The 72,089-nt window shown below is 34.9% G+C and overlaps 3 protein-coding genes and 2 long non-coding RNA genes across 7 annotated transcripts; 3 read left to right on the top strand and 2 right to left on the bottom strand.

Annotated features, from left to right (window-relative positions):
• Positions 1 to 19,037: 19,037 nt before the first annotated feature.
• On the bottom strand, positions 19,038 to 22,636 carry LOC110724222. Its single transcript, XR_002511914.1, has 3 exons — positions 22,319 to 22,636; positions 22,141 to 22,222; positions 19,038 to 19,771 (listed from the first exon to the last, which is right to left on the bottom strand). It is a non-coding gene; the product is annotated as an uncharacterized LOC110724222 (long non-coding RNA).
• An 861-nt stretch (positions 22,637 to 23,497) lies between these two features.
• On the top strand, positions 23,498 to 25,698 carry LOC110724072 (serine/threonine-protein phosphatase 7 long form homolog). The gene is made up of 4 exons (XM_021903469.1): positions 23,498 to 24,399; positions 24,473 to 24,560; positions 24,650 to 25,081; positions 25,163 to 25,698. Exons 1-4 carry the CDS (start codon positions 23,498 to 23,500, stop codon positions 25,604 to 25,606), a joined length of 1,866 nt encoding a protein of 621 aa, XP_021759161.1. The 3' UTR covers positions 25,607 to 25,698.
• A 2,888-nt stretch (positions 25,699 to 28,586) lies between these two features.
• Positions 28,587 to 30,576, top strand: LOC110724220 (protein 108-like). Its single transcript, XM_021903628.1, has 3 exons — positions 28,587 to 29,093; positions 29,249 to 29,338; positions 29,477 to 30,576. Exons 1-3 carry the CDS (start codon positions 28,727 to 28,729, stop codon positions 29,614 to 29,616), a joined length of 597 nt encoding a protein of 198 aa, XP_021759320.1. The 5' UTR covers positions 28,587 to 28,726; the 3' UTR covers positions 29,617 to 30,576.
• A 32-nt stretch (positions 30,577 to 30,608) lies between these two features.
• Positions 30,609 to 33,065, bottom strand: LOC110724221. Its single transcript, XM_021903629.1, has 2 exons — positions 32,524 to 33,065; positions 30,609 to 31,003 (listed from the first exon to the last, which is right to left on the bottom strand). The coding sequence occupies exons 1-2, from the start codon at positions 32,932 to 32,934 to the stop codon at positions 30,830 to 30,832; spliced, it is 585 nt and encodes a 194-aa protein (XP_021759321.1). The 5' UTR covers positions 32,935 to 33,065; the 3' UTR covers positions 30,609 to 30,829.
• Positions 33,066 to 55,018: 21,953 nt separating this feature from the next.
• LOC110724219 lies at positions 55,019 to 58,126 on the top strand. Of its 3 annotated transcripts, none has more exons than XR_002511911.1 (5): positions 55,019 to 55,316; positions 55,864 to 56,040; positions 57,119 to 57,513; positions 57,613 to 57,672; positions 57,764 to 58,126. It is a non-coding gene; the product is annotated as an uncharacterized LOC110724219 (long non-coding RNA). The 3 variants fall into 3 exon arrangements; XR_002511913.1 differs by having other exon boundaries at positions 55,022 to 55,316; positions 57,374 to 57,513; XR_002511912.1 differs by having other exon boundaries at positions 55,025 to 55,316; positions 57,404 to 57,513.
• Positions 58,127 to 72,089: the final 13,963 nt, after the last annotated feature.

The raw sequence follows: 72,089 nt of genomic DNA, 5'->3' as shown, positions 1-72,089 counted from the left end.
AAGTTGCAAATCTGGGTTGTATTCCTCCCTCGAATTGGAGCTCCTACCGAAAATAGACCTAGCCCTCTTTGAAGCCATGATAGAAAATGGGTTTGAAAATTTATTTGAATAAAATATGAAAATTTATTTGAATAAAATATGAAAATTTTTATATGGAAATGTAGAGGATGAAGAGAGGATTACAAATATGTAAAAAGTTTTGAATTTGGTTAAGGGATGAAGGAGAAATCTTAGAGAGAAGGTAGAGAGAATTTGAGTTTTAGAGAGAGAAAGTAATGGAGGAAGGAAAAATTGAAGGAAGAAAGAAGAAAAGAAAGAAGAAGAGGATGCGGAACCCACTCGCGCCCGGTCGGGCGGTGGATTGCCCGGTCGGGCGATCTGGTATTTATATTTTCGGAGGTTCTCGCGCCCGGTCGGGCAATCTAACGTTCAACATCTGATGGTCTCTCGCGCCCGGTCGGGCGATCTGATGAGATAATTTTCCCCTCTTCTCGCGCCCGGTCGGGTGAGATTCGCCCGATCGGGCGGACAATTTAGTCCGTCGGGCCCGAGGCTAAATTATCGAATTTTTATTTTCTTATTTTCTCTAAAATTTGGCTAACTCTTTTCCTTCAAACCTGTACGAATACTCATAAAACTCGTTAAATTCCCTCATCTCTCCTCTCATAAGAAAAAAAGGAAAGAAAAACTAGTTTAAAAAGAATTAAAAATACGGGTTGCCTCCCGCAAAGCGCTGGTTTATCTAGGTCCCGCACGACCTTCTTACCAAGTACAATAACTAGGACCCTTGGTCTAACGCTTGATCGGGTGGTTTCTCACCCGGTCTAGCGGTGTTTAGGCTATGACGCGGCTTCCTGACATACCCTGTGGGACGCCAAATCACCTTATCAGGTGGATCCTCCTTAACTTGGGTAAGGGGTTCTTCAATGCTACGCACCAAAGATCCTTCTTTGATTGAGGATTGCTTCAAATTTTCATTGCATTCAACACTTGCAACTCGATCTGGCGGAACACTTACCGTAGGCTCAAATCGCACAACTTGCTTGATCGGTTCCACCTTTTCATCCTCGAAACCAAGTTCAACAGTATAAAGTGCTCTTTCTATTTCATCGACTTCCTTCTGCCATTTGTCTATCTCATCTAAAAGGGATGCAACACAAGATACCGCCTCCAAGGGATGTTTTTCAAGAGCTTGGGGCTTGTTAGAATAATTCTCAACCACATTAACACTAAAACATTTCTCCTCAGTCAAGGAGCTTTTAAGGGTATTATTAAGATTAAAAATAACTTTATCATCCCCTACTGATAGTGTTAGCTTATACCACTTCTCACATCTATGATTGCTCCTGCAGTGTTAAGGAATGGTCTACCCAAAATAATTAGGGGTTGCACATCCTCAGCCATATCAAGAACAACAAAATCAACAGGTATATAAAATTTATCTACTCTAACGGGGACATCCTCTAAAACACCTAAGGGGTATTTGAAAGAGCGGTCGGCCATTTGTAGAGTTATATTGGTAGCTTTTAATATACCCATATTTAACTTGGAACACACAGATAACGGCATGAAACTAACGCTAGCACCTAAATCACACAATGCATTATCAATCATTAGATTGCCTATATGACAAGGGATGGAGAAACTACCCGGATTTTTTAATTTAGGCGGAGTCTTATTTTGAAGTACGACACTACACTCTGTAGTGAAAGCTACTGTCTCTACCTCACTAATAGACCTTTTCCTCGTCAATATTTCTTTCATAAATCTTGCATACGAAGGAATTTGTGTGATTAATTCAGTGAAGGGAACTGTCACCTTCAAATCTTTTACCACCTCCAAGAACTTACCAAACTGCTTATCCAAGTTTGTCTTCAATTGACGATTGGGGAATGGAAGTTTGATAATTGGCTTTGGAGCATTATTGCTCTTATCTGGAGTAGCCACCTTCTCTGGAGTCGTTCCCTGCAATGTAGAATTAGATATGTTAGTACTATCCTTTAGCCCTGCAGGGCTATTAACTACATTGTTTGGTTTAACGGATTCAAGATTAGCATTATTTAATAAAACAGGTTTATCAAATCTGGGCATAGGGGGCCCTTCATATTTTGAACCACTCCTTAGAGTAATTGCGGAAAGTTGCGCAATTTGATTATCTACAATTTTATTATGTGCTAGAATTTGATCAATTGTCGCATCTCTACTCTCCATTTGCTTTTGCATATTAACCAACATTGCTCTGATTTCCACGAGAGAGGGGTCGGAAGATGAGGAGGGTTATTGTGGTTGGTTCTTCTGGCCAGCATTGGGATGGTAATATTTTTGCTGCTGTTGTTGTGGTGCATGTGGTTCTTGTGGAGGTGGATTTTGAACATTAGTACTCTAGTAGGAAAGGTACGGATGATTCTGATACCCAGGATTGTAGGTGTTGGAGTATGGGTTATTCTGCTTATAGGCTTGAAAGGCATTAACTTGCTCCACAGAACTCCTGCAATCTTGTTCCCAATGACCTATAATACCACAATTTTCATAGAAATCCTCATTAGAATTATTATTAATTGCAGAAACATTAGCTACATTAGTAGTGCTCAGATTATCTAATTTTTGGCAAATAGAGGTCAGCTGAGCTTGCAAAAAGGATACAGAGTCAACACTATGCTTCCCCTTGTTAGCAAATCCTCTAGGATTCCCATATTGGGAATTGTGTATCGCCATGTCTTCAATAACCTGACCTGCATCTTCAACATCAAGATTCATAAATCTCCCACTAGCTGCAGAATCTAAAATTATTCAAGAAGAATTTCCAAGGCCATTGTAAAAGGCTTGGATTAACTGCCATTGTGCTAAATTATGGTGGGGGGCAGTCTCTTTGTAGATCCTTGAACCTCTCCCAAGCCTCATATAAAGATTCATCGGCTTCTTGGGCAAAGTTCTGAATCGCACTCCGTAGCACGGCTGTTCTCTCTGCAGGATAATACTTGTTATAAAAATTCAAAACAAGAGTTTCCCAGTCAGTTATACCAAGTGCAGTTCTATTTAAGCCATTGAACCACAATTTAGCTTTTCCAGTTAAAGAGAAAGGAAATAGAATCTCCCTGATTTGGTCTTGAGACCCCGGCTTGCCTGATGGTGTTGCAATATTGACAATAGTCGGCAATGTGAAGATTCGGGTCTTCACCCTTGGCTCCACTAAATTTCTTCCTCTCTATCATCGTTATAAATTGAGGTTTAATTTCAAATTGAACCCCATCAAGAGCCGGAGTAGGGGTGAGATGTGGGAAATATGTAAGCTTGGGTTGTGAGTAATCACTAAGCTTCTTTGGAACCGCCATCTCTGATTCTGCGTCTGATGATGCCTCTGAATCGCTAGAACCAGTTGGAGGATCGCGGTGATTATTATTATCACCAGAATCCGCCAGAATTTGCTTGTAGAGATTTTTCTGTCTATGGAAGGAGCGTTCGATCTCAGGATCGAATGGGATGTACCCTGATCTGGAACAACTGGGCATAAACAAAAATTAGAAGCAAATTTGAGATTTTCCTCATAGAACTAACGCTCTCTGAGACAAAAAGAAAATAATCTAGACTACAAAAATAATCAGAAACAAAAAATAAAATTGTTTCCCCGACAACGGCGCCAAATTTTGACAGGGTAAAGTCGTATCCCCAAATCAAAAGTAATACCTAAATCCTCTAACTAATGTAGATAGGGAATTAGGGTCGAATCCACAGAGAAATGGATCTTTCTATTCCTAATTAACTAATATGATCTAGATTATTAGGTAACCAATTATGTGAATTTGAATAATAAACTAAACTATGGAGATCAAGAATAGGGAGAAAATATTATATAAAAGGATCTAGGGAATAGGTTCACCAATAAATAATATTCCAGGGTAAAATATAGTAATCATTCATCAATGCATATATTAATCAGATTATAATGCGCTTTCGCTACGTATTATAATCACACAATTAATTTATCGGTATTAAATCTCATCTTTCGAATCTCGACCTAACCATTTATAAATTAACCTGCCTATTGAAACCAGACCTAAACATCAATTCTCATCTGTCGAATCTCGAATCAATATTGTTAAACTCATGCATAAAAGATCTGCGCAAATCTAGTCACAGAGCATTAAATCAATCAATAGGAAATTAATCTAGCATTGACAATTAACAACAATAAATTACCCCTTCATATTATTTATGGATCCCCACAAACCCTAGAAATAAAACTACTCACACATAATAGAAACTAAACTAATCAAAACAACAAAGCAAGACATGATTAAAGGAATAAAATAAACAACTAAGATTGAGAGAAGAAAAATCGTTACCAAAATAAATCTGGAATTAAGAGTAGATTAAGAACAAAGGTTTTAGAGAAAGAAATCTAAGAAAACAATTAAGAGAGTAAAAGAAAGAAAAAAGAGAGAGAAGAAGAGAGAGAATTAAAGTCGTATTACGGAGTAGTATTTATACTCCGTACAAATCCTAAACCAAAACAAATTAAAACGACGCTAATCATCTCCTAATAAATACACGCTCCCGATCGGGCTCGCCTTTTTACTTCCTCAATACTAATCTCGCGCTCGGCCGGGCGCGTCACCGAACGCCAACCTTAGCTTCTCCCGCCCAGCCGGGCGCGCCTCCGGGCGCCAGCCTCTTTGGTCGGGCGGCTCACTTAGGCCACTATTTGGACTACGACTGGGCTCCAATTCTTCGAGCCAATCTGGGTTTCCTCTTCCGGTCTTGAATAGTCGGTCCAAATGCCCCGGTATCACCTATACCGAGCCCTTAATCAACAGTTCGATGGCTCTAACCGGCCCTGGGCTATAGAATCAGGTCGTACTTCTCCAATGTTCGTGATTGCTCCAAAATATCTCGGGAAAATACTCCAAAAGCATAAATCCCTGCAAAAGTCAACCAAATCTACGAAAACACTAGAAAACACCAATTAGTAATAAAAGTGGCTCTAAAGAGCCAAAAACACTACTAATTACGACCAAAGGACGGGGGTAAAATACTATATAAAATAGACACAACATAATGCCCTCGCTACCTTTCAACGTTGCTTGATGAGCATTTTTTCTGATTTCATAGAGTCTATTATGGAAGTCTTTATGGATGATTTTAGCGTGTATGGTTCTTCATTTGATTCATTTCTAATAAATCTCGCTAAAATTTTTAAACGATGTGAAGATTGCAATTTGGTACTAAACTAGGAGAAATGTCACTTTATGGTGACAGAGGGAGTAGTTCTAGGTCACATTGTATCTGATAAGGGCATACAAGTAGATAAAGCTAAGATTCCAGTGATTGAGCAATTACCTCCCTAGTTAATGTTAAGGGAGTTAGAAGTTTCTTAGGTCATGTGGGGTTTTATCGTCGCTTTATCAAAGACTTTTCTAAAATTGCTAAACCACTGACTCAGCTTTTACTCAAGGATGCCCCTTTTATATTTACTAACGAGTGTCTTGAGGCTTTCAACAGGATTAAGCAGGCTTTGATATCGGCACCCATCATATGTGCTCCCGATTGGAATCTACCTTTCGAGATTATGTGTGATGCAAGTGACTTTGCACTAGGAGCCGTGCTCGGACAGAGAAAGAACAAAGTTTTGCATGCTATTTATTATGCAAGCAAAACTTTGGATGAAGCCCAAGTCAACTATTCCACTACGAAAAAGGAGTTTCTTGTTGTCATATATGCTTTAGAAAAATTTAGATCATATCTTGTTGGTTCTAAAGTCATTGTTTTTACTGACCATGCAGCTTTGAAGTACTTGATAGCTAAGGCGGAATCAAAGCCTAGGCTACTTCGTTGGGTTCTTTTGCTCCAAGATTTCAATATCGAAATAAAAGATAAAAAGGGAGCAGAGAACGTAGTGGCGGACCAGTTGTCACGTATCAGGTATGATGAGGGTAAGGATTCTCTTCCTATAGATGATTCTTTTCCCGATGACAACCTGCATGCAGTTATAGAGCAACACCCATGGTATGCTGACTTTGCTAATTATTTAGTGGGTGGTACTCTACCTCCTGACTTGTCCTACCAACAAAAAAAGAAATTCCTTTCTGATGTTAAACATTATATTTGGGATGATCCTTTTTTGTTTCCTAAGTGTGCAGATGGATTATTTCGCAGACGTGTTCCCAAATGGAAAGTTCACGGTGTGCTTACTAGTTGCCATACCTCACCATATGGAGGACATCATGGCCCCACTAAAACGATGGCCAAGATTAATGAGTCAGGTTTCTATTGGCCTACTATGTTTAAGGATGCTATCATTTTTGTGCAGGCTTGTGACTCTTGCCAGAGGACTGGCAACATCTCGCGGCGGCATGAGATGCCTCAGACTGGAATTTTGGAAGTTGAAATTTTTGATGTTTGGGGTGTTGATTACCTGGAACGTTCCCTTCTTCAAATGGGAACCGCTATATACTTGTCGCCGTTGATTATGTATCCAAGTGGGTTGAGGCCATTGCTACTCCAACTAATGATGCCAAGGTGGTCCACAGACTTTTCAAGAAGACTATCTTTCCAAGATTTGGGGTGCCTAGAGCTATAATCAGTGACGGAGGATCTCACTTTCATGAGCGAAAGTTAGACACCCTCCTCAAAGAGTATGGTGTCTACCATAGGACAGGTTTAGCCTACCATCCCCAAACTAGTGGCCAAGTTGAAGTTTCCAACCGTGAGATCAAGGCCATTCTAGAGAAGATGGTAGCAAAATCAAGGAAATATTGGAGCAATAAGTTGGATGACACCCTTTGGGCATACAGAACTGCGTTTAAGACCCCAATAGGTACTACTCCATATAGACTCGTGTACGGTAAATCATGTCATCTTCCGTGGAATTAGAATACAAGGCATATTAGGCTATTAAGGAGCTCAATTTGGATGCCAAATTAGTGGGAGAAAAGAGGTTACTTCAACTTAACCAACTCGATGAGTTTAGGTTGACGGCCTATGATAGTGCTCGTGTCTACAAGGAGAAGACAAAGAGATGGCACGACAAGATGATCCTTCCGAGAGAATTCAAAGAAGGTGATAAAGGGTTATTGTTCAACTCTAGACTTAAACTATTCCCAAGAAAGTTGAAGTCAAGGTGGTCGGGTCCTTTCACTGTCAAAAGGGCTAACAAATTTGGTTCTGTGGAGGTGTTCGATGAACATGGTAACGAGTTCAAGGTTAATGGCCAAAGACTCAAGCTATATCATGAGGGGGTTACGGTTGGTGCAGTTGAACTACTTCACCTAAGCGGTTCCGGTTCATTTTAAGCTTCAATGTGGTAAGAGGGTCGTGCGGGACCCAGATAAACCAGCGCTTTGTGGGAGGCAACCTGTATTTCTTGCTTTCTAGACTAGTTTTTCCTTTAATTTATTTTTATTTTTATTTTTTTAGAGAGGTGAGAAGAGTGCAATTTTACCTTTCATAAGTGTTTTTGTACAGGTTTTAGATCGTAAAGTAAGGAGTTTTAAAGAGAAAAAGTTCGAAGAAAAAGAACCATCCGATTTGGGTACGGGCCCAATCGGGTGAGGCTCGCCCGATCGGGCGCGCACCTAGGGGTCAAAAATCGAGCAAAAAGAGCCCGATCGGGCAAGGAGTCCCGATCGGGCGCGCAATTTGGATTTTATCGGAGTGTTATTTTTCCCGATCAGGTGCGCAAGGAAGGAAGAAAATCAAGGGAAATTTCGCCCGATCGGGCGGATTTTTGGAGAAACTGAGTTGTAATACCCCGTATTTTTATACGTATTTTATTTAATATATATATTTTTTTATAAGGGTATTTAAATAATTCTAGCATTTTAATTATGATGTTTTAATTATTTATCCCATGTAAATTGGGAATATTTTACAAAAGGAAATGTTGTTTAATTAATTAATTAATAGAAGTTGAGGTTTTATTTTAAGAAATTATGAGTTTTAACAAGTTTTAGTAGGGAAGGGATTAGGAAAAATTAAAGGAGAAAAGTTTAGGGTAAAAGGGGTGATAGAGAAGGGGTATAAATATCACTCTTATGAGGCAATTCAACGTTGCCTAGAGTGGAGAAAACCCAAGGTAAAATTCTCTCCCTTTTCTCTTTATTTTTCTCTTTCTTTTTCTCTTTTTCTCTCTCCTTCCCTTCCCCTCTTGCCGCACACAGCCACCACCGGCAACCACCACCACCACCGGTGGGCCGCCGACCACCAGCACCAGCGGCGACCACCGGCAGTGGCGCCGGCCTGCTGTCGGTAGCCACGTTTTTTCGAAAAAAAAAAAGGTTTTTCTTTTTTAAAAAATCAAATCTTTATTACCCAAAACTAATCTATGCTTTAGTCTAATTATAAATTATGAGTTTGGAGATTTAATTTTGATGTTTGGTTATTGTAATTGTGTTAATTAATTTTCAGATTTGGTTTTTAATTAAAAAGCCCCAATTTTTGAAACCCTAGGTTCTTGATTCATGATTTATTGAAGGATTATGATGTATTATAGGGTAGGCCTTTGTTTTAAGTGTTTTAAAACTTAATTACAACAAGTTTTAATTATAATAAAGTGCTGGAATTTTATGTAGAACACTTGATATTATGTTTCTTGAAGAAATTTTAATTACCCATTAATTGGGACTTAATTTATGGTGTTTTAAATATAATTTCAGCTTATTCTAATTAAATTATGAGGGGTTTTAAAATAGTATATATTGCTGGAAATTTGTTTAGAGTGGATATTAATACTCTATTATGGATTTAATGTGTAGGAGACTTTGAAGTAAGCAATTTCTACTAGCCGTGGCAGATTTAATAACGTACTCAAGGTACGTATGCGTACTTAGTATATTTTGGTGATGTAGAATCATGCTAGGTTTGATTTCAATTAATTACAAGTAGTATCATGCTAAGGTTTATGTATGGAATTGTGAATTTATGATATTTGTGGTTGAATTGGGAAGCATGAATTATTTGTGATGGTTATAGATTGGAAGATTGTATTTTGGGCATGTTGTGTTTGAACCACATTTTTATTTATGGCATGTTAGAAGGCATGATTAATTAAACTACATGTTTAATTATGTTTGGAATATTGAAAAGAATTTTATTATGGTTCAAATAATTTTTATTGATGCTTTAAACATGAGGAAGGACCTATATAAGTGTCTATGTACACAAGGAATAAATAGTATGTTGGTGCCTTTGTGCACTTAAGGTGTTTTTAACACCGAGGGATAGGATTTTTGGCGCATTATGCGTTTAAGGTGTCTTTGACACTGAGGTAGAATTAAAAAGGGTTCAACAATAAATAATATGTGGTCACTAATTATCCAAGAATTAAATTGGTATGTTTGTTTGATTGAATAATTATTGTTGATTGACTTATTATGCTTTGAGAATCACCACCAAGTCTAATAATATGTAAATAACGTAAAGAGAAAGAGATTACGCACCAAAACTCTTGGAAAGTATATACCTTGAGTATGAACAATGGGGGGAGTTATGGGGTTTTATATTTAACCATAACTTCTAATGGAGTACAGGACGCTATATATTCCTTTTTTATTATTCATTACTATGCGCAGGAATTCCGCCACCTTTGAGTGGTTTTGTCGCTGGCACAGTTAGCTCCCGTGTCAGTTAACCTCAAATTTATTTGGGGGAGGTTAGGAGGTGGAAACTCGTTCGATGCGTAATCAATGCAAAATGAATTAATTAGTGTCTAGTCATTGTGTTTTGTTGATTGGTGTGTGTGCTTGTGAACATGTGCAATGAGGTAAGTGTGTGTTGATAGGTAAAAGCATGTTAGTATGGCTAATTTACGCTTATGTACTCAGCTTTACTGATTGTGTGTGTTTGTGTATTTGGCCATGTCTTTATCTTGGCCCTATGATGACCCATTTTTAATGGAGAGTAGTGGAAACAAGTAGAGATAAACTTTTCAGGTATTGAAGCATGATCATGATGGGGTATGAGTGAAGAGTGAATCTTACTAGTTTTCATTAGGTTACAAGGTGTTTTATGCTTTATTTATTTATGATATATATATTGTGTGGACTAACACAAAGGTTTGGTTTTGGGAACGGTTTTTGAATAAGGGCCTTTAATGGTTCCAAGTTGTAGTTTGATTTTATTTTGACTCGTTCGTTTGGTTTTAAACTTTATTTTCTTTTGGTTGACTTTGGGTTGACTTTCTTAATCGGTTTTAAATTTTGAGTCTTCCGCTATGTATCTTTGATAATTTCCTTACCGTTTTCACGGTGGCGGCAATGTCTTAGTTATTCCTAAATCGTATTTTTAAAAGAGTAGAATGGGTATTTAAAGGAAAGGAATTTCTAGGGTGTTACACGAGTGAAGTAAAAAGAAATGTCGGGCGAAACTCGCCCGATCAGGTGAGAAAAATGGCAAAATTTATGTTCGATTTCGCGCCCGATCAGGCGGAGGTCGCCCGATCGGGCGCGCACTTCACAAATCAAAGGAACACACCTTCCCCCGATCGGGCGAGGCTCGCCCGATCGGGCGCGCCTATTTCTTTGGTCGTCTTAAGTTTCTTTCTTCTCCTTTCTTTTCTTTTTCTTTCTTACTTCTTCTTCTTCATTCACACTTTCTCTCTCTAAAACCTCCATTTTCAAACCTTCAAACTCACTTTCTTTTCAAGATCTCCTCAAATTCATCCATCAAAACTCAAACATTTTTACATATTCCTCATCCTTACACCTTCCTCTACATCCTCCACTAAATTTCTACCACTTTCTCTCAAGATTTCTCAAAACCCTTAGAGAGAGAAAGCTTCAAATCCTACCTTTTTCACTTAAAATGGCTTCAAAGAGATCAAGACAACAAAGAGGTGAAGGTTCGAGGCAACAACAACAAACTATGGTCGACCCAGATCTTCAAATACCGGGATGGGAGGAAGTTGTCATAACCTCAACCGAACAACGAGCTAGGATGCTCAACCTCATCTAGAGGAAGGTAATCTCTACTCGATTTGTACATCATCCTACTTTTTCTAGGCTAGGAATTGATTAACCGGTAGAGAAATTGTTTAAAGGTATAGGAATGAGTGGATTTTTCCAAATGCATTATGATACCTATGATTATTTGACTTTAGAATTTGTTTCTAGCTTCAATGTTATTAAAACTAATGCTTTAATCACTCATGTCCAATTCCGATTGCTAAACAATGATGTGCGGTTAACTTTAAAAGAATTTGGTAAATTGTTTGAGCTTAAATCGGATAAGCCTATTGAACCCTCCCAAGACCACATTGTCGTGGTCTATAAAAGACTCATCGGGGAGGGTTTACTTAACCTCTAACATGCCAAAGGGACGTGGATTCAACATCCCGTCCCAAAGTTTTGGAAAAGGTTTTCCGGCCTCACAATCTTTGGGAGGCATGAACAGGAAAACGTTAGGAGGGATGAACTTGAATTGTTGGCTTCCTATATGATCCCTAATGCTGAAAAACTGAACATACCACACAGGATAGCCCAACATTTTCAAAGAGCGGCCATTGCGGCCGAGGGGGGGTAGGTCTAGGGCGTCTATCTATTTTAGGGGGTTGGTCACCCATATTGCAATGAAACACCTAGGATGGAACCCGACCAAGCATAGGAAAGTTGAGGGTTCAACCCTTATGGACCTAGCATACTTAGGGGGCCTTAACTGGGTGCAACCTATGGGAGGTGAGACATGGTGGATAGTCCACCGGGAATCGGGTAGGAGAGACCAAGCTTTTACATTACCCAACCCGACCTTAACCAAATTTGAGAAGGGGAAGCCTTCCTACACTTTCGAGTTAAACGGTCAAGGCAAGGTTCAAGAGCCTCACCTTTCACCACTACCCCACCATTCACCCTAATACCAACCACCACCCCAACCCTACACATATGGCATACCCACCTCCTCCGTCGATTATAATATCGACCTACATGCCCCTTATGACTTTTCGGCTTTTCGGAGCCAACTAGACCGTATAGAGAGAGAGCCAGGGAGGGTAGAGGGCATGGTGCAAAACCTAGACTCTAGGTTAGGCACCCTAGATAAGAGAATAGGCCATGTTGAGAGGAACCTCGGGAGGGGTTTATACCCTATGTATGACGACTATGCACGCCGAGGGGCTATCCCCCCCCCCCAAGGCATTAGTTCCCGATTGGTTCCAATACCCCCAAGGAGGGTATTCGACCCCCGGAGCCTTTGGTACTTATGTGGACTACTCTTCAATCCATGGATATGGGGCCGATGCTCCTTTTGGGGGGTGGGGGGAAATGTATACCCTAACTACTTTGTAGGTGGTTCGGGCTATGGTGGTGTTGGTGCGAGCCAGGGTGGTTCTGGCTCGAGCTATAGAGGAGGCTACCAGAGGATGGATGAGGATTATGACGAGGAGTAGCTTCTCCTAGCTACACTCCCAAGTCAATGAGGGCATTGCTTGATTTGGCTTGGGGGGAGATTTCTTGTACATATGGTAACTCTTTCTCTCTTTTCTCTATTTATTGCTTTCTAGTATAGATTTAATTTTATTGTTTTCTAGTGTAGTTTTTATTGCTTTCCTTTATGAAAAAAAATACAAAAAAATAAAAAATAAAAATAAAAATTCAAAAATACGTTCTAATAAATTGTAAATCATGCTTCCCTGTGTCCCATACTTGGAAAATATTGTTTTGATTCTTGGTATATGATAATGAGCTTGGTGAATTTGTTGATCATGATTTGAAGTTTAATTGTTTGGATGCCTAAACATGCGTCAATTTTGCCAACCATTTGTGAATATAGTGCTTGACTAGTTGATTTGGTTAGGAATTGTGTGATAGTTCCTGGCATGTCAAGGAATTTGAGTATTGGTTTGCAACTATGAGTAATGTTTGTATGGCTCAATATTATGCACATTGAGGAGGACGAAGACATTTGTTCTTTTAGGTAGCCTTCAGACGATATTAGATACATTCGTTCTCTTCTTGCTACCCATGTTATTGCTTGTGCCCTTCTTATTGATTGTTTAGCCACATTACAAGCCTATATGAGCCCCATTGGTTACTAGTCCCAAGTTTGGCTTGGGGGAGCTATTAGTTGGTGAGGTGAGGGAGTTGTGGTGTGCATATTATTTGCACAATGTGGGAATAAAAGAAGAGTGATTGTTCTTTTGATATTATGATTTGAAAAATATTGATGGTTGTGTTTCAAAGTTGAAATTTTCCAATGTGAGAAAAAAAGAAAAAAAAAAGTAGTTCAAAGTTTGTTTTAATTCACTCTATTTCCTATTATCATACTTTGTGAGTGAATATTTAAGTGTTGGGATTGTTGTTATGTATGGGATTGTTTGGTGAATTTTTGTGGAGTTAAGTTGTGATTGGAGATGTTTTGGTCATTACTTGTTTTTTACCTTCGGTTTTGTTAGGATATGGCTCCCTTAAGCATGGCTTTTCCCTCACATTTTCCTAAATTTATCCTACCTTTTACCCTAGCCTTACATTACAAGCTTTAAAGACCTTCCGACCTTTGTGCATAAGAGTTGTATGAATTTGAAAGTGTTGTTTATCAATGCAAGTTATGATTTGACATATTTCGAGTCAACTAGTAGGTTGAGTGTACATCTTTTTATACACACGAGAGTGTGAGTTGGGAGGGAATTGCTCACATATAAAGGGGTTGGTTGGAGAGCGATCGAGTACATCTTTTACTCGCCACATAAATAAGAGTCGAGTGTGTGAGCACTAGTCTTGAATTCTATATGCTCATGTGGTTTGCTCTACTTGACAATTGTTGGGGAGGAAGAATGATTAGATGAATGAGATTGATTGACATTGAAGCATGTTCATTAGATTTGCCTTGGATCGTTTGTGCTGGATTTTGTTTATTTGGGATGAAGCATGTTTTATATGTTCATTGATGAGCTCTTTGCTTAGGGACAAGCAAAGGTTTGGCTTGGGGGAGTTTGATGCGTCCAATTTATCTAGTATTTTACCCCCGTCCCTTGGTCATAATTAGTGGTGTTTTTGGCTTTTTAGAGCCACTTTTATTACTAATTGGTGTTTTCTAGTCTCTTTGTAGTTTTGCTTGAGTTTTGTAGGAAATTGCACATTTGGAGCGTTTTCCGGGATTTTCATGAAGCATTTATGAACATTAGGAGGACACGACCTTTCTTTGAAGCCCAGGACCGGTTAAAGCCAGTTACTAAGGGATCGGTGTGTGATACTGGGGCATTTGGACCAAGTATTCAAGACCCGAAGAGGAAATTCGGATTGGGCCGAAAAATGAAGCCCAATCGAAGTCCAAGCCTCGAGGAGAAGACCGGCCCCGATCGGGCAAGCTTGCGCCCGATCGGGCGGGCGCGCAGAATAGAGCACCAGCAAGAAGGCGTGCCCGATCGGGTGAGCATTAGCTCGATCGGGCGCAGCTACCCAGGAGGACCTTGAAGAAAAAGGCAGGCCCGATCGGGCAGCCCTTCGCCTGATCGGACGCGTGTTTTTGGAGCTGAGATTTTAGTTTTCAATTAGGAGTTGTTTTAGGGATGTTTAAGTACGATTTTTGTACGTAATTTTGATTTACCTTCTCTTTTAGACTTTCTCTCTCTACTTAGAATATTTTCTCTCTCTTAAATTCTCTCAACTTTGTTCTTAATTCCATTCCTTAATCCAGATTTCTTTTGGTTACAATTTCTTCTCTTTTAATTTCAGTTATTTTCTTTAATTCTTTCATCATGTCTTTTTTTATTGTTTTGATTAGTTTAGATTTAATTATGTGTGAGTAGTTTTATTTCTAGGGTTTATAGGGATCTAATAAATAATATGAAGGGGTAATTTGTGATTGTTGATTATCAATGCTTGATTAATTTCCTATTGATTGATTTAATGCTATGCAATTAGGTTTGGCCAGATTTAATTGTATGAGTTTAGCAATATTGATTCGAGATTCGAGAGATGAGAACTGATGTTTAGGCTTATTTTCAATACGCGGATTAATTTATAAATGGTTAAGTCGAGATTCGACAGATGAGATTTAATACCGGCAAATTAACTCTGTGATTGTAATACGTAGAGACAGCCCTTTATAATCTGATTAATTGATGCATTCATGATTGCTTATTATGATTTAATTTACCCTGGAATATTGTTTATTGGTGAACCTATGCCCTAGGTTTTTCCTTCATTGATTTACCTCCTATTTTATTCCCTTCCTACTCTTACCTTTTAGTAGTTTAATTACCTTTTTACAACAACTTGGTTACTTGATAATTTAGATTGCTTTTAATTAATTAGGAATAAATTGACTTGTTTCCTTGTGGTTCGACCCTTCTTCCCTATCTACATAGTTAGTGAATTTAGGTTTTATTTTTTATTAGGTGAATACGACTTGAGCCTGTCAAGGGTTCAGGTGAGTTGGGGGTGCGGATGCGTCGCTGGTGGTGGGTTTGGTGAGGGCAATGGTGGGTTGGCCAATATTTTTTAAAAAAAAATTTTATTTTTCTTTTTTGCATAATAAAGCGACACGTGGCTTTATGGCCCCACTTAACGGAAATCCATTTTTTGGAACTTTGTCTGGTGTTAAAATAAATTTTTTTATGAGGTTGTTAAAAACCAATTTCAGGTTTTTGTATGGTGTTACAATCTAAAATTTATTTTTATCCTCCATTGTTTTAGTTTAAATTTATATCCATTTTTCACAACAAAACGATGTTTACTAGTATCAGGAGAAAAAAATAAAGGTAGAATACAAAACTATAGTAAGGTTAAAATTGTCCAACTATTTAACTTTTCGAAAATATATCGATATGGATGTCTTTAGAAAGAGCATTAAAAAAGAATTTAATTGGTGTTTTTATAATAATTTTTTGATTTATAGTTTAAGAAACCTACATTACCAAATGTTATATTATTCAATTTTTTTAAAAAAAATTGTCTCATAATTAATTACTCCAACTAGGACATTATTATTTCTAGTAACAAATTCTATTTATAAGTATCATAATATAATTGTTTAGCAACACAATATTGAAATTAGTATGCATTTAATGTAGTACAGTTTATTGGCGCCTAGGGGTGTCAAAAACTTACCCGGCCCGAAAGGTTTACCTGAAACCGAATTGGTTGAACCCGAAAAGTTTTTATCCAAATCCGATCTAGAATCAATCCGCAGTTAACTTGAAATCGATTTTACCCGGAAATTTACGATCCAAACCCAACTTGGTAGCGACTCATTATTTATCTGAAACCAATAAAACCTGACAATTCAAGACCTGGATTCGATTTAACCTGAAACGAAATCTACCCAAAACCTTTTATACCTGAAAAATACATCATTTTACCCGACCTTTTTTTTACCCAATTCAAAACTACCCGCAACCCTACTAACCTGACCCAAAACTTATGAGTTAATTAGTTAACGATTTTTTTTTATTATAGTGGAGACCGTGGGATTTTGAATATAAAGTGTAGTTAATGGGGTTATGTTTAATTGTTAGTAGAAGAGAGAAATTCTACTAACAATTAAAAATGGGGTTGATAAGATTGAAAGATAATAAAATACTTGTGTAGAAAATAGCTCTATAATGAGTTTAAAATTACATGATTGATTTAAAATGAGATCTAACCGGATTCGAAATGACCTGATTTAAAGTTTATTAAATCCATTTTGATCCAAATAAACCCAATTAAATCTGAATCCGAGCTTAATTGAACTCGATATGAATCGACCTGAATTCAACTTGACCCGAATTCGATTTGTACCTGATCATACCTTGACCCACCTTTGACTCGAATATAATTAAGCTTGATCTGACTTGATTTGGTTTGTTAGGATAAAATGACCGGTCAGTACCCAATCTAAACACCCCGACCCATCATGGGCTAACCCAAACTCCATCTGGATACCCGCTTTGACACCTGGCGCCTAACTTTTTTCTCCCGCCCAACCTTGCATTTAGGCGCCTAAACCCAAATAATTTTCCCCTTAATTTTCCCTCTCTTTTTTTTTGGCTAGCATGCAATGACATGTCAACTTCTCATTGGTAGTTTATGTCTACCCCACATAAATCAAGTTTATGTGTAGCATCTCTCATTAAGAAGATAACAAGATATTAATGAATTATAAACCAGTAATTGGTGATGTCCAAAAAAAACCTAAGGTCATAGGTATTTGATAATTAAAATTTTCCTAACAGGTAACATCCTATCCTTATTTGAGTAAAACCTTTTACACAAACAAGATTTATAATTTGATTTTCGTTTTTTTTTTATCAAACAAGGTTTCGAAGAAATAATGTTATGGTTTCTTTTTCAGATTTTCATGCCAAACCCAGATCGAAAAACTAAAACATTCTTATTTCGATTACATAAAATCGTCATTTTTGCAACTGTTGACTGATATTGTATCATCAAAACCTATTATTAAGGGATTTAAATCGCTGCTCAGATTCGCTACGACCCCAAATTTTGGATTTCTTAAAATTTTGCTTTGCTTTATAAATTGGGCCATATTTTTAATTTCTTTCGATGCGCGAGTGAATTTAATGGACATAGATCATATGTTGGTGTGTAATCTCATCAATGGTTGAACAAACTTGAAGAACATTGATGAGCAATTTTTTATTTTGATTTTTTAAAATATAATCTTATTTTTTTTATTTAATTAAAAACTATTTTATTAAATTAATTTTAAAAAAAATTGAATAGTCAGTAATTAATTTTTGGAAAATTGAAAAAGAATTAAAAATGAAAAAAAATTAAAAATAAGGTTTGACCAAGGTTTAAAAATAAATTAAAAATCAATCAATGATAATTAAGCACAGTCATTGTCATAATGAAGTAGACCATAGTAGAATTTTCATATATGAGACTCTAGTTCTTCAAAGGAAAAAAAAAAGTTTGCATAAATGTATAAAACACAAGATATCACAATAAATCTAAAATTGTATCATATAAGACTACAATCAATTAGAAAAAATAATGTTAATATATCATAAAATGATCTTAATAAAAATATTATCATCAATTTAATCAAATAAGAGGGAAAAAAAAAAACCTGATCCCATTAGGATGAAAATTTGAAGTTTAGACGACAACCAATAAGTTATGGTAAGTTCAAAATGTTTGGCAAATATAAGTGGTAAAAAGCAAAAAAAAAATTAAAAAAGAATTATAATGTACTTATTATTGTCAAAATAGCAATTTGAGGGAAAATGAGTAAAATCTTGACGGTTTAGGGTAGTAACACTAATGGTCTTAGTGTACGTACCTCTTAATCTACCTAAACATATAAACATTTGCCCACGATAAACAAGAGATAAACTTGAACTTTATTAATATAAGGTAGAGTTGGTAAAAGCTGACACGAAATGATAACATGACACAAACCAAATACTGAAAAATTGAATTAGTAAAGGGTAATTTAAATATGGTTATTCAAATGAGTCAACACGACACGAGACGACGTTTAAGTAAACAAACTAAGTCGAGTTAGTGTTAAGATTTCCAAAACAAGATTAATACAATTCAACCCGTCTAAGAAAAAAGAAAATAATTTATGGAATTATTGATAAACATATTGAATTAGGATAATACTATGTCATTTAATACAACACGACACGATGGTCAGGTCTAATTAAAAGTAAACAAAATGTGATAATTAATTAATAAATAAATAAATCTTTATATTTACTATAAAATGACTGGGGTATTTGTTTAAATCTTTGGTAGAAATACTAGTTCGAACCCCGTACCCTGCACGGTTTTTACAGTAGTATTATGTTATTCGTTTGTTAAAAATGTTACATACAAAACATGATCATTGAAAGTGAAAAAAAAAACTTTAAAAAAACAAACATATTCATGTATGTGATATATCATAAGATGTATCTCAATAAATATACACATGTTGCCAAAAAAAAAAAAAAGACTCATTATTAAGAAGTTTATTGCAAACAATGTTCTTGAAACACCAACGGCTCAAAGCTAGGAAATTAACAAAGAGATATTAGAAGATAACAAAAAATAATATAAGATATATTGTAGAAAAATTTTCTTTTTTGAATTTGTCTCTTGTAACAAACTTTTTTAAAAGAATAAAAAAATAAAATAAAAAGTTTGGGGGAAAAATTTTTACTCAGAGGGTGACACGTGTAATAGGGGATAATGTTGGGGATTACGTTTTTTTTCTTTGAAACAATGTTGGGGATTACTTTAGTATATAGGTATTGATGTTTGTAAGACTTTATTATCATTTGTTCAAAATTATATAACAACCATATTATATAAATTATTCATGGTAAAGTATAAAACATATTTTTATGCCTCCCTTAAGCTTTTGGCTGGTTGAGTTTGTCCTTTAACAATTCACAATATTATTCCATTTGTATATGTGAAACTATTTCAATGGGGATATGAGGTTACTCTCATAAATAAGTAGATTTATTATTTCATTGGCTAATACAAAAAATAGGATCACTCAAATTTACTTATTTCTTAAATGCTACAAGTTGATGAATTTCTATATAAATCAATAAATTTATACATAATAGATATCATTATCTTCAACCCAAGCAACCTCGAAATTTACTAGTATTGAGGTTGAGGAGCCATAACAAATTGATTGCATTAGTGGGAGCTATCATCAAAGAACCTTGATCTTGATAATTTTCAGACCTGGGTGTTAGTAGGACAAAGTTGTTGTACCTCTAAAATCTCCACCCTTCGATTTGTTTTCTTTCTGATCTTGATTGCGATATCTTGAGGGATAAATCTTCCAAACACAATCACCCTACTACTTTTGTTCTCTATTATATGAGACTCTAATTCTTCAAAAGCAACAGAAAAAAAAAATTAAAAAAAAAAAACAATATGGCATAAATGCATAATACAAAAACTACTACAATAACCATGTTCTAGACTTGGGAAATTTGTAAAAAATAAAAAAAATAAAAAAAACTTTCAAAAGCATCATATTGCTAAAAAAATCTTCTAAAAGCCTTTTGGTTTAAGAAAGCCACCATATCTATACTAATATAATAAAAGGCGTTCCTAAAAACGTCTATGTGCCACGTAGACTCCTCATTGCGCCACGTCATATACTCAATTCTCCAATGCGCCACATCACTCATGCAACCAACAATAACATTATATGATGCCTCAACTAAATTAAAAAAATAAGTGGATGGTAACGCACTAACGCCATATGTCAACCTTACTTATGATTTGATGTCACATATCATCCTATGTGTCATCATCCTTTTCTCACCACATTAAATTATACTAATGTTAAGTCACTTTAAAAAGTTATTCATTGGGGTGACTTTAACTCTCAACAATAATTTATTTAAAAGACTATTCATACATATAACATCCATATTTAAATTTGACGTATATTATATATGTATATTAATGAAAGATAATATGAGTTACTTGTATATATTATCATTCCCACTTATTAATGAACAATATCACTTTTTAATTAATTTTAATCAAACTTATAAATTTATAATGTACCAAGCCAATAACTAGTTTATTCTTATTTCTTCTAATAATTAACCTTTTACCCACCAAATTACTAAATAATTAGATTTCATTAATATATATAAAAAAAACACCACCCCTTCCCCTCCCTTTCCCCCTCCCCCTCCCCTTCCTCCTCCTTCCTCTTCCCATAGAATCAACCCCCTCCCCAACCGGACCCCCAATCCAGATCCCCCAACCTCCGGCGACCTCTTCCACCGCCAGACAATCCTTCTTTTCCCCCTAATCACCGACCGACAACTACCTCCTTGATTTTGAAAAATCTAGAAAATTGATTTGTGGCCTGGGTTTCTACTTTTGTACATCTTGCTTTGCAATTGATGATTGTTTTGGCTTTGATTATGTATGTATGTGATGATAGGGTGATTTAGAAGCAAATTGCAATTGATTTAGACTAGATTTGAGCATGTTTTACTAAACAAGAGCCAAAAATTCAAAGAGAGGTAGTGATCGTCAACGGGGATAAGGGGGAAACGGAGGGTCAACTGGCGATGAAGGTAGGTCACTGGATGTGGGGGAATCTGGGCGGCGGGTTCGGTGGTGAGGGAGTTGCTTCCAAGGGTGGGGGAAAGGGAGGAAGAAGGGGAAGGGGTGGTTGGGTGGTGGTTTTTTTATATATATATATATATATATTAAATCTAATTATAAATTAATTGGGTGGGTTAGAGGTAAATTTGAAGAAATTGGAGGAAATTAAAGTCTGAAAGTTGATTAGAGGATAATTAAGGAAATGGGTTTCCATTCGCAAAAAAAAAAAAAAAAAAAAAATGATAGTTTTTTTTGTCAAATGCGGGTCTGGGCCGCACCCGCAAACTAAGAGAGAGAGTCCACTTCACAAGTCCAAGGAGGTTCCATCCCAAAACCATATGGCAATAGGAGGAGTAGCCCCTTAGCCTTATAAAGTGTTTAACTCTCTCTTCTTCAACCAATGTGGGACACTTACATGTGGTGACACTTGAGAGGTTTATTCTTCAACACTCCCCCTCACATGTAAGGTCCCTTTTAACTTTGTCTCATGTGATTTTTCGGGCTAGAGTGCTTCTTCACTCCCCCTCACACGGACCTACTCTTGGCCCAGTGAACTTTAGCCATTTAAGGTCCCATATCGTGGGTCTGGCTCTGATACCATGTCAAACGCGGGTCTGGGCCGCACCCGCAAACTAAGAGAGAGAGTCCACTTCATAAGTCCAAGGAGGTTCCATCCCAAAACCATATGGCAATAGGAGGAGTAGCCCCTTAGCCTTATAAAGTGTTTAACTCTCTCTTCTTCAACCAATGTGGGACACTTACATGTGGTGACACTTGAGAGGTTTATTCTTCAACATTTTTTTTTAACCAAAAAAGCTTTTTAAAATTATTTTTTCGCAAAATGGTGCATTTAAAAAGTTTTTTTTAACAAATTTTCCTTTAGAATTGTAGTGAAATTTATCAAAATAAAAAAATCCTAATGTTAATAAAAGAAACAAAATCATCAATTAAATCAAATTAGAACACCCATTCTAAATTTATAGGTTTATATTTGACTATCTGTTTTTTTTTTCTTTTTTTTTTTACATGTATTAGTGAACTAATGAACAATCATATACGTAGTATAATAATAGTAATAAAACAAAGCCTATTAATAAGCCAAGGAAAAAAAAAAAACATTGCTTACCACGAATCTGAAGAAGTGCTTGCTTCACCTTTCTATAGCAACCGTTGCAATCAATTTTGATCCTCAAAATCATGCAAAAATACTGCTCAAATAATAATATATATCAAAATATGACTTGCAAATATACAAATAACTACCTAAATAATTTTACTTAGAAAATTTATTAAAGAGAAATTACCATTTCCTTGATGAAGCCAGAGGCAAGGAGATAATAATAGCCTAAGATTTTAGTGAGAAAACTTTGTATTATGTAAAGCTAAAAAGAAGAAGAGCTAATAAGAGGATGAGATGTGTAGTAATTAATAATATCATTAATTATTTAATGACAAGCATAAACACGTAGGGTTATTAACAAGTTTAGTTGAATTGTTCTCTATTAAAGTCATACTTTTATGTAAAAATATAGGAATCTAATTCCCTTTGAATTATAGGTAGGTTTGCAATGGCATTTACATATGCTAGAGGCAGGCAGGCAGAATTATTTGCTTTAAGCAGCATTTTCCAGCCTTGTTCCTATACCATCGATACATCTACAATGATTCTTTCTACGTCTCACAATGGTAGATGTCTAGATGAAGTACCAACCCCAAGACTTTACCAACTAAGCTAACTGACTAGACTAGTTGATATCGATCAATAGAACTAAAATTCTTAGGGACAATTTTTTTTTTTTTAGTATATTAAAAAAGTTTGTTTAGAAGGACGAATTACATGAATGAAGTAGAGCAAATATGGAAGTCATGGCACATGAGTACATGGCATTATGGAATAAGAAAAGGCTCTTGGACTCTTAAAATAGAGGTAGTTCGAAGATAAAATTAATCTTACCAATTTCTACCCGAGTATCATATTTCGTTACTGATATTGCCAATATTGGATTTAATTTATAAATTAATGTAGAGCTCTTTCCCAAATTAAGGTCAAAAGGAACCGCAATTCCCAAATTGCAGCCAAAGTTTTAAGAATTCCCATTCTACCGTCCACGTCACCGGTTCAGGGGGAAGAAATTTTAAATCCGGTCTACAGCAAAACCGCTACCTGAAGTAGCGGTTTTTACTAATAAACCGCTACTTCAGGTAGCGGTTTCTTTTTAATAAACCGCTACTTCAAGTAGCGGTTTTTGTTTAATAAACCGCTACTTCAAGTAGCGGTTTTCTAGCAGGTATAATTTCCCGATTTCACTTTCCTCTTTCATTTTCGTCTTCTCACCAAAATCCCATCCACGCCTTCCACCAAAATCACACCTCCTTCAACGGATCATCTGGGTAACATGATTAATTATATATTCTTGTTTAATATTTATGTTTTTTCTCGAACGCTTAACATTAATTCAATTTTTTGTTATCGTGTAGGTCCCATGGAGCCGGTGATTCGTCCAGGCCCAGTTGATCCATCTGTTCTACGCTTGCAGACTTCCCATAGGAGCCACGATGTTTGGAGTGGCGTAGCTGATAGAGTTCTCTCAGTTAGGGAGCATATGGTCAGCGTGGGACGTGAGTGGAGGGTAGATGGCAGAGTACTAGAGTACGTTAGGCTTGCTGGGTTTTACGGTGTACATAGGATTTTGGGAGGAGGGTTTTTGCTTGATCGATCTCTTCTTACGGCGTTGGTTGAGAGGTGGAGGCAGGAGACACATACTTTCCACCTAGTGCTAGGTGAGGCCACCATTACTTTACAGGATGTCTCCGTCCTGTTAGGTCTGAGAGTGCACGGCCCTCCTGTCATTGGACCTCCATTTGAGGGATGGCATGACCTAGTTGAGGAGTTGCTGGGAGTTCGACCTGGCCATGATGATAACGGTAAGCCGTTTCTGGAGGGATCTACTTTGAAGTTGACGTGGCTCAGACGTCACTTCTCACAGATGCCAGAGGGAGCTGATGACTTGACAGTTCAGCGCCATAGCCGTGCTTACATTCTCACTCTCATGGGATCTATTCTGTTCGCCGACAAGAGTGGTGATGCTGTGTCACTCTACTACTTGCCGTTCCTTCGAGACTGGGGGACAGCTTCGACCTACAGCTGGGGGAGTGCGACTCTTGGTTTTTTGTATCGGCAGCTATGTCGAGGATGTCAGCGAGATTCAAGACAGATTGGAGGCCCGCTCATCCTACTACAGTTGTGGTCGTGGGAGCATATTACTATTGGCCTACCATACATTAGGAGGCCTCGAGATCCGCCACAGGAGGACCCTGAGGCTGAGGATGAGGATGACATTTTGGGGACTCAGCATCAGCGAGGTGTTGACCCTTTGGCGTGCAGGTACAATGTTTGCTTCAAGTTCATGTTCTTACAATTCTATCTTTCAAGAATTATTATTAACATGTCTTTACAGGTGGTTACGTGTCCATCTATCGTGTGCGCATACTGCTTCTGGACTACCATACTACAGAGATGCGTTTGACCATCAGCGCGAGGACCAGGTACAATCGGTGTTTCTTTTTTTTTGTACATTGTATTTCTTCCATTATGTTAGTCATATACATGTTGACATACTTGTTTTGGGAATTAGATGATTTGGCAGCCATATACTGAGGCGGTGATGGATCGACTTCCGGAGATTTGTCGCTCAGACATGCACATTTGGCGTTCACGGGCACCTCTGATATGCTTTGACGTCGTTGAGTTCCACCTCCCAGACCGAGTCCTTCGTCAGTTCGGGTTAGACCAGCCGATCCCACAGGATGTAGACACGGACGTTGCTCTACACAGGAAGGATCGAAGGGGACAGCGTAATTGGGAGATTCGGCATTCGGACCATGTACACGAGTGGAGTCGACGAGAGGCATTAGTCGTCCAGGGATACCCGTTCACTGGGACTTCTTCCCCGGCCATGACAGAGTACATGGCTTGGTACCGTCGCATCACGAGACTGGTCATTACTCCACCTTCGCAGGAGCGCCCCCCGAGTCATTACCAGCCAGCTACCTCGGACCTCCTGCTTGTATGAACTTCACTTCATTTCAATCTAGTTCTTACGTTTTTGATTTCATTTTACTAACATTAAAACTACACTTAAATGTAGGCACATGCATTTGCTGATTTGCACGTCCAGCTATCGGGAGCTACTGAGACCATCTCCCACTTGCCACCAGAGACGGCTATACCATTTGCCATACAGACGATGCAGGGTTTTACATCATTTTGTGGCCAAACCTTGTCTAGGGTGGGGCAGTCACACCTTATTCAGCAGCCTCGACCGTCCACGTCTTCATCTTCTACTGTGCACACTATGCCGATCAGACCACCACCTCATCGTGGAGGCCATTCAGCACGTGCCTTCCGTCCACCGACTCCTTCTCAGCATACTATCATGACATCTCCTCCACTAGTGCATCGCCAGTATCAGAGAAACCGACGGCGTAGCAACACTACGTCTGGGGTTGGAGTTGGCCTGGATGACATTCCAGAGGAGACAGCTGCATCATCTTCATCGTCACCTCATGGGAAGAAGCAACGCCCGAGCTAAGTGTATATTTTGGAACTAAACTAATTTTTTTGTAAATGCTTAGAATTGGATTTTGTTATATTTAATCAATTGAAAAATATTCGACTTTGCAATTTCGACTTCCTTAGATCTTCATAAACTTGTTATTTATGGTGGTTGTGTTGAAAATATGCTATATATCTCATGTTTTACAGGTACACAACTTGCAGGTTTTTTTTTTGAGTGATTATGCAAGTTTGAAAAAAAAAACCAGTCCAGGGTAAACCGCTACTTCAAGTAGCGGTTTTTCAAAGTAAACCGCTACTTGAAGTAGCGGTTTTCCAAAATAAACCGCTACATTAAATAGCGGTTTTTTGTAAACAAACCGCTACTTCAAGTAGCGGTTTTAAACTAAGAAACCGCTACTTGAAGTGGCGGTTTATTGCAAAGAAACCGCTACTTCAAGTAGCGGTTTACCCTGGACCGGAAAAAAAAAAAAACCGGTTTTTTAACCAGTGCTTACGTGGACGGTAGAATGGGAATTCTTAAAACTTTGGCTGCAATTTGGGAATTGCGGTTCTTCTTGACCTTAATTTGGGAAAGAGCTCATTAATGTAATGCCCGTGCAATTGTGTAAAACGAAGAATATTACCCTGTATTACTGTGGAGCTCTTTCCCAAATTAAGGTCAAGAAGAACCGCAATTCCCAAATTGCAGCCAAAGTTTTAAGAATTCCCATTCTACCGTCCACGTAAGCACTGGTTAAAAAACCGGTTTTTTTTTTTTTCCGGTCCAGGGTAAACCGCTACTTGAAGTAGCGGTTTCTTTGCAATAAACCGCCACTTCAAGTAGCGGTTTCTTAGTTTAAAACCGCTACTTGAAGTAGCGGTTTGTTTACAAAAAACCGCTATTTAATGTAGCGGTTTATTTTGGAAAACCGCTACTTCAAGTAGCGGTTTAATTTGAAAAACCGCTACTTGAAGTAGCGGTTTACCCTGGACTGGTTTTTTTTTCAAACTTGCATAATCACTCAAAAAAAAAACCTGCAAGTTGTGTACCTGTAAAACATGAGATATATAGCATATTTTCAACACAACCACCATAAATAACAAGTTTATGAAGATCTAAGGAAGTCGAAATTGCAAAAATTTCTCCACCCCAATAGCAATATAGAGGGTAGTTCGGAACCTCCATATTTCATTCTAGAAAAGACCATTATTAATCAAAGATATTAGATTGCAAAAATTCATTAACAGTGTGGCAATGTCCTAACATCAAGCAAGCAAACTACACAATTATAGCAACCTAAACTGAGCTATGAAGGTCTTAATACCTCTTGAAGCTCAACATGGGCATAAGTCATGACTACATGTACTTTGAGCTCATGTACTTTGTGTATAGAAGCTCTATTTTCACTTTCAAAATCAGCAATTATAGCAACCTAAACTGAGTAATGTGATCGAAACCATTAATAATTCTACAAGGGTTATATGTAAGGTAAGTAAATCAACAACAACAACCAAAACCAACCACAAACATACATACAATTCTGAAACTCAATAACAACAACAATAAACAAGAACACTAACAACAACAACACAACCAAAACCGAAACCGAAACTCAATAACAACAACAATAAACAAGAACACTAACAACAACAACACAACCAAAACCGAAACTCAATAACAACAACAATAAACAAGAACACTAACAACAACAACACAACCAAAACCGAAACTCAATAACAACAACAATAAACAAGAACACTAACAACAACAACACAACCAAAACCGAAACTCAATAACAACAACAATAAACAAGAACACTAACAACAACAACACAACCAAAACCAACAACAACAACACATACATACAATTCTGAAACTCAATAACAACAACAAACTCAATAACAACAACAAACCCAATAACTGAATACAAAAAATAATTAGGGCACTTACCACAAACAAGAAGATCAGCACGTTTCTTCTGAAATTAGTGAAGCCGACCACTAAAGTCGAACCCTCGGCGTCAACAGCGGCGGCCTTCGTTGCTGAGGAATGCTCCGGCGGCGTCGGTGGATTCCTTGGCTGCGCCGGCTTCCGTTGAAGGAGGTGTGATTTTGGTGGAAGGCGTGGATGGGATTTTGGTGAGAAGACGAAAATGAAAGAGGAAAGTGAAATCGGGAAATTATACCTGCTAGAAAACCGCTACTTGAAGTAGCGGTTTATTAAACAAAAACCGCTACTTGAAGTAGCGGTTTATTAAAAAGAAACCGCTACCTGAAGTAGCGGTTTATTAGTAAAAACCGCTACTTCAGGTAGCGGTTTTGCTGTAGACCGGATTTAAAATTTCTTCCCCCTGAACCGGTGACGTGGACGGTAGAATGGGAATTCTTAAAACTTTGGCTGCAATTTGGGAATTGCGGTTCTTCTTGACCTTAATTTGGGAAAGAGCTCATTATTATTAAAGTTAAGACTTCGAAAAGCAAGAACACCACTTAAGATAACATTACATTTTTTTTTTATTTTTTTTTTTTAGAAACAGATAACATTACATTTTATTGTATCTTTAGTAAACAGAAATAGAGATAAATGGTCAGGTGCAAAATTAAGCACGAAATGCATTACTGAAATATTTAATGAAGCAGAGGAGGACTCTAAGTTGACCTTAATCCTCACAGTTTTTTGTTTTTTTTTGGTTGTTTGTTTTTAAACAAGTTTAAATGCCAAAAAGCTCTCACTTTTTTTTTTTTTTTTTTTTAACATATGTTTAAATAATTTCAAAATAATTCCAATAGAAGAAATAGAGGAAGTGTTTCGGAATTTGTATGTTGATTGGATGAATCCTTGGTCAAAATACTAACACCAATGGTCAGTTGGTTCATCATTCATAAGATTAGTTCATGCCATTTTTTTTGTTTTTTGGAGAGGTCAGAAGCTTAATATCACAGATAGTATTTTCAAGGTTTGTTGCAGGGAAAAAAATAAGAAATGCATGTGGGTGTAACACACAACAGGCATGTTACTACTCACACTACTCATGCATTTACTTCTTACCTCCTCTATATATTAAGCCAAATCGTAGCACCATGAGTACGACGTCCATCTTAATCTAAACCTAGAAGCACAAACAAAGAGAAAAAGGAACAAAAGAGGCAGAAGAATGGCTATATTTTCCAGAAATAGCCTCACTCGAAGCACTACTGCTACATTGCTCTTCCTCATCTCCTTCCTTACATTAAGCCAATCACAATTAACTCCGCCTAGTCCTTCAACCCCCACCATGGCAGAATGTGGACCACGCCTTCTTGTACTGGCTCCGTGTGCCCCATTTGTGCAGGGGCAGTCTCCAGGGCCAAGTGTTCAGTGCTGTAATAACCTCCTGCAAGTGTACAACCTGGAGCGAGGTTGCCTCTGCCTCTTTCTCAATGGCACTGCCTTGGCCTCTCTCCCTATCAACAACACCCTTGCTCTTCAGTTGCCTGGCCTCTGCAATCCACAGATTGACCCTTCCACTTGCTCAGCTTCAGGTATTGTCAATGTGCTTCCTTATCATTGTAGACATTAATGTCAGAACTCGCAACAATTTCTAAATTTTACACATTTATTATTTCTAAAGTTCACATATTTTATCAAAGTAGTTAATTATGTTGGAACCGGCTTAATTGTTTTTCTTGGATGAAAGGAGGATCTCCATCTCCTGCAATATCAGCAGCTCCAACATCACCAAATTCTCCAGCTACACTCACAAGGAATCCAACTGCTGATGCCGCAGGTAAAATTCTGAACTTCACTCTGCTGCAAGGAATCTGATTTTGTAACAACTTAGGCACTTAGCAATCAGTTCGTTCTATGACATGTTTTTGCACTTAGTGGTTATTTTTTATTTACATCGAATTTTCTGTTTGTTTAGGAGCTCCAACCATTACTATTGCACCAAGGCCAAGCACTGTCAGATTTGGGTTGAAGAGTAGCTCAGCTTACAAGTTGGCCAGCTGTCAATGGGGAATTGCAGTAGCAGTGATCTTTCTATCGTTAGAAAAGTTACTCTGATGAGATTAGTCACAGAAGAATTGTAGGTTTATTTTAATTACGACTGCAGGTCAATGAAGTAACCGATGATATACTGACTAGTAGTTTATTTACAGCTAGGGATATTTTAGCAAGACAGTATTTCTTTGTCCGTTGTATGGTTTTATCCTATTTCAGTAATCCTTTATTTACATTACAGGGATTTACCTTTTCAAAGTAGTTTAGATGTTACAAATGGAAAATAAAATTATACCAGAAGAATAGAAACTAAAATCTAAATACTGATTTAATGCCACTAAGAGCTAAAATGAAGATTACTGAGTAATAAAAAGTACTTCGTAAAAAACTTCAAAAGAGTTTCCGATTAATAATTTACCAAACCGCAGTGACTTGCAGCAGCAAGCACAGCCACTGTCAAAGAAAATTCAAAAGCAATTGTGCTTGCAGGATAACCATCCCTTTTTTTTTTTTTTTTTTTTTTTTTTTAATTAGCAATCCCTTCTATTTCATCTAGTCTGAAAGCAGATATCTTCAATAAATCTGAGACAAAATATAGCAGAAAAACAGGAATTTACCTTTTAGTTTCAATAATACATAATTATCTCATGATATAATAGAAAAAACAACAAATAAACCCTATAAAAGGTCCAAACGAAATAGAGAAATCAGTAATTAAGTCCAACCCGAAAAACAGCAAAGGGAAGATAAATTAGAGCCTGATTAGTGACACTTAACTATTATAATCAGCAGTGATGGAGTTGGTGCTTGTATGGTCACAATCTCTTGTACATTGTATGCACTTGCTTGAGCCATAAAGCAATCAAGAGCTGCAGCATAAAAAATTATGTGCAGCTGCAGTGCTGCACAGGCACATAATACTAGATATTTTATGTTCTTTAATTCCAGTACATCTTTCTCAAACATTATATATACCGGTAAAATAGGGAGATAATTTACTCTGAAACCCTATGTTGCAATTTGCAAGTAATCTTTGATAGCTTTGAGAAAGAAAATAGCAGAAAAAATTTCATTCTAAACTTGTCACTTCTATTGCTTACACAATTTCTTACACGGGTAACCTTAGTCTATATATATATAGTGGCAGAACAACGAAAATACAAGACAAATTTAATGCTAAGATAGTTAATGTGAACCAGACTTATAAAATGTTTTCATAGGGCTTCATAACTTCATAGCCCTGCTGTATAGAGTGCTTTGTTCCGATACCTTGCTGCTAATCCAAAGCAGGAGCCTCCTCTGTGGGGTTAGACTCAAACACGTCTGCGTCAGATCCCTCAGGTCCTTCTAAGAGATCCTTTGATTGGATAGATTCCTTGTATGCAGGAGTTTCTCTAAAATCGGTAGCCCCTTCATTATAGGTAGCCACAGCAATGCCACTTGAAATCAGCTGTGAGGACCAAATCAAACATGAAGTCAGTTCTGAAATATCAAACAGATTTGGTGCTGTGATTCGAAGTTGACAGATTTGAATTCAAGCATGCATAGACAACAGAAATATCTGCATAGTGCTTAATCTCAAGTCTCAGAATCTAATACAGTAAGAAATACAATGATAACTTTTAGGAATTGATCATCTGTTCCTTTACCATCAATCAGCTGAAATATTTTCTGTGCATTCTCAGCTATAAAACTATAACTAGCGTCTTCAATTTATTGCTTCAATGAGTTCAATCTTAAATTTACCATGGAAAGAATAAATTTAAAGGACACATATTAAAAAACAAACCAACATCCCCCCACACCCACACAAGGCAATCAACAACTATGCTCCATAGGTAAGACCGTAAGATCACATTGATGCGACAATCAACTCATTATAAGTTTGAATTTAAAGCTGCCTTAAGCAAAACGTAACCAGAGCTTGTGTCTGTCAGTGTGCAGTCTGTACAGTGTACACTAATGATAAGTTCATACAAAGCGTGAACTTCAACCCTTAAGAAACAAAAGGCCAATGGGCACTTAAGATTCGACTCAAGAGGCTTCAAAACATTTTCTTTAGTGTAAGGGTACAAATGGTTTTGTCAAGTAGATTGCAAAAGGTCCAGCTACCGTTGTGAACAAGCTGCATCTTAATAAGTGAAAAAACCAAGTCACCATCAGCTCTAGTAGACTCATCGTGTTAATCACCCTTTTAAACATCTTTTGACATGATTTCACAAACCTAGTGTGCTACTCTAAACTTTCATATGGACGTCGATAACTTGTAAAACCCAGTCAAAATTTTCCTCAACCAAACACAAAAGAAATACTTGAACATCCTAACCTCAATTTTCGAAATACGCTTCAACTAAACCCGCAAACAATATTAGTATAAAGAGAGTAGCAACAAAATTGTTACAGATTTCGTGTGTTTGTGACAAAAAACTCATTTCTATCAACTAAGAGTTTATGGAATTATTAATCAAAACAAAACCAAGCATAAACTTTGACTTCCACTCTATCTTATATTACAAAAATCATTACCACCCCTTCCTACATCACATGGACACCAACAATGATTACTCTAATCTTGAAGCTATTAAGCATGGATGTCAACTAAGTTAATTTAATCGTGGATGTCAACTATTATATTAATGTAATCGTGGATGTCAACTATCTTAGTTAATGTAATCGTGGATGTCAACTATCTTAGTTAATTTAATCGAGGATGTCAACTATCTTAGTTAATTTAATCGAGGATGTCAACTAAAGTCATAAACAACATTTTTAAGCGTGGATGTCAACTATGTTAGTTAATTTAATCTTCAGAACAATATGATACTACAATCCTACAAAAACAAACAACAAATTCAAAAACAACCTAAAATATTCAGTACATTAGAGACCCACACTTGGCCACTAAAATAATTAAAAAGGATGAACTTTTAGAAACGAATAATTTAGATGATTAAAAGATTAGTCAATTACCGCGAAAAGAATACCAAAAGCCCACATATACTGAACAAAGAAACCAAGACCATCCCATTGAGGCCCCTCCCAAAAATCAGGTTTATCACCAGGAAGCTCAGGCAACAAATCATCCTCGTCATCATCAACACTATCACCAATCAAATCAACATTCTCCTCAAAATTTCTTAGACCGTTCTTTTCTTCGGAGGCGGCAGCATCATCCTTGGTTGTAGTAGAAGAACCCCTTCTGTTCTTGCTGTCGAATTTCCCTGTTCGGGAGGTGAACTTGCCAGTGGCAGCTACTACTGTTAAGGTTGATGTTCTTGAAGAGAGAGAAAGTGATGAAGGGAGGAATTGGCGTTGATGGTGGTGGTGGATTGGTAAGCGAGGTGTGGCACAGTTAATGGGGTTGTTTATGGTGAGAGACATTATTGTGTTTTTGAGTGGATGAGAAGTTTGTTACCCTTTTGGAGTTTGGGTTTCTGTTTTTGTTTGATAATGGGGATTGATTATGGGAATTTTGTTTATTTTTGTGTTTTGTTTGGTTGGAGTGATAAGAGAGGAAGAGAGATGATTTTATAAAATACTATCTTGATTTCAATTTATTTAACTAGTTTATGAATCTATTTGATAATCAGCTCGTCTTGTATGTGTGGCTAGCCACACCGCGTGACCGCTTATTAAAAAATAAAATAATCTTTATAACACTGACCAAGTAACCCCTATAATACTCACTGATTAACCCCTATAACACTAACTGGGTAACCCTATAACTTTGACGAAATTATAATTATTATTATTATTGCATTATTATTATAATCATTAAATAATAACTATAATTATTATAATTATTGTTAAATATTATTTATTTATTATTAAATATTATTTATTTATTATTAAATATTATTTATTATTATTAAATATTAATTATTTATTCTTTTTATTAATAAAGATTAATTATTTATTATTATTATTATTATTATTAAAGATTAATAATTATTATTATCTTTAAATATTAGTTATTATCTTTAAATATTAATTTTCATTATAAAAAAAATCAATTATAATTACTATTAAAAATATTATTATTATATTATTATTATTAATTATTAATTATTATAATGATTAAATTAATTATTTATTATTATTAAATATTAATTATAATAATAATTCAATATTAATACGAAGTATTATTTTTAAGTAGAGTAGGATAGAGCAGAGCAGAGCAGCTCTAAAGAATAGGGTCTTACTCCGTAACTAGTTTGATTAGTTGTTTGTATTAACTGGTTTGATTAGCTGCTTGTAAATAAATGGTTATGTAAAAGTGTTTGGTAAATAGTTGTTAATTGTTAGCAGTTACGTATATAAGCTGATTTTAAAAATCTCATATTTCGGGCATTTTCGAAAAAAGCTTTTTTCATAAGCTTTTTACCAGACACTATAATTAGCATTTTGATAATGGTCAAACCTCTAATAGATTTAATAAGCCAAAAGCTCCATTAAAAACAAAATAAATAAATAAATAAATAAACCTCTTTACCAAACAAGGCTATATGTTCAAGGGCGGATCTATAATGTGGCCTGGGTGCACCAGCCACACCAAAAACTTATTTATTTATTTAATTAGGTAAATGACTAATTTATTTATTTAATTAGGTAAATGTGTAAGCTTATAGGTTAAATATAATTTTAATGAAATGAATAACGTCTAATTAGCTTTTGTCATAATGGTTATGCAATTACCTTAAAGACAAAGTGTGGGAATGTACTAAATAGTGTTGTGAGACATTTACAACTATTTTTATATTTTTTTAAAAAAAAATTAATAGCTTATTCATTTATTAAATATGATTATTCTAGGTATTATGTTTTTCAGTATTTTGTTTGATTAATATTTTAAAGTTTAATGTGAGTATTTATTAAATATGATTATTTTAGTTATTATGTTTTTAGTAATTTGACTTGACATCACTCAATCTATAAAATTTCAAATTAGTGTGTCAGTATTTTGTTTGATTAATATTTTAAAGTTTAATGTGAAACTATTTCGAAATTTTTGAATGATGAGTTAACATAATTTTCTTTTTGACTTTACATGCATAAATAATAGCCAGGGTTGTAAGAGAATATGATTTGAGATCTTTCTTACACAAAATTGCATAGCTTTTTTTTTCAGTTTTTATTTTTAGATGAGAATTAGGTTTTTTTTAATTTTTTTTTTAACATAGCATATTTGAAAGAATAGAGAAATTAGCTAGTGAGACTTAGAAAGGGAGTTTTAAAATAAGAAACATGATACTCTAATATGATTTTATTATGGTTTAATTTAATTTGACATATAAATATGCATCTAAAAATTCATTATTTAATTTAAATTTGAAATTTGTTAATGTAACATAATTTAGTTACCATATATTGTTTGCTGACATGGCTTTATAAAAGGAATAAATCACTCTTAAATAATACTACCTCCATTTCTTATTAATTATTTACAACAAATTAGATCTGATCAAAGATAGCTCGGCCTGCTGGCCCAACCCGATTTTGGGCAGATTTTTTCGACTCAAAATTGGGTTGGGTCCGGCCCGGCCCGAAGTTTTATTTTTTCGAGCAGGTTTGGGAATGCGATTTTATGCATTTTTAGGTTTTTTTTTTTGCCCGGCCCAAAGTGGCTCGAATAGCCTGCATGGCCCGGCTATTTTGGGTGGGTTTGGGCACAAAAATTCCGGCCTGAAGATTGGCCCGACCCGGCCCGAGGAGTAGGCTGATTTTTTCGACCTCGGCGCGGCTCGCCAAATGATCACCTCTACAACAAATGAGTATTATTGTGATACATAAAAAATTCATTTGTTGCAAGTAATAAGAAAAGGAGAGTGATGAATAGCTCAAGACTTTAAGTTGTTAGAGCATCCCTCCTAGTATCAGAATATTCTGAGATCAATTCTCACCATCGCCCTTTGTGGCTCTCTAAACATCAAAAAAGAAAAAAAAAAATAAGAAATTGAGGTTGTAATAAAGATTGTTTGTGAGTGGTAAATGGAGATAGAGAAATAGGGTTGCACGTGATGAGGCGAGAGATAGAAAGAAATGACAAGTTAACAAGGAAAAGTTGTGCAGCTTGTAGGGAACTTTTCCAACCTCTTTTATTAGGTCCAACATGCGGGTCATGTTTTTAAGAATGGTGGCGCTCCAAAGAAAAGAAGCTAGAGAAAAAGAATCACCAACAAGTTTTAGGAACTTGTAAACCGCGCGTTCACGGCTGTGAAAGTTACACCTCATTCACAATCACAGAGATTGCTAACTCCATATTGGTGGATAAACATGGCTAAATGTTCATGAATGATGGTACGAATTTGGCCTAAGAGAAGTCAAACCCCCCCTAAATAGGTCTTTACTTGATTTTTTTAATATTCATGCACGTCTTTCGATTAACATACATACATCTAATAAATCCTAAACTTGTTTAATTTACTTTGGTGGATTATTAATGCGCGCGCGCGCGCGCGCACACATATATATATATATATATATATATGTATATATATATATGTATATATATATATATATATATATATATATATGTATATATGTATATATATATATATATGTATATATATATATATATATGTATATATATATATGTATACATATATACATATATACATATACATATATACATATACATATATACATATATATATATACATATATATATATATATGGGAGAGTTTTTTCCCGAGTTTTTAGAGAGCTGCGTAGGATAACATTTTCTTAACGCGACATGTAGGATAATAATTTTAGTAATAACCAATCAAATATGAGATTTTTAAATTCTTTTAGAATTAAATAATTTAAATGTCACATAAGCAAAATTAACGAATGAGATTTTAAAGTTTAAATTAATTAAATATGATATATTATCTTTTGAAATTAGGAATTTTCTCTAAATCTATATAACCAATGAGAGAAAATTCACAGTAGTTTAAAATAAAAATATTAAATTGATGTCGTACATACAACGAATAAAATAACAAATTTATCGCATAAATACAAAAAATATTTGTTTTAAAAAATATAAATAAACCGTGCTTCACATGGGGGTTACTTTGGTCCTTTGAGTTCAACATGAGGTTATTATTGAAAAACATTTATTGGAAAGGAAAATTGTAAACTAATAATCCCACCTTTTCCACTTCTGCTCAAAACAATCCCACCTTTTTGAATTCCCAAAATAATCCCACCTTTGACCCCCATCTTCTCAAAATGAGCCTTTTATTGGTTTGTCAAATTAGTGACCTGTTTAAGAAGGTGACTTAACACGTGTCACCTTCTTATTGGCTTTCTTTTTTAAAAATATTTTTTTAAAAAAGGATAATTAAAAAAAAAAAACCCTTCGACCACCTCCCCTGCCGGAGCTCCGCTTGCCGCAGCACGAGCTCAACCAAACCACCGGCCTAACCCCTTCAAGCACCTATACCCTCACCACAAAACGGCCGAAATCGACCAAAGAAGCCCTGTAACGGTCGATTTCGGTGATCCATGGTCGATTTCGGTGATGGTGCGGTTTTAACTTCCATCGAAATCGACCACTGGATTTTTGGGCGTTCAATTTATAGGATGTGCATTTCTAAGCGGCGAATTTCTGGGCGGTGGATGTCGCGGCGGGTTTCAATTTCTGGGTGGTTGAAAGGAGGTTTCGGGGAGGGAGAATGAGGGAAGGGGTATAATGGTCGGTTTCACGGGTGGTGGTAGTTGTTTTTGCCGATTTTGGTGGGACAGGGGGTGCTGACGGCTGGAGATCGGAGGTATTTTGGGGTGGCAGGAGTTCGTGGGTGAGATTGGAGTTCGTGGGCGGCGGTATTTCTTGGTGGCTGAGGTTCGTGGTTGGTGTTAGGGGGTTTTATGGGTGGATGGGGTGGTCGGGGTTAGGAGAGAGAAAGAAGGTGGTGGGGTTAGGTGGTGATGTGGTGGTGGTTAGGAGAGAGAAAGAATGTAGTGGTGGTGGTTATGGTGGGAAGCTAAGGTTGAAGATGAGAGATTGAAAAAAATAAAAAAAAAGTTGAAAAAAAAAAGTTAACCTGTTGAACAAGTTGTGGGTCATAAGGCTTGTTTGAAGAAGATGAGGGTCAAAGGTTGGATTATTTTGGGAATTCGAAAAGGTGGGATTATTTTGAGTAGAAATGGCAAAGGTGGGATTATTAGTTTACAATTTTCCTATTGGAAAAGCCTCAATTTGCATCTAAACAATTACCTCGTTTTGCGTAAAACTCTTAAAATGAGGCATTTACTTTTTTTGGGTGTTTTGACCTCAAATTAGAACCATAGGGCCAAAGTGGCCCCATAACCTTAATAGACCAAATTTAGGGCCTGTTCTATTCAGATTATTTTCAATTCAGTTCTTAATTTCCTTCTCTCATAAAATATTTAGTTTAGTTTAGTTCACCTCCAATCAGTTCAGTTCAGCTCAACTCAGTTTGGTCAATCAGAACAGGCCCTTAAGCACGAAAATTGATATCTTTTAGTTAAGAGGTGGTGATTTCTGATTTTTTTTTTTTTTAAAAGAAAAAAAACTTTAATGGGTGGTTATTTAAAATAAAAAAAAAAGGGTGGTAAAATCAATTTTAGGTGATTTGAGGGGTGGTTATATACAATATTTTATTGTTATTATTGTAGGCGTTGTTCGAAGTGCGCCTACGTTAAAGCATGTGTGAATATGCTTGACACTCATAGGAAGTGGGAATTGACATATACATTAGGGACAAGGAAAGTAGGGAGCCGCCAACAAGTTTTAAGGAACTTGTAAACCGTTCACAAATCATTTAAGGCAACCACGATAAGGGATAACTAAAGGCAACAACGATTGACCCGTGAAGGTTACACCCCATTCATAATCCATGAGATTACTAACTCCATATGGTTCGGAACCACGAAAGGAGAATCAGGGATGATGATACGAAGTGAGTCATGGAGTCACATTCGCCCGTATTGGCCTCTACTCGATTCTTACAGCGAAAAGTTATTTTAGCGATCTCAAAGGCATACAAACAAAATATTCAATTCGCTCCAAACTATTATAGGCTAAATTGGTTGAATATTAATGCGCACATAATTCTAATTATTAGTGATCACTTGATTAAACAATAAGATTAAAAAGAAACCTAAACCGGTTGTCCAAATTATTTTATTAGGCGTGACTTTCAATTACATATTCCCTATAAACATGCAATATGGTGATCAATAAATATAATAGAGTAAACATTAATATTGGAAGCAATTTAACAATAAATTGTTAGTCAAATAAAATAATAACAATAAACCTAATCATGATACTAGCAATATTAAAATAAAATAAGTAATTAATTAATTACTCACATTTCGTGCGCTCCTTTAAATTGCTACATCATGAATAAATTGTTAGTAACTTCAATAAAAATATAAATTAAATTGAAATTAAATTAAATTAAAGTAGAGTTGATTTGGTCCAAACCCTCAGTTAATTATACCTTTCACGCCTCGATTTAAGACGGAACCTCGGGTTAAGTATGGACTCCTTGGAGTGCTTAAGGAAGGAATGATGTAGGTAGGAATATAAGTTTAAGGATTAGAGTATGAGAGAGAAATAAGAGAATGATTTTTTTGGTGTAGAAGAGAGGAAGAGAGAATGATTTGGTGCCCCGAACTGTAGAAAGGGGGTATTTATAGGGAAAATGAGTAGAGGGAACACACAGAACCCTACAAAGATAAAACCCTAGTTTTAGGGCGCCGTGACAAGGCAAAGGTTGCCGCGACACGGAAAAATGTGCCGTGACATGGTACGTAATGCCGCGTTGCAGTGAAAAAGCTGCCCTACAATGATAAAACGCGTGCAGGGTTTACGCAGAGAAAACACGGGAAAATCCCGTGACACGGAACACGTAACGTGACACGGCATAGGGCACCGTGACACGGCAGGGTCCACCGTGGCACGATACAGTACACCGTGTCGTGGTAAAAATGCGTGTAGAAAAAAGCGAAAATGACACGGAAAAAGCACCGTGTCACGGTATAGATTGTCGTGACACGGTACTAGCTGTCATGCCATGTCAAATATTGTCGCGACGCAGCAATTCCAGTTTTTACGCGTTTTTAAAATTATGATAACTTTTGATTCGTAACTCGAAATAAGGCATATAATATTTCGTTGGAAAGTTTATCAAGTCTACTTTCCAACCCAATTAAAATCAGTTCAAAATCATTTCTATATTTTAATAAATGTTTATTTTAGTGAAAGGGTGTCGGTTTTGGGCCGAGTTTAGTATTTTGGTCATCTCTTCTTCGTTTTAAATCGGAATTGGGCATATGATATATTGTTGGAAATATATTTCAAGGCCTATGCAACCAAATAATAATTAGATCAAAGTTATAGGGCCACAAAATCAGTTTCTCTAGGTTTTGTGATATGGACACAAAAAGTAAAAAATAAGTTATGGTTTAGGGAAATGAGCAAGGAATTGGATTGATTTATGAAATGTATTGAATGGAAATATGGATTAAGCACTTCAAAGATTAAATACTCAATCCGACCAATAATAGCGGTGAAATGTTGTTCATCATCTTTTTAGGTGTCTACAATTATTATTATTATTATTATTATTATTATTATTATTATTATTATTATTATTATTATTATTATAATTATTATTATTATAATAATAATTATTATTATTATTATGATTATCATTATTATTATTATTATTATTATTAAATCAAATAAAATTAGAAAATTATTCAAGGTTTATGAAAAAGATTTTTTTTAATGGTCAATTGAGTTTATTTAAATTGTTGTTATTATTTGATAACCTTATATTAATTAAGATTATATTTATTTGTATGGTGTTCTTAATAAGAGCACTTGAGTTTTTTGCGTGTTTGCTATGCAAGGAGTGAAAGTATGTTTAGGTGGCTAGATACTTTTTAAAGTGATGATTGATTTGATTGACATATTTTATGTGATTTTAATCATGTTTGAATTAAATTAAATATTATGATTTATGAACAAATTTAAGAAATTGACGCCTAATTAAATATGTATGAGAAATTGACTTTGTTATCGCGTTTAAATAGTTTATCATTGTAGACACCTAAAAATGTCTCCCCAAAACCAAACCCGTTGATGAACACCTTTCACCGCCATTATTGGTCGAATTGAGTATTTAATCTTTGGAGTTCTTAAATCCATGTTCTATCCAATATATTTCATGAACCAATCTAATTTCTAGCTCATTTCCCTAAACCATAACCTATTTTCCACTTTTTGTGTCCACATCGCAAAACTGAGAGAAAATGATTTTATGGCTATACAATTTTGATCCAATTATTATTTTGTTGGATAGGCCTTTAAATAAGATTTCCAACCATATATCATAAGCCCAATTCCGAGCTATAACGAAAAAGATATGAGCAAAACACTAAACTCGGCCTAAAACCGACACCCTTCCACTAAAACGACCATATCTTAAAGTATACATATCATTTTGACTTGATTCTAATTGGGTTGGAAAATATACTTGATAAGATTTCCAATGATATATTATATGCCTTATTCCTAGTTACAGATCAAAAGTTATGATTATTTTAAAAACGGGTAAAAAACTGAAATTACTGCGCAGCAGCAAAAATGTCGCGACGCAGCAAAAGCTGACGTGTCACGGGGTTTATTCTCGTGACACGGTGCCCATTTTTGTAATTCTGCACAATTTTCTCCCGTGTCACGAGATTTTGCACCGTGTCATGGTGCAATTTCCCGTGTCACGGTGTCCATTCCGTGACACGGGGATATTCCGTGTAATTTCCGCGTACTTTTTACACCATGACACGGCATACTGCACTGTGCCACGGTGGACAATGTCGTGTCACGGCATTTCTTCCCGTGTCACGGTGCACATCCCGTTCCACGGGATTGCTCCGTGTTTTCTCCGCGTAATCCCTAAACGCGTTTTCACTTCCCGTAACCTAATTATTTCCCGCGTCACTCAGTTTTTCCCCGTGTCACGGGATCTTTCCCCGTCTGACGGTGCCTGCCACCGTGTCACGGTGCTCTTTGCCGTGACACAGTATTATTTTTTAGGGTTTTTATCTTTTTAGGGTTCCGCGTGTTCCCTCTGCTCATTTTCCCTATAAATAGGACCCCCCTTTCTGCAGTTCGGGGCAGCAATAATCATTCTCTCTCACCTTACACCAAAAATCATTCTCTTCTCCCTCTTTAACCTAATTTCTATCCTCATTATTCTTCCATAATAATTCCCCTAAACACTCCAAGGAGTCTATACTTAACCCGAGGTTCCGTCCTTAAACCAAGGCGTGAAAGGTACAAATAAATGAGGGTTTGGACCAAATCAACTCTACTTTTTATTTAATTTAATTTCCATTTGATTTATATTTTATTGAAGTTACTAACAATTTATTCATGATGTAGCAATTTAAAGGAACGCGCGGAATGTAAGTAATTAATTAAATTAATTACTCTTATTTTATTTTAATATTGCTAGTATCATGATTAGGTTATTTTATATTTAATTTGACTAACGCTATTATTGTTGAATTGCTTCCAATATTGATGTTATTCTATTATTTTTATGATCACTATATTGCATGTTTAAAGGGAATATGTAATTGAAAATCACGCCTAATAAGATAATTTGGACAACCGGTTTAGGTTCCTTTTAATCTTGTTAATTAATTCAAGTGATCACAAATATTTTAGAATTATATGTTGCATTAATATTCAACCAATTTAGCTTAATAATAGTTTGGAGCGAATTGAATATTTTGTTTGTATGCCTTTGAGATTGCAGGAATCACTTTTCACTATAAGAATCGAGTAGAGGCCAATACGGGCGAATGTGACTCCATGACTCACTTCGTACCATCATCCCCGATCCTCCTTTTCGTGGTTCCGAACCATATGGAGTTAGTAATCTCATGGATTATGAATGGGGTGTAACCTTCACGGGTCAATCGTTGTTGCCTTCGTTGTCCCTTATTCATGGTTGCCTTATAATGATCCGTGAACGGCTTACAAGTTCTTTAAAAACTTGTTGGCGGTTCCCTACTTTCCTTGTCCCTAATCGTATATGTCAATTCCCACTTCCTATGAGTGCCAAGCATATTCACCACATGCTTTTAACGTAGGCGCACTTCGAGCGACGCCTACAATCATGTTTTAACAAAATTGATTTGAAAGTATATTAAATTAAATAAAAAGGAGTTTGGATTGGAATTTACATTTAAGGACCCGTTCTTTTCAGCTTAATTTCAGTCCAGTTCCTAATTTCCTTCTCTGATAAACAATTCAGTTCAACTCATTTCAATTCAGCTTAGTTCAGTTCAATTCAATTCTGCTTAGTTCAGTAAATTAGACACAAGCCCTTAAAAATTATTGATTTATTGAACATATGAGTTTTATGAGGAATTATTGAATTATTATTAAAGCTTTACAAGCATGATTAATTTAATCCCACTATGCGTTTGTATGACCCATTCTTTACTCAAGGATAACCTTTCTACATAAAGATATTAACTTAGGGGGGGTGTAGACACCAAATTTTGATCCTACTTAGGGGGTGTAGACACCAAATTTTGATCCTACTTTTGTAATTATCACTATTATTATCTTTTATTATTATAGTTATTGTTTTTGCAAATAATTACTATTATTTTGCTAAATATTTTTATAAACTTAATGACTTTTTTTATTATTATTTAAAACAAAGAAAACGAGTAATAATAATGATTTTTATTCATAATTTCCAAAATACATGTTACAATTTGTACTTCTAAACTACTAAATTACAAAATATTGAAGTACAGCTAAAGTACAGCTAACACCACATGTATATTTACCCTGCTCCATCGAAGTAATTTTCGGGCTTTACTTATGGATTAGCATGTAAATTAATGCAGCCATTAGGAGGACCACTAGCACCACAATGTACATGAAGTACACCTGTATCATCCTCATATCTTCCTCGAAGGTAAAAGACAGACTGATCTTCCTGGTTATCTTGAAACATGGTGGCCGGATTTAATGGTGGTTTTTGTTTGGTTTTTTCGAGAAAGGAGGGAGATAGAAGAATATAAGAAATAAGTGGTGAGTGGAGATTTGGATAAGGGTAATTTTCTTTTTATAGTAAAAAGTAGGTATTTTATACCGTATTTTTATATGTATATGTATAATAATATTATAGTATAAAGTACAATATCTTATGTCTCGACAGGGAAATATGTCATTTTCTTTATAAACAAGCGTTGTTTAACCCTTTAAAGTATAGTAAGTATATTGGTATGTTCACTTAGAGTGTTAGAATACTTTTTTTTTATCTAGTGATTTTTGCGATCTGTGCAATACTCTATTATGTAGTCAGCTTACCTATGAAGTCCACTACTCCAAAAACTCATGCTCAACCAATGTAGGGAAATGACAAACATTCCCACACATAAAGAGGTACTACATGTCATAGTACTAAAGGGACCTCCTTTTATATACACTTATTTTATTGCAGACCAAAATATCATAGCCTTTTTGTTCCGCAATTAATACTTGATCCGATAAATACAAGTTTCGACCAAACCCATTGATATTATCTAGGTGTTGTATGGATGAGAGTAAAAACGGGAATACGTATGGATAGAAATGTATAATTGTTTTGTTATAAAAAATGTATGGTTGTTTGTATAATTACCATTATTATGTTGAATAGTAGGTGAATAGTGTTTGCAGGTTACGTTAGTGCATAGCAATGTGAGTATTCAGCGTTAAAATAAGATCCTGCTTCTTGTTTTCATTATTTTTTTTAATTTTTTTTTATTATTTTTTTTTTTTTGCTGAAAACACATGTCAAAGAACAGTTTTGACATTCTTTTGATGTTTCGTTTGGTTCCTTTTGTTTTACTTTTTTTTTCTTTCTTTTCTTTTTTTAAATTTTTTATCTTATTTATTTTTTTCATGACTTTCTTATCCTTTCGTCAATTTTGATGAATAATTGTCAATAGTGAAATGATGTTACCTTTTTTCCCCCACGATTAATATCGTATCCAATAAATTTAAATTTGGACCAATTGTATTAATATTTATCTGACGCTAATTGAGATAGCTGGATTTCATATGCATCACATATTGCATATCACTATTCAAAACACTATTTAACACTATTCAAACAGTATTTTCCATTATGTTTATGTTGTAGACGTGAATTTGGGCTTCCGTTTTCTTCGTTTTCCTGTTGTTTTGATCTAGTTTTGTATCTTTTTTTTTTCTTACGACTATGAATTTGTGTTTTAGTAGAGTAAGACAAGATAAGAGTTCACCTTTTTTAAAGGTCATTCGGTTAAGGGAATATATTTTACTCTTGACTGCCTTAAATTTATGTCGCATGACTTAACATTGTATGATTTTACGTGGTATATTTTCACTTTGACCACGTCAATTTTGTGAGTTTATATAATTTACCTTACTTTATACTTTTAGTAAGGGTCATTGTTTGTAATGCTCGTATGTATAAAAATTTGTCGTATGGTTAGATATTTTTTTGGTAAATTTATATGTACAGTCTAATAAGGGCAAGGGTTAATTTTTATTTTTATGTAAGCTCTGAAAATATTTTGTCGAATCCTACTAGGATTGTAACCTAATGTCTTTGTGTAACTTTCGAAGCAGACATCTTAGGGAGATATTTATTTTATAAGTGTTGTTTTAGTACCTTGATGAGTATATGTAGGGAATAATTTCAAGCGTTAACCCCTAGCTTGAACCACACTGTGATCATACACTAAAGTATGGTGGCGTCCAAAAGGGAAGAAGATAGAGCAAAAGAGTCGCCAACAAGTTTTAGGAACTTGTAAACCGTTCACAGGGTGAAGGTTACGCCCCTTAACGATCCAAGAGATCGTCAACTCCATAAGGTCTTGAACCAAATAAGGGTTCGGGGATGAAGGTACAAATCCAACCTAAAAGAGATTGAACCTGCCCTAATAATAGGCCTCTACTTTATTCAGATCGTATTCATGTGCGCTTTCTGGCTAACATGCAATCAATAAGATTAACCCTAAACCTGTTTATCTTTGTTGGTTGAATATTAATGCACAAATAAATCTATTATTGGCGATCACTTGAATTATAATCACATTAACCCTAAACAAGATTATTGATTATCTTATTAAGCGTGATTACAAGTACCAATTCCCTTTAAACATGCATAAAAGGTATGATCAAGAAATAACAATAAATATCAAGCAACATAATAATAATCAAAATCATAATAATAATCATCATAACAATAATTATAATCATAACAATCATAATTAAAAGTAATCATCATAACAATAATTATAACAATTATAATAATAAATCATAAAAATAATCATCATAACAATAATTATAACAATTATAATCATAAATCATAAAAATAATCATAATAATGTTAAAGCATAATAATAGCAAGATCCTAGGCATGATACTAACAAGATTAATAACAAACCCTAGCATGTCACTAACAATCATAAATATTAGGAAGAACATAGGAAGCATCGTAACAATCATATTTAATATTAAATTTACCCTAGACATGATACTAGGAATTAAAATAACAATCTAAACATGATTTCTACATCAAAAAACCATTAAAGCACTTACTTTGATGCCTCGTACCTCTTTCTAATAACAAAATACACACGTTAGTAACTTCAAGGAAAATAATAATCAACAATTAAATTAAATAATTGAAAGAGAGATTTTGGGACTATACCCTCAGAAATTAAACCTTTCACGTCTAGGGCGAAGGCAACTTCGAATATGGCTAGGTGTTTCTAGATCTAATGAATGCGGAATTTTGTATTTGAGAAAAGCTAGTTTAGAAAAAAGAGAGAGAGAATAATAATCAAGAGAATCTCGATGAGAGTTGGTGAATGATTAAAGAAGAGAATGAGAGAGAATTGAAAACCGGTTGTAGGTGAATGAAAACGGAGTTTTTACGACGTCATTTATAAAGAAAATCAGCCAAAAAGATAAAATATCAAAACAGAGTCTGGTGCACATAAAACTGAACTAGCGCGAACGCTGGCTGTTGGCGCCAGGCGCTACAACTGGCGTTTGGCGCTGATTCAGAAAATCACGCTTTTTTAAAAAATCAGATAAAAATTGCCGTACAGGAGGATAAAATCGTATTTTCCTCAAAAATGCTCTTTGATTTTAATTAAAACTCTGAAAAGTCAACAAAAGTCAATTTATCAATGCTAATTGAATTAGGAGTGAAAAGAACCTTCTATAAGAATCTAGAAGACTAAAACCATTCCTAATTGCATTAGGAATGATAAATCTATATTAGGTCCTCCTCTAGATCATTGGACCGCATATAAGGCTCAAACTAGGCCCAGTTCAATAATTTGGCCATAATTTCCTCAATATTCATCGGAATTGGGCTTATAATATATCGTTGGAAATCTCTTGTCAAGCCCCATCCAACTACACTACTATTGGACCCATATCATGGACCAACCAAATTGGATTGACTGTTTTCTTAAAATAAGTTTTCAAAAACAGAGAGAAGAGAAAAAAAATTAAAACTATCCGCAATACTAAACTTTCCACACTTTCACTTCATTCGATTATGATTCGACGCGAAAGGTACTAATCACTAAGTTTGGTTTTGGGGGAGACGCAAATGGGTGTCTACAGTATAATAATCACTTAATAGGATTAGGTACTCAGTTATACGTATACTACGTGAGTATTTTTGAGTTGTGACATGACTTGGTTATATATTTTCTTTTTTGTAATACCATGGCATTTTAGAACCTTTTTTTTATTATATGAATATTAGAGTTGATTTAATTACAAATTTATTTATTTTATCAGTTTAAGTGTTGCAAAACAGATTAAGTAGTTTGTTACATATAAAACGAAAGAATTTAATATCAAGATTCTCATTATTACAAAATTCTTGATATTTACCATTTAAATCCTTGAATTATATTTTATTTACTTTTTTTTTAAAAAGTGTAGACACCAAATTTTGATCCTACTTTTGTAATTATTATTATTATTATTATTATTATTATTATTATTATTATTATTATTATTATTATTATTATAGTTATTGTTTTTTTAAAATTATTTTGCTAAATATTTTTATAAACTTAATGACGTTTAAAATGAAGAAAACGAGTAATGATAATGATTCAGATTTTTATTCATAATTCCCAAAATAAATGTTACAATTTGTACTTGTAAAACTACTAAATTACAAAATATTGAAGTACAGCTAACACTGCATGTATTTTTTACCCTGCTCCACCGAAATAATTTTCGGGTTTTACTTGTGGATTAGCAAGTAAATTAATGCAACTATTAGGAGGACCACTAGCCCCACAATATACATGAAGTACACCCATATCATCCTCATGTCTTCCTCAAATGTGAAGATAGACTGATCCTCCTGGTTATTTTGAAACATGGTGGCCGAAATTAATGGTGGTTTTGTTTGGGTTTTTTTTTTTTTTTTTTTTTTTTTCAGGTAAGGAGGAAGATGGAAAAAGATAAGAAATAAGTAGTGAGTGGAGATTTTGGATAAGGGTAATTTTCTTTTATAGTAAAAAAAGGTATTTTTATATCGTATTTTTTTATATGTATAAAATTGTATAGTATAAAAGTACGATATTTTCTGTCTCGTTAAGGGAATATGTCATTTTTATTATAAACAAGTATTGTTTAACCCTTTTAAAGTATAATATTATATTGGTAAGTTCACTTAGAGTATTAGAGTATCAGAGTATTCTATTTTATCTATAGTTTTTTACGATTTGTACGATACCCTATTATTTGGTCCATTTACTTATATAAAGCCCATTAGTCCAAAGACTTTTGCCCAACCGAGGTAGGGTAATGACAAACATTCCTTTTCCTGCAATAAAGTTTGTCATACATAGAAAAGTATTATTGTCTTAGTATTAAAGAGAACTCCTTTTAAATACACTTGTTTTACCACAGACTAAAGTAACATTGTTTTTTCGTCCCGCAGTTAATACTTGATCCGATAAGTACAAGTTCGAATTAAACACATCGGTATTTATTTAAGGATAATTGAGTATTATATGGACGAGGGTAAAAGAAAAATACTTGTGGGATGTATAAATACAACGCATAGAAGAATACGTAAATGAGAATAGTAAAATCAGCGTAAAAAAACGGATCTTGCCTATGCCTGATTTTCTACATGTCGGTAAATGATAATCAATGCTCTGACATGTCCTTCATGATTTGTTACGTGTTTTTTTTTTCATTTGTCTTCATCCTACTTTTTTTTATTATTATTTTTTTACTTTTATTTTCTTTTTATTTATCTTATTTACTTTTTTTTTTAATTGCTTATTTCGGTCTAGTTTTTTGTATCCTTTTGTAAATTTTGATGAACGATTTTCAATAGTGAAATAATGTTATATTTTTTTTATCTCTCATGGTTAGTATTGTATCCAATAAATTTCAGATTGAACCAATTGTATCAAAATTATTTGACAATAATTGGGACAGCTGGATTTCATACTGTATATTACTATTCAAACACTATTTAACACAATTCAAAAACTATTTGACACTATCCAAACACTATTTAACACTATTCAAATAAGCATTTTTACGCTTGTTTACGCTGCCGACGTGAATTTGGGCTTCTGTTTTATTCGTTTTCCTGTTATTTTGATCTAGTTTGATATCTTTTATCTTTTTTTTCCTTACGACTATGATAGATATAAATTTGTGTTTTAGTAGAGTAAGGCAAGATAAGAGTCCACCTTTTTTTTAAGGTCAGTTAGTTGAGGTATATATTTAACTCTTGACTACCTTAAATTTATGTCGTATTACTTTACATGGTATATTCTCACTTTGACCACGTCAATCTTATGACTTTATATGATTTACCTTACTTTATATTTTTAGTAAGGGTCGTTGCTTGTAGTGCTCTTACATATAAGATTTTGTCGATTGATTAAATAATCTTGGGTAAATTTATATAAACTGTCTATTAAGGGCAAGGGTTTTTCCAACCCTACTAGTATTGTAACCTAATGTCTTCGTATAACTTTCAGAGCTGACATATTAGGGAGATATTTATTTTATAAGTGTTGTTTTAGTACCTTGGTGAGTATAATAGTCACCAAATAAATTTAGGCTCTCTGTCATACGTATACCACGTGAGTATTTTTGAGTTGTGACATGACTTGGTTATATATATATTTTTTGTAATACTATGGTATTTTAGAACCTTTTTATTATATGAATATTAGAGTTTGATTTAATTATGGTTTTCTTTATTTTATCAGTTTAAGTGTTGCAAAACAGATTGTAGTTTGTTAAATATAAAACAAAAGAATTTAATATCAAGATTCTCATTGATACCAAAATCTTGATATTTACCATTTAAATTCTTGAATTATAATTTATTTACCTTTTTTTAATTACAAATTAACCCCCCTATTTTCCTATAAATACCCCCTAATTTTCTCATTTGAGGACACCAAAAAATTTCCTACTAATTTTCTCTCTAAAAAATTCTCCTCTAATCTTTTGCTTTAGTTAAAATCTCTCTAATTTAGCTTTATTTTTAAGATATTAGCTTATAAAAATCATCATATAATTAAGTTTTTATTTTTATTTTATTTAAGTATTGTTATTATCTTTAATTCTTATAAAAAAAAACACAAAAAAATATTTCAAGTTCAAGTATTGTTGTTATTTTCATCTTTGTAAAAAAATTAGATTAATTGTTTAAGTATTCCTATTCTATATTAAAACTACAAAAGGGGGGGGGGGGTTTCTAGATTTAATTTTATTTTTCAAGTTTATTTTCTATAATAAAAAAAAAGGTTCATTAGCTTTATTTTGTTCTAATTTCTTTGAATATCTCAAATTCCAAAAAAAAAAAAAAAAAAAATCACTTAGTTATCATCTTTTAAATCTTTGATAAGAAAGAAGGGTTATCTAAAAAATGCTACATCTAGCTCAAGGTATTATCTTTATCCCATTCTTAATTTCCTTAATTATTATTATTATTATTATTATTATTATTATTGTTATTATTATTATTATTATTATTATTATTATTATTATTATTATTATTATTATTATTATTATTATTATGCTAACTAATGTGTTTGTTTCCATGTGATGTTATCAATAGGGGTAATTTTTTTGGGTGTTTTTGTCCCTCGGGAGAGTTACGTCACAAAGACTGGTCCTGCTAAACTGTACCTGCAAAAACAACGGAGACTTAGGATGGTGGAGCTCGGCCTCCAACGATATGATCAAGTTAGTAACTTGAAAGAGAATGAAGAGTACGGAAATTTAGGTGGCGATCTGCTTGGATTCCAAGCTCAGGTGATTCTTTGATGAGAGAGAAAGTAGGTGTAATAAATGATTGAATGTGTCCCTCAAATGGGGAAATATCTCCCTATTTATAGGGTCGTTGGAGAATGTGCCCCTATCTAGCTCATTTAACCTAGATTTTAGTGGGCTGCGCCATTTTTACGGTGCTTCTAGGGATTTGGGCCCTTAAAGGCCGCCATTTCAAAGGATTATCTGAGGGGGCCACGTGTCAAGAGGATATTGGGTCACTTGGGCCATCCTGAGCTCGCCACGTGGCCTCCTCTCATTGGTCCACCTGTCTAGGGTATTTTTACCCTAAACAGTAATGATGATATTCGGTGCTAAACTAGCCCTAAATCTTTCATTACTCCACATTAGAAAGCCAAACCTATTAATAAGGTGATAGGTTATAAAGGGGGGGGGTTAATTGCATTTTGCATTGCATCTCTTTCTAATGCATTTAAAATATGAAAGGTTAATACATTCATATGTTTGTCTAAGACATATTTTTAAGAATAATTTCCTTCTTAAAGTGAGCTTAAAGACATAAGGAATTAAGAGTTTATGTAAAGGATGTTCAAGAGTAAAGAGTAACTTACTACGTCCCAAAGATGGCCTATGAAAGAACCCTTACGTCTAGAATTAGTTTCACTTCTTTAGCTCAAGTGATAGAATTTTTCAAGAGTTTCCCACCGCACCTCTTAATAATTTTTTTGATTTTTCTATTATTTTTTTAGTTCAAGCTATCAAAAAGAAGAAAAAGGCATGTTTCTTTCCTCTTAATTGCTTTTTAAAGTTGTACTAATTTATTTTTAAGAAACTAATGGTTCATGGAACCTATACTAGACTATATTATGTAATTTTCATTTATGGAATTTTAATTGTTAAGAGTTTTAAGTAACTTTAATTTTATTTAGCTAGAGATGACTTTAGAAATAAGAGTTTTAACAAGCTTTATTTTATTTTAAAGATGACTTTAGAAATAAGAATTTTTTAACAAACTTTAATTCTAAAAGATGTTTTAAAATCTTTAATTTTATTTTAAAGATGACTTTTGAAATAAATGATGCCTTAAGGACTTTAATTTTATTTTAAGATGACTTTAGAAATGAAAGTTTTAACAAACTTTATTTTCTTTACTTTGAGACAATTTTAGAAAGCTTTTACAATTTTGTGAACCTTCTTATTTCAAACCCTTTTGTAACACAAGAATGAATCATAACTTTGCTTGTTATTTTTTTAATAATTAATGATAGTTAATATGAGTTTATGGCCTCAATTCCAAACATGAGGTTAAGATTAATTATTTAGTCGTGTAAGGTTGTAACAATTATCCATCTCCATAAAATAAGTTTATATCCCATTATAATTATTCGATGGATTAATTGACAATCGGATATGATTAAACAGTTTATTGATCCCTTTTATTTGGAAGTAAGCCCTTGACAAGTGTCGTGTTTTACTTGGTAAATTCCATTAAGCCTAAACACATAACCCTTAAAACCTTACAAAAATTACCCTTGAGTGTTTTTAAACCCAAAGTGAGATTACACAGTGAGCCCTTACAGTTTCACTCTAAAAAATACCTGGACCCACTAAAAAGTCGTCAATTGGGACGCATTTGTTGAATTGTCTTGTTCAAAAGACATTTTTGGTGATCACTAATCAGGGTAATTTTCCTCAACCAAGGCGGTTCATTTTACTTTTATGAGTGAATCCGTCAAAGATCACTAAAATCCCACTTACAAAAATGACGTTTATGTTAGCTACCCTAATTAAAACCCTATGGAATTGGTTACTTAAAACATGGCATATGTCCGAACTACAAAGGTTTTGATCCGTGAGTGAATTCAAAATCTCACTATGATCGGTACGTAGTGCAACTTTGGTGCTCAAACCTACCTTATATTAATTATTATGTCATTTTATGTGATTAACATGTCTTAAAACTTGACTTTTAACAACGCAATAGTAAGAGCACGTTCCTTAGAACGGAAGGGAAGACGAGTTCCAAACGTTTGATTCTCTTAACCTAAACCCCGAACCATGTGCCTTGTTTCTTTTTATGGAGTTAGCAGTTAATATTTTTTTAGTTTCATTTCTTAAAATTGATTGTATTAAAATCCGTCCTTATTCGGATAAAATAAGGTGGCGACTTTAAGTTTTTAATTATAGGTCTTACACTTAGGTGGAACCTTTATAGACTAATTTTTGTTCGTTAAAAACCAGGTGCCACACAGATTAACCCCTTTATTTTCCTATAAATATCCCCCTAATTTTATCATTTTAAGACACCAAAAATTTCCTACTAATTTTCTCTCTAAAAATTTTCTCTAGAAAATTCTCCTCTAATCTTTTGCTTTAGTTAAAATCTCTCTAATTTGGATTTATTTTTTAAGTTATTAGCTTATAAAAAGAATCATATAATTAAGTTGTTATTTTTTTTATTTAAGTATTGTTATTATCTTTGATTCCTAAAAAAACACAAAAATATTTTAAGTTCAAGTATTATTGTTATTTTTATCCTTGTTAAAAAAAAATTAGTTCAATTGCTAAAGTATTCTTAGTCTATATTAGAACCCAAAAAAAAAGGTTTGTTTTTCAAGATTTAGTTTTATTTTTCAAGTTTATTTTCTTTAATCAAAAATTAAAAAAGTTCATTAGCTTTACTTTGCACTAATTTCTTTTAATATCTCAAAATTCCAAAAAAAATCACTTAGTCTCTTTTATTTCACTTTAATTAAGGAGTGATCATCTTTTCATCCTTGATAAGGAAAAGAGGTTATCCAAAAGATAGCTACATCTAGCTCAAGGTATTATCCTTATTCCTTTCTTAATTTCCTTAATTATTATTATGCTAATTAATGTGGTTGTTTCCATGTGATGTTATATATAGGGGTAATGACGATATTAAGTGCTAAATTAGCCCTAAATCTTATAGGAGTTTATAGGTACTAATTGCGGATGCATCATATTCATACAGTACCTAATCCCAAGATCTAATTCATAACACATAAAGAACATATAATTGTACCTTTGAAGCGTGATTCCACGTGCGATCGAGCAAGAACAATGGGAGATAAAGAACCTCAAGCGTGATTCCTCTACTTGGTCCACGGGCATAGATTAAGACCTCTACTAATGCTAGTTAGTTGTAATTGAACCCTTCAATTGACCTTCTACGGAGAAGATCAAGCAACGAACCACCATGAACCACCACAAGCGCCACCAAGGGTGGCCGTCCGTACGGACGAGGGGAGGAGAGAGATAGCCGTGAGTTAGAGAGAGGAATTAGGGTTTTTTGGGATTGGTTGCCTTGATGTCAAAATACACTGTGTGAATTATGACTGCTTGCAAGCAACCCTAGGCATGAATCTTATTTATAGATCTCATCTCTAAATAAGAGCCCATGTTAAAAGCCCAAAACCTAATTCCAATCTAACTATTCTAGCCCAATCCATTTCATGATTAGTTAATTGCTCATGAGGCCCATTAATAGGCCTTTAACTTGCTTAACCCAATACCCTTGTGTGTGACCTCATATGATCCATTCTAGTAGGATTTGGACTATTTGTTTAGCCTAAAGATCATTGATCATAGTCTAGCAACAGATAATGACGACCCAAAAGAACGAACTTATTATCTCCAAAATAGTGATCCTTGATATATCTAGTAATTTCACTATCGAAGACAGAACTCCTTCAATCTCCCACTTGTCTGAGACAAGTGCACAACATTCAAATTCCTATAGTCAATGTGTGTCGATTTGATAATATGATTGCATCTCATGTCATGATCATATTACTCTACAAATCTTTTCTTGAAAAACTGAGTTTGAATTACAAAACAAATGATTACTATGTAATCCATTTGAGCACGACCACGCATTTTCTGAGTTCTCTCTCCTCAAGGGGCCAAGACACATTCCTAATTAAATAGGTAGACTTAATCCAATCTTGTGGCAACCAAAGCTTCCACTCAAATCATGAGTTAACCAGGAAACACCCTTTATAATATCCAGTTACGAGAAGACGCACTACTACAAAATGAGTGTTTTTTCGACGCTGGGGCCTCAACGCTAGGTAAGGGGAGTTAGTAGAAGAATTAGTATCCGTATATTTTCGACGCTTTTAGGTGACGAAAGCAATTTTCGTCGCTGGAAAGCGTTGAGAAGACCAGCACATGTCAAGCACGTGAATTGTTAATACCTCACAACTAAGCCCACGTTTCAATTTTAAGCGGAAAATAAACCAACAAAAAAAAATTCAGACTACTCAGTTCTCAACCCTAACTTTTCCGCCCTCTTCGTGATATTTATGGAATCTTAATCCAGATCTTAATTCTCCCTGCAATCCCCCTAATGCTTGATAAAATTTCTCTACTTAATTTTGTCACTCTCTATACCGCTGTTGTTTCAAAGGTACATCTTTCATTTTCGATCAAATACGAATTTCGCTTTTGATTGAAGTCTATTAAATCGTTTTAGCAACCTAATTTCAACAATATTACAAAATTATTATTAGATATTGTTTGATTTATGAATAACAGAGATTATAGGGATTTATTATATATTGTTATACTTCATTTTGCGATGAATCTGGGTAAATATTCGTTTATAAGAAATAGTATTGTCAGATTTCATGTGCGAATTTAAAAGAAGTTTATACACAATCGATTAAATTGGAAATTTTGAAGTAATTTTCCAAAGAAAAGTTGAGATTTTGAGAAGGGTTCCTTTTTACTGTATTTAATCGGTTGTTTGATATATTTTTGTTTATTTTTTAGTTACTTTATTTTAATAAAATTCAATTCATCTTTGGCTGTAGCTTTTACCAAGCAAATGTTACTTGTAATTTTATCAACTCTGATATGATTTTTCAATTGAATAATTAATTCCTTCTCTAGATCTATGCATCAAATATAATATTAAAGTTCTTTTGGTTTGCTTTCTTCCATTATTTTTTCAGGATGTATAAGGGACTGTGAGTAAGAGGATTTGAAGGAGTTTATTCTCCACTTGATGCTTTTGTGCTAATTTGGTGCCTACTTGATATCTCTGTTGCTCTTGTCTTCCTGGCATAGCAACCGTGTTGGCAGCCTCATGGCAGGTGGCTGAGAAACGAATAGGTTGGAGCTGCAGGAATGTATGTGTTGTTGCTTTTGTTATTAATTGTTGTTTTGTTTTTGTTCTTTTTTTTATGTTTCTGTTGTTATTGTTTGGTGTTGTGTCTGCATGCATTGAGGTGTTTGCAAACGTGCTACTGCCTTTCCTTGTTGACTGAGCTGCCTTAGCTATCTTCATGGATGTGTACTGATTGTGTCCTATCTCTTGTTTGTCTGTTCGTGGTTGTGATTGTGTCCATATTGTGTTACTAGACTTGACTCAATAAAAGAAATTAAACATTTTGGTGAATTTATAAATTACCTGTAAGCCTCTAGGATTTTGCTTGGATGACAATTGTTGGCCAATTTGGTTGCCTAGATGATGGCTTTTAAGCAACATCTCCTCTATTGGGTATGGATCTGAGATGGTAGCTTTGAGTGGTGATATCTATATACGTCTATGAGAGTATGAGGTCGTACTTGCAATAGCCAAAGGAATTACAGTATCTAGTGAATTTGTTAGTTTTAAAATCTTTAAGGTTGGGACATTTTCTTTGGTGACTTTCTATAAATTTATAACTTTTTCTGTGAGGACTCCATAACATTGTCTCTTTGTATTTTAGAAATAATTAAAGAGTTCTCAAACACATAAAAGATAACTGACTAGAGATAGTAATGCAATTCTCAATGGCTTCTCGTCTTTAGCCAGTTATCATGACTTAATGAAAGATCTATGTTTAAATGAAATATCACCTTATTTTAGGCATTATTTTAATGAAAGATCTTGTATTTCTATAATTCCATGCATATATATGCACAGTTTTAGTTTTATTCTCAATAATTGAACTTGTATAGACACTTGACATTTCATTTGGGACCTTTTTTTTAAAAAAATAATAATTGACAGCCTAGCACTTGATCACATAAGTGATTGTAGTACATAAGTTTACTCATTTTGTGGAACATGACTTGTATGTCATGCACTCATGCTTTAAGTAAATTAATGGAGAGTTGGAGACACATATGTCTTAATCCTTGTCAGTCAAGTTCATGTTAGCTTGAGATCATTTATCATCTTAAATTGTGGACATTTGGTATTCACTAATGATTTACTACCAGGGACTTGTTTTAAGGTATAGTAGATGGTGCAAATATGAGGAATCCGGAGAACATGGAAAAAGGAAGGGCTAGAATTAAAAAACATCATTGACATTTTTGGTTTTGATCTCATTGTTTTCATCATCATCGTCATAATTCAGCGAAGGCTAACTCGACGTGTACGTTCATATGTAGTGTCTGATAAAGCCACCAATTAAAGACATTACTAGGCCAATCAACCTAAAGCTGCACATATGTGTGATAATTGACCACCAGGTAATTGAAATCTGGTAATTGAATTTGCAGGTAATTGAAATCTGGTAATTGAATCTGCACATATGTGTGATTATTAATCCTATACAGCTCTAGGATTTTGCTTAGACAACGACAAGCTCACCTATTCGTGGTCAAACCAGGTATGTTTAGTGATTATTGAATTCATTTCTTTTAAGTACTTTTGGTAATCATAGTATGCATCACATATGTTGCTAATGTAATTGTGATTCAATTACCAGATTTCTGAAAAATTGACGTTGATAGAGCAATACAAACTGGATAGAGAGAGGCAACAGAAGGTACACTACAAAAGAACTGATAAACTGAACATAATTAGTATTATTATGATTGCAGTAAATTAAGTCAGAAACTTCTCTTTTGCTCTAACAGTTAGAAGAGGAGGAAGAAATAAGAATATTAAGAAAGGAACTCATTCCGAATGCTCAGCCCATGCCTTACTTTGACAGGCCTTTCGTCTCCTATTCATTACCCCTGATGTAGGGTGCAAACTTCAAAGGTTAATCATCTTATCAGTCATGGTTGGCCAGTGGTGGAGGCTTGTCACACTGATGTTTCTGGTATAAGATTAGTTATACATAGAATGTATTTGTACTTTCTTTTATTATTCTATCTTAGACAAAAAAAATGTCAGAATATCTTGGTAAAAAAATGTCAGAATATCTTGGTTTTTGGCACTGTATTGTACATATACCAAGTTGTACTCTTCATTAATTATGAATAAATTGAATTTGAGTAAAACTTTCTTTAAATTTTTTAAAAACTCTGATATGGAGTGTCTTTCCTAACTATATTAATTAATCTCCAATGACTGAATTAAGTTTTATTTTTGCTAGAAAAATATTCTCCACATTGGATACATTTTATAAAGAGTATGGACTAGAAAAAGCGTCACTAAATTTAAAAATATGGACAGAAAAAAGTGTGGATAAAATAGAGGACATCTAATACATAAATCTAAGGACACAAAAAAGCGTCTCAATTTTGTGATAATAGACAAGAAAAAGCATCGCCAAACATGAGAAAGTGTGCGAACTATACATGTTTCGACGCTTCGTATAAAAATTTGGACAATAATAAAAAGTGTCGAGAATTGCGACGCTTTTAGGCGTCCAACAAATTTCTCGACTCACATTTTTTCGACGCTTTTTAGAGCGTCGAGAAAAAAAATTTCGACGCTTTATTGTGTCGAAAATAAACCACGGAATTTCTAGTAGTGACGTATGAATTTACACAGTTACATCAATCATTGAATGGAATCAATGTTCCATTTATGTCAAAGGAATCCACTAATATATCCGGAAGCCCTACACTTGAGCTTCAAAGTAGGTCTATAGTTCGATCATGCATCATTCATGCATACCCATGTGATTGACCGAGCTTCACTACGCTTCTATAGCCCATGAAACTGCGCTATCCAATCAATCTTACATGCTAGTCCATTAATTGAAATCATTTATGTCCAATTTAATGATTCCAAACTAGGAACTTAAATAATATATGAATTTAGTTCACCTGTGGAGTTCCATTCACCAGGTTATTAACCTGATGAGCCCATCAATCCATAATTAATTTGGACATTTTATTTAATATTAAAAACTATAATTAAATAAAATTGAAACTTTTTTTCAATTGATAAACATAATTCTACAAGTTAATGTATTACTTATGTGACATGTTTTCTCAAAACATACACAACTTAAATTACATAACTTGCTTCAATCCAAGAATCTTAGTTTGACTCTCATACCTTGGTCATGGAAGGGGTTTAGTAAGTAGTGTTCATGAGTGTAGACACCTAAAAATGTCTCCCCAAAACCAAACCCGATGATGAACAACCTTTCACCGCCACTATTGGTCGGGTTCAGTATTTAATCCCGAGAGTGCTTTAAAAATCGTATTTAATTAAATTCGTATTTTTGAATAGTCCATGGATTAGTCTTGATGTTTGGTCAAAGCATAGTTTTAATTTCAGCCCAAACCTTTTTTTATTTTACTGTTTTATTATTTATTTTGGCCCGAAATTTTTATTTATTTTATTTATTTTAGCCCAAATAATAATAAATCAGAAAAAGGCCCGAAATTATCAATCGACATTTAAAATGCTAAACGAAATTAGGATTAAAAATGAATTTAGACGAAAAAGTGCACTGAAAACTCCCGCGTCACGGCAACAGTCCACCGTGTCACGGGAAACTTTCCCGTCTGACGATGGGGTTCCCCGTGACACGGGACACCTGCCGTGACACAGGGGTTTCCGTGTCCTTTCCGCGTAAACCCTTAACGCGTTTTCTTTCCCGTTCAGCATATATTTCCCGCGTCACACAAAAGTACACTGTGTCACATGAATGTTTCCCGTCTAACGGTGGGATTTCCCGTGTCACGGTACACTTTGCCGTGTCACGGTATACTTTTTTAGGGTTTTTATCATTTTAGGGTTCCGTGTGTTCCCTCAACACATTTTTTCTATAAATACCCCCTCATTTATGACGTACGAGGCATCAATGAATTCTCTATTTTTCTCTCTTCTGTGTTCTAGCCTAAACACTAGCCTCCCCTTCTTCTTTCATAATTCCTTCTTCAAGTACTCCAAGGAGTCCATACTTTAATCGTGGTTCTGTCCATAAGCCAAGGCGTGAAAGGTAGAACTGTTTGAGGGTTTGGCCTCAAATCAATTCTATTTAATTTAATTTAATTTAATTATTGTTTTATTATTATTTCCTTGAAGTTACTAATTCGTTTATTATTTTGTAGTTGCAAACAAACAGAATCAAAGTAAGAATTATGTTCCTTTTATTTTTATTATTTTTCTAACGATTTTGTATTGTTAGAATCATTGTTAACTTGCTTCAAATATTGATGTTTGTTCTATTGTTATTATGATCACTATATTGCATGTTTAAAGGGAATATGTAATTGAAAAAATCACGCCTAATAAGATAATTTGGACAACCGGTTTAGGTTCCTTTTTAATCTTGTTATCAATTCAAGTGATCACAAATATTTTAGAATTATATGTTGCATTAATATTCAACCAATTTAGCTAAATAATAGTTTGGATCAAATTGAATATTTTGTTTGTATGCCTTTGAGATCGCAGGAATACTTTTCACTATAAGAATCGAGTAGAGGCCAATACGGGCGAATGTGACTCCATGACTCACTTCGTACCATCATCCCCGATCCTCCTTTCGTGGTTCCGAACCATATGGAGTTAGTAATATCATGGATTATGAATGGGGTGTAACCTTCACGGGTCAATCGTTGTTGCCTTCGTTGTCCCTTTATTCGTGGTTGTCTTTTATGATCCGTGAACGGTTAAAAAGTTCCTTAAAAACTTGTTGGCGGCTCCCTACTTTTCTTGTCCCTAATCATATATGTCAATTCCCACTTCCTATGAGTGCCAAGCATATTCATCACATGCTTTAACGTAGGCGCACTTCGAACGACGCCTACAATCAGACATTCTCATAAACATGAATTTTGCAATTTCTAAATTTTATAATAATATTCACCTCCATACACTAATAATTTTCCTTTGCCCCTTTCGCAAGGAACTTAGGAATTTCTAGTTTGTTTTCCAACGTTACATTAGATTACGATTGAAATCTATCATCACTTGTTCTTAAAACATGTGAATCAAATATACGAGTATAGTCCATGACATGCATGATGCATCATATCCTTTGCAAAATGCATAAGTAGCATCACTCAAAACCTTAATTTCATCAACCTTTCTCAAAGTATTGAAACATTAAGCAATGTGCCATGTTACATGGGATTGAAACTCCTTTCAATTTTATGTTGAACCTCATAAGAATCTTATCAATATAAGCTTCTTGACTAAGCTAAAACATCTTTCCAGACCTATCTCTATAGATCTTGAATCCCAAATGTACTCATTTTCTTCTTCAAGGTTTTTCATACAAAATGCATTACCCTCATTTGACTCTTCAAGCAATGAATAATTGCTCTTTGTACTAGACCAAGAAGACTTCATAGCTCCCACTAAACATCTTGTATACATAACATCTTCATTTTATGAGAACATCAAACAATTTCGATTAACTCACAAAATTAAGAACATTAACTCCTTGATGCTAACTTCAATCCATTAAGGGTCTTTTACGCATCCCTAGTATAATTGTTTTTCAAAACCATTCTGATTATATTGCATATAAATATTCTTTCATGAACAATTTCAAGAAAGTGTTTTGAAATCCATCTACCAAATCTTATAAGGTAGAAATCACTAAAGTATCTTTAATAGATCTTTGCAAAATGACTATTGTAAAGGTTTCATCGTAGTCATAGTCATACTATGAATTAGTTGAATCCTTTAACAAGTCTTTGCTTTAGTTAGAATACATTTTCCTATCTTGTCTGTTTTGCTTATAATGGGTCTCACCCAATTAGGCAAATAATTTAAGTGTCATACACTTGCTTACAGACTTAGAATCTATTTCAGATTTCCTGGTTTTGAACCACTTGGAGTTATAACTTGTCAAATCATCTTTGTTACTTGCATAATCATCATGTTCCAACATGAATATTTTAGAACTCTTAATCAATATGAAATCATATTTCTTTGACTAAGTTTTACATATGCTAGTCATCGTTGTGGGTTTTTATGAAATAATTGAAACTAATACAACAACTTTGTTTAGCTTTCAATGAGAAATGACAATTTGAGGATGTGCACTTGGAATGTACTACCTTCGACACATGGTTATTATTCCCATTACACTTAATGAGACCATGCGTTGTCATTTGTAACATGAGGTGAATCATGCTCATATTGTTGATTTTATTCAAATACTTCTAGAATTTCTTCAAGATTTTCGAATTAGCTTTTCTTGAACTCTTTCAGGCTCTCAAACTTTTCGAGATTCTTATACTCCCACTTGCCTTTTGAGGAGGCATATTTAGCATAGGGTGAACCAATCATGGTTTGAACCACGTTTATTTGTTTCTTTTCTCAAACTCTTTCGAGATTTATACTACTCCTTCTTGACCTTTTGGAACAATTTCCATAAGGGCACCTGCTTGAGCAACAAACATTTTTTGCTAAGTATGATTTGTGTAGTAGTACCCCGTGCTCTGTATACCAATTGATCGTGCATTAAACGATTTAATACAGTTTTTATTCCTTGCTTTGTAGAAAGACTTTATAAGAACTCTTCTTATCCATATCATATATGGAGTATTTACTACATTTGATTTGACATATATAGTTTGTTTAGTTTTGTAGCTTATCTTAAAAGTATATCCCTTGAACAATGGTTGGAAGATAGGTAATTTTCATTCATTATCAGAATATATCTTATATAGATTGATAGCTCCCTTCATAAACACTTCATAAGGTTTTCTTTCGGAGTTTGTTGTAAAACGATTTCACAAATCTTGGATGTTTATCAAAGTCTTGGCTTAAATTCTCATGATTACGATCATATCGCAATACTTTAAATATATTGCCAAGTAAATGTCTTGACTCAAATTTTCACAATTACAATCATATTGTAATGTAATCATAATTATATTGTCAAGTTGATACTGAACTTCATACCGAACCTTTTGAACTTTTCAATATTTTCATACTTATGCTTCAACTAAGCACAAGTAGTGATCGTATCACAAATGAAGTTTCATTGTCCGTATCTAGTCTTTAAACCTTTGGTTTTCTTACATCGATATGTATTCGACCTCGAGTTCACATCATAATTTCTCTAAATGGTGACTTTGTCAAAATGTCAAATTAGAATGATAATTACATATATCAATAGAATCACAATCTAATGATATTGATGGCCCATCCTGTTGAGTCCCTTGAATGATGACAAACAGCTAAGGGAAACAGGTCTTTGAAAGTGTTCAATACAGTTGGGGGAACCAGCTAAAATAGAACACTGTTTCCCTAGATAAGTTATTACTTATATGAGATATTTGTTGAACTAACTTATCTTTATACAGGGAACAGTTAGATGATGAATGAGCTATGCACTGGTAGGAAACCGGTATAAACTGTTTTCTCAAACTGCTTTTATGAAAGGCAGTTACTTATTTAGTATTGTACATTAACTTTGTTGAATGTGCAGTATCTAAGTTGATTTCTAAGACTGGAAGCTTGAAAGAATTTTCGATCAACTTAAAGGAAGGTCCTTTGGTCAATAATTGAGTTCATTCATGGAAGCTTTCAAGACTTAACGAATGCATGAAGGAAGACTACACTCAAAGAGTTATTTAGGAACTTCATGTAAATGCTCCGTAGTATAACTTATATAATTGAGTATATAAAGTGCTTTTAGTATATTAAATATCGTTATGAAATTTGGTACAAGGTTTGGAACAAATTTCATAACATATTCAGTTCAGGGAACCAGGCCAGGGAACCAGGTTAACTGAACAGATTATTCAAGCTGCCGTTTTTACAAAGATTTTATAAAAAGATATTTTCCGAAAAATATTGATTTAAAATATATCCAAGCAGCTAAGAATAAAGATGATATTTTTGGTTAGCTAAAAACTAGGAAGTATTTTATCTTAAATTGATTTTATCTTGTGATCAAATCAATTAAGATAAATACTTACCATAAATCGTATATATCTTATATGCATGATTTAAGGTAACTAGGGTTTAGCTAACTAACCTATAAAATACATCTTATTCTGAATAATCAGATACGGCTCTCACACATTTTAATAGAGTTTTATTTTTGAGAGCTAAAAGCACTAATTCAATTATTAAGTGATACACAAGAGCATAATAGTGTTTTAACGTTTTTCTCTATTTGACTTTTGAGAGTTAGATCATTAGAGAGTTCTTGATCTTGTATTAAGTCTTTGACAGAGGGGTTGAAGACTTGGTGAGTGTTTGTGAGTTCAAACACACTAGGAACTTACGAGGGTAAGTTTAGAGCACATTCGGAGTAGAGTGTGGGGTTTACTGGTTCCCGGAGTAGGGAAACAGTAGAGTGTTCTTTGTCTTTATTTTTCGGAGTAGATTAATAAAGGACTTAGGATAGGAGGACGTAGGCCAGAGTTGGCTGAACCTCGTTAAATCTGTGGTGTTCTTTATTGCTTTGTTTTATTCCGCTGCATAAGGGAACCAGCACAACTGGTTCCTTACACATAATCCGAAAAGAAGCAAAAATCGCTAACGATTACTTAACACTCAATTCACCCCCCCCTCTTGAGTGCCCATTGAACCTTCAATTGGTATCAGAGCCTAAGCTTCTCGAAAGAGTAACATCTAGAGGAGTTAAGAATGAGTACTCAAGAATTAAGTGCAATTGGTTATGACAACAAGACACCAAAGTTTAATGGAAATAATTATGCTTGGTGGAAGAACAGGATCCAGAATGTTATCATGGGTATTGATTATGAATGCTGGCTCGTAGTTAAAAATGGTCCTAATATCATTCTCAAGACAGAAGCTGATGGGAAACAGGTTCCCAAGAAGGATAGCGAATTGGTCACTGCTGATTACAAGTTGCTGGAGAAAAATGCTAAGGCAATGTCAATTCTACAACAAGCAATAGGTGAGACCGAAACAAATCGTATCTCTGGTTGCAGTAGTGCTAAGGAGATATGGGACACCCTTGAACTTGCGTTTGAGGGAACCAGTGAGGTAAAACGATCTAAAATTGATTTAATCATGTCTAAATACGAATTGTTTGCCATGAATAAAAATGAAAAAATCAATGATTGCTTTCGTAGGTTTATGACTATTGTTAATGATCTTAGATCACTTGGTAAAAAATTTTCGGATGAGGATCTTGTGAGAAAAATTTTGCGTAGTTTAACAGATACATGGACAGCTAAGGTAACAGCAGTATATGAAGCAAAGGATCTGTCAACCTTGTCTTTGGAACAGCTTATTGGTTCCCTTATGACTCATGAGATGCTGATTGACTCTAAGTCTGACAAGGAACCAGCCAGAGGCATGGCACTGAAGGGAACAGTAGAAGAAGAAGAAGATGAGATCAGCATGATTGCAAAAAGATTTGAAAGATCTCTTCGTGATCAAAAGAGGAATTTCAAAGGTAAGAATTTCAAAAATACAAAAAAATCTAACTCTTCCTCACCTTCAGGTTGCTTCAAGTGTGGTGAGAAAGGACACATCATTCGTGATTGTCCAAAATGGAAGGACAAGCAATCTCAATCTGGAGATAAGAGGGCTTTCAAGAATGCCATGATAGCATCTATGTGGGGAGAATCTGACTCAGGATCTGATGAAGAGGAAGATACACCTAGTTCTGATGTTTGCTTAACTGCTTTCACAAACATCAAGGAGAACAGCACTGGTCCGGGAACCAGAGGGGGAACCAGTACATTCAAGAAATGCTTGATGGCTAAGAAGGATGTACTACAAAAACATAAGGTAAACCTTGAACAAATTAGAATAGATATGCATGAATATGATAGAGAAAATATGCTCGCTTGTATAGATTCTTTATTGGATGAATGCTATAAATTAGGTGAAACTTATATAACTGGCAAAAGAGAATTAAAAGAAAAACGTAATGAATGTAAAACTGCTATTGCTAGTTGTGATCACCTAGAGATGGTTTGCCATAACTTGAAAAATCAAGTTGCTGAACTAGAAGTTGAATTGGACAAGTGCAAGGTAGAACTAGGAAGGGCAAGATCTTCTGAACTTGACTATCCGAGTGATGGTGAAGAAGATTTGATCTCCTGGTTCCCCAGAGACTTATCAACTACTAGTGAAGTCCTTGATTTTTCAACAGTCATAAGTAAAGCAAATTCTTGCAATAGAACTTCTCTGTTGAAGGCCTTTGAAACATTGGCTTTCAACTTAGAAAATTCTCACAAAGAAATTGCTTCACTTAAAGCTGTTCAGCCCCCTGGTTCTCCTACTGGAACCAGCATTGAAGTCAGCAGTATGATTAATGAATATGAAAGTACTATCTGTAAGTTACATGCTGAATTTAATCAACTAAAAAGTGAAAAGCAATCAGTAGTTATTGACATGTCTAATGACCCTATGGTTTTAGATCTTAACTTACAACTTGCAACTTTAAAAAGTAACTTTGAGTTTTTGAAAGAGAAAAACGAGTTGTTAGTTAAGACACTTGAAACAAAAGAAAGGGAATTGCATGACAGTCATAGACATGTGGATAAGCTACTGAATGCACAAAGAACCTTGGACCATCTGACTTCATCAGGAGGAAACAAAGGAAAATTTGGTCTTGGTTATACTAGACAGAGAACCAGGACTAACTGGTCTCCCAGAGAAACCACCTGGATCAAAGAATATCAGCGAGGTAAGTATGTCATGACTAAAGAGATGCACGTGTGTTTTCATTGTGGTAAGAATGGACATAAGATACATGAATGTCCAGCTAAGAAAATTAGTGCTAATAAGAACAGCAAGAGTGTAATGTATGTGTGGAGAAGAAAGGATCAACAAGATGTTAATGTTGTTGAAAAGGGACCCAAGTGTGTTTGGGTTCCTAAAACTAATGTTTGATTTACTCTTGCAGGCTAGAGTGAAGGGAGACACCTATTGGTATTTGGACAGTGGTTGCTCAAGACACATGTCCGGGGATAAAGATCAATTCCTTTCACTAGTGGCCTTTGATGGAGGAAGTGTCACCTTTGGGGATAACAGCAAGGGAACCATCACTGGTTTAGGTAAGGTTGGTAAGACACTTTCTAACGCAATAAATGATGTTTATTATGTTGAAGGCTTGCAACATAATCTCTTGAGTATTTCTCAATTATGTGACAAAGGTAATAGAGTTGAGTTTCAAGCCAACCTATGTCACATAGTTAACTCACAAACAGGAGAACTTGTATGTGAGGGAACCAGGAAGCATGATGTCTACATCACCTTCTTAGATAAAATCCCTCAAGACAAGTCCATCTGTTTGAGAGCTGTTTCTGACAATAATCAATGGATTTGGCATAAGAGGTTTGGACATGCTAGCCTAACACTTCTAAACAAACTTAAAGCACATGACTTAGTGGTAGGTCTTCCTAACATTAAGTATGAAGCTGATAAAGTTTGTTCTGAATGTGTAAGGGGGAAACAGGTCAAAATCTCTTTTAAGCCTAAAACTGTTTTGAGTACCAGCAGACCCTTCGAACTTGTACACATTGACTTGTGTGGTCCCATGAGAGTACAAAGTCGAAGAGGTCATAGATATGTCTGTGTTATGGTTGATGATTATTCCAGGTACACTTGGGTAATGATGTTACACACAAAGGATGAAACGTTTGAAGAATGGGTAACATTGGTGAAACAAGTGGAGAACCAGCTCACCCACAAGCTGGTCTCGGTAAGATCAGACCATGGTACTGAATTTGATAATGCTAACTTTATTGATTATTGTAGGGAACATGGAGTTAATCACAACTTCTCAGCCCCTAGAACACCTCAACAAAATGGTGTTGTAGAAAGGAAGAATAGAACTCTTGAGGAGATGGCGAGGACGATGCTCATTGAGAGTGGTCTCCCAAAGAGTTTTTGGGGAGAAGCTGTTGACACTGCTTGCTATATATTGAATAGAGGTCTCATTAGACCAAAGTTAAATAAGACTCCCTATGAACTTCTTAAAGGTCGAAAGCCCAACATCACATACTTTCGTGTCTTTGGATGTAAATGTTATGTGCATAATAATGGGAAGAATCAACTTGATAAGTTTGATCCTAGAAGTGATGAGGGAATCTTTCTTGGATACTCTTCTCACAGCAAAGCATATAGAGTCTTCAATAAAAGGACTCTTTGTGTTGAGGAGAGTGTCCATGTCATTTTTGATGAATTTAACATGTCTTCTGAGATTGCGCAGGTACAACCTGATGAAGTGATTGGATTGATGGATTTCACGGGGAACCAGTATACTGGTCCCACAGATGAAGTGCAAGCAGATCTAGGCCTACCAAATACTCCACCAGATGATAATGATGAAGTGCCTAGAGAAGAAAATGAAGATAATGAGGACTCTGAAGGGGAACCAAGTCCTGATGGTTCCTCAAATAATAGACAGGTAATGAGTTCAGGGGGAACAGAAGAAGGTACCACCCCTGAACCTGAGGTAAGTAATGATAGAGGAAACAGCATGAATGTGAATCCTCCTGGCTCCTCAGAAGAAGAAGAGATTCATGAACATGCTGGTTCCCAACTTAATGAGAAAGCACAAAACAATCTTAATTTCAAAAGTTTTAGATATAAATCTTCTCATCCCACTGATCAAATAATTAGTGATATAAATAAGGGGATTCAAACGAGAAGAAGTGTTTTTCAAAACTTTTGTGCCTTCTATTCTTTCCTGTCTAATGTAGAGCCTACTGACTATAAAATGGCATTGACTGATCCTGATTGGGTACTAGCTATGCAAGATGAGCTAAATCAGTTTCAGAGGAACCAGGTTTGGCACCTGGTTCCCCGTCCAAAGGAAAGATCAGTCATTGGTACTAGATGGGTCTTTAGAAACAAGTTAGATGACCTTGGTACTATAGTCAGAAACAAAGCAAGGCTAGTGGTGCAAGGGTACAATCAACAAGAAGGAATTGACTATGATGAGACGTTTGCACCAGTAGCTAGGCTAGAGGCTATTAGGATTTTAATTGCTTATGCTGCTCACATGAATTTTAAGCTGTTTCAGATGGATGTGAAGACTGCCTTCCTTAATGGCTATTTGAAGGAAGAAGTATATGTGGAGCAGCCACCTGGTTTTGAAGATGCACTGTTTCCCCAGCATGTATACAAGTTGGATAAAGCATTATATGGCTTAAAACAAGCTCCAAGGGCTTGGTATGAAAGACTGTCCAATTTCTTGATGGCAAATGATTACAAGAGGGGAACAGTAGACAAGACCTTGTTCATAAAAACCAGGGGGAAACACTTGATTGTAGTACAAATTTATGTTGATGATATTTTATTTGGTGATACTAATCAAACTTTGTGTGATGAATTTGCAAATCTTATGCAGAGTGAATTCGAAATGAGTATGATGGGAGAACTAGGGTTCTTCCTAGGGCTGCAGATTAAGCAAACAAATGATGGTATAATGATTCATCAACAAAAGTACTTAAAAGAGCTGCTGAAAAAGTTTGGCATGGAGAACAACAAAGCTTATGATACACCTGTTCCCACATCCACAAAGTTGGATGCTGATCTTAAGGGAAAAAATGTTGAAGCTACACTTTATAGAGGAATGATTGGTTCTCTACTTTACCTAACAGCTAGTAGACCTGACATTGTGTTTTCTGTTGGTTTGTGTGCTAGGTTTCAAAGCAATCCAAAGGAATCTCACTTGAAGGCTGTTAGAAGGATACTTAGGTATCTTGTGGGAACAGCAGATCTGTTTTTGTGGTACCCCAAAGGCAGTACCATTGATCTCATTGGATATACAGATGCAGATTATGCTGGTTTCCTAGTTGATAGAAAGAGCACATCAGGTATGGCACGCTTCCTTGGCTCTTGTCTTATATCATGGGGTTCTAAAAAGCAAAATTCAGTGGCCCTATCCACAGCAGAGTCAGAATATATAGCTGCAGCTTCATGCTGTTCCCAGCTACTGTGGATAAGGAACCAGCTGAAAGATTTTGGTGTTATTTATAAAAGTGTTCCTATTTTTTGTGATAACACTAGTGCAATCAATATTTCAAAGAACCCCGTGCAACACTCCAAGACCAAACACATTGAGATAAGACACCATTTTCTAAGAGACAATGTGGAAAAAGGATTGGTGGAGATGTTGTTTTGTAAAAGTGAAGATCAAATAGCTGATATCTTCACAAAGCCTTTATGTAGAGAGTCCTTTTGTAGGTTAAGAGTCCTTTTAGGTCTAGTTAGATTTTAGGAGTTGGCTTCAATTATTTCCTTCAATGATTGGCTAGAATAGGTATGCTTTTGTACTGATTGTGTATATAACTATGTTGCTTACTTACAAATATTGTGTAAATAACCTAAGTGGATTATTGTTGTATAAGAACAGGAGAAGTTATTTTGAAACATGCTGAGAATAGAATGACTGGTTCAGTACAGGTACCAGCAAGAGGAAACAGCAGTTCAGCTCTGATATGTCATCCGAAAATATTTTATTTTTGGAAGATTACTATAAGATAATTTCTTTTTGCAAAGAATTATCTTATTTCAGTTATTCTTATCCTACAAAGAGGCAAATATATTTAATTGCCTAATTTATAGTTGGTTGATTTTTTTTTGGTAAAAAGATAATTACCATATTTTAAATTTTCAATTTTTGAAATTATCTTTTCCGTTTATTTTGATTCTCAACCGGCTAGTTTTTGGAATTCATATGTTGTGCAATTAATATAAATACACACTAACACATTGATACAGTTTCACATCACATCATCATTGAATTCATCCTCTCTCTCGTTCAACAGTGGTACCCTAATCACTGTTCACTCCGTTTTCATCTCTCTCAAATTCCTACTAAATTTTGAAGCTTGTTTGCTACAATGGTAAGGAAATCAGCCAAGGCTTCAGCTAAGAAAGGAAAGGAGAAGACTCAAGCAAGTGAGTCCACTCAATTGAAGGAGACCACCATCACTGAAACTAACCCTGCTCCGACTTTATCGAGCAATTCACTTCCTACTACCACAAAGAACCCATCACCAACTCCGTCTCCATCTTCTAAATCTCCCTCACCTTCACCTCCCAAAAATGCACCTTTACCCAAAACCCCTGAGGCTGATGATTCCATCATCAAAGAACCTGCCTCATCTCAGGGGGACCAGCCCAAAAGCGCTGAAGAATTCTTCAATACTGTTGGAGAAAGGGAAGAGGAGGAAGTTAGAAGTGAAGAAGCGGATCTACAGATTATTGGGCAGAAAAAGGGGACTTCAAAACCCTTGGTTCACAGCAGAGTGACTAGGTCTTCCCTGAAAAACATTGGCGAAGTAGTAGTGGAGGAACAATCGATGGATTCTGCTGGTACCAAACGAAAGAGAACAGCACGGAAGTCTACAAGAGGTATGTCAGTAGAATCTCCATCTGTTGGTATGACTGATTTAGGTTCTAGGGTTGTGCTATCTGGTTGTAAAACAGAAGTTGGTTATTTTGATGAAAGTGCCTTAAGTGATGTGAAAGAGTTGTTAGAATATCAAGGTTGGATGGCTTTGTTTGATGTCTGTGATGCTAATATTGATGGTGTTAGAAAGTTTTATATAAATTTGAAACAAATGGTGGATAGGTCGTTAGGATCAGCTGTGAATGATGTTGAAGTAAATGTGTCTGTTGCAAGTTTGGCTGGGTTGTTGAATATACCCAGAGATGGTTTTGATGAGTATTCTGGAGATGGATGGCCCACACTTATTGGGGTCAGTCCAGATGAAGTGCATGACTTTGTGATTGGAGGGAAAGTTCCAAAGAAAGCTGGAACTTTTAAAACTGGTAGCTTGAAGGAACCAGTGATGCTGGTTCTTCATTCTCTGTGTAACAAGATGATTATTCCTCGAGCACAAGGTAGGGGTTTTGTGCGCATCATGGAAATGGTGCTTATATATTTGCTGATGAATAAGATTAAGATAAATCTCCCTTCCCTAATGATAAACCATATGATGAATTGCTATAATTCCTCCCACCATTCTCTTCCTTATGGTTCTTACATAACTAAGCTTCTTAAAGAGAATAATGTTTCTCTTAGTGGATCAACTACTCCTGTAATAGTGTTTACCAAAGGTATTCTGAAACAAAAGGGGTTGA

Source organism: Chenopodium quinoa, unplaced genomic scaffold (assembly GCF_001683475.1).
Source record: "Chenopodium quinoa cultivar QQ74 unplaced genomic scaffold, ASM168347v1, whole genome shotgun sequence".
Taxonomy (NCBI): Eukaryota; Viridiplantae; Streptophyta; class Magnoliopsida; order Caryophyllales; family Amaranthaceae; genus Chenopodium; species Chenopodium quinoa.
This window is presented reverse-complemented; position numbering and strand designations above follow the sequence as displayed.

Coding starts and splice junctions, on each gene's coding strand:
- LOC110724221 (XM_021903629.1), bottom strand. CDS start 32,934: ATGTCTCTCACCATAAACAACCCCATTAACTGTGCCACACCTCGCTTA. Junction 31,004..32,523: donor CTTTTGGTATTCTTTTCGCG/GTAATTGACTAA, acceptor TGGTCCTCACAG/CTGATTTCAAGTGGCATTGC.
- LOC110724220 (XM_021903628.1), top strand. CDS start 28,727: ATGGCTATATTTTCCAGAAATAGCCTCACTCGAAGCACTACTGCTACA. Junction 29,094..29,248: donor TTCCACTTGCTCAGCTTCAG/GTATTGTCAATG, acceptor CTTGGATGAAAG/GAGGATCTCCATCTCCTGCA. Junction 29,339..29,476: donor TCCAACTGCTGATGCCGCAG/GTAAAATTCTGA, acceptor CTGTTTGTTTAG/GAGCTCCAACCATTACTATT.
- LOC110724072 (XM_021903469.1), top strand. CDS start 23,498: ATGGAGCCGGTGATTCGTCCAGGCCCAGTTGATCCATCTGTTCTACGC. Junction 24,400..24,472: donor GTTGACCCTTTGGCGTGCAG/GTACAATGTTTG, acceptor ATGTCTTTACAG/GTGGTTACGTGTCCATCTAT. Junction 24,561..24,649: donor ACCATCAGCGCGAGGACCAG/GTACAATCGGTG, acceptor TTTGGGAATTAG/ATGATTTGGCAGCCATATAC.